Source organism: Strongylocentrotus purpuratus, unplaced genomic scaffold, assembly GCF_000002235.5.
Source record: "Strongylocentrotus purpuratus isolate Spur 01 unplaced genomic scaffold, Spur_5.0 spur5_scaffold_19, whole genome shotgun sequence".
Classification (NCBI taxonomy): Eukaryota; Metazoa; Echinodermata; class Echinoidea; order Camarodonta; family Strongylocentrotidae; genus Strongylocentrotus; species Strongylocentrotus purpuratus.
The window spans coordinates 26,216,090-26,288,178 of NW_022145604.1; the positions used below are offsets into that span (position 1 = coordinate 26,216,090).

The following is a 72,089-nucleotide window of genomic DNA, read 5'->3' on the forward strand; positions in this document are numbered from 1 at the left end:
GACACTGCCCATTAGTACCATCGTATTATGCAGGTCATCGTTCCTCCAATTCAACAATTAAGAACAAAGAGGAATTGGGGTGACGGAGCTTTTACAGCTGCTGCACCCCGGTTATGGAAATCCCTATACCCCATTCAATCAAAATGTCAGCCAATCAAAATTTGTTCCAAAAAAAATTGAAAACCCATCTAATGTCTGAATTCTTTAGTTAAAGGTAATACAAAGTTTTGGTATGGGTAGTGAATTTGGTTGAAATGGACATAATGGAAGCATATGCGATCCAATATCCAATATGCGATACAATATTCACTGATCGTTGTCGCAGTCGAAATCGACCCTAAAGTTATGAAATTGTTACTAATAAACACTTTATGTTGTATAGCTCCCTCTCAAGGTCAAGATATTAATTAAGCTATAAAACAATGTTTCTCAAGTTGACTAAAATCGACAGATTAGCTATTCCCGTTCGGTAATAATATACCACAACTACATATTCTGAGATTTCCATGGTCGCAGCTACCATTGTACGGCCGTAGGAGCTATTTGAAATTTAATAACATTTACCGGGAGCTCCGGTAAATCTTTATATTCCATTTTTCTCGAAAGCAGAAGTGTTTTAGGGGCTAAAATTTCTAGTGCTTTTAATACATCCACAGGGGCATCCAAATATATCAAAATTGTAAAGATTCACTATCCACCCATTTTTCGAAATTTCCCGAAACTTTGTAATACCTTTAAGACGTAGTGTATTTCACAATCTGATGTAATTAACGTTGTTGAATTATATTTAATTATGTTAAATTATTTTCGTTCTCTTAAGTTTAATGTACTTACCTTGCTAGGCGCCTTGAGCATCTCTTGGGTTGGATATGTGCGCATTATAAAATGTTGTTGAACAGTCCGTCATAAGACCATAATAATTTCCTCCTAATTTCCTCATGCTCCTTCTTGTTATCATTGTAAGTCGTAATCGTAACCCAACTAAAATTGATGAATGTGAAAATAGCTAGTTAAATTGAAATGCAGTTGCGCCACCATTAGTAGTACAGGCACAATCTTCTTTGATTGGGCTCATAAATTGAGGAAGATTTTTAACAAACTTTGAAACACCTTGTCTGAATATATGGTGTGAAATGTTATGTTTGCCATTAACGTTAGTTGCCTGTGTTCAAAACGTAATTTTTTTTAAACACAATATGCCATTCTGAAGTAATATTTTTTAAATGTTAATAATAACAATGCAAAAATTATGTCATGCTCCACTTACTGATGCACTATCGAGTAATTACTTACATGGAATTCTATTTAAAGTAACGCAAGGTAATTAAGTAACTAAATGGACTAATTATCAATGAATAGATCTTCTTCAAGTGATGGTATTTTTCACCCTAACGCTGTGACGAAAGTGAAATCGATATCCTGAAGTCATTGCGGAAATACCAACATTTTCCTCAGATGTTCTGTAGTTGCGAGGCTATATCATAGCTTCATAATTTACAACTGCAAAGTCTTCTGCTAAGTTTCTATCTTGGCGTAGGCTTTGATTTCGGTTATGCCATAAAAGTGTGTATGTACCATGAAGAATACTTCAGACTAAAATACCCTCCTACAATCGGAGCCGCCGGAGCCCGGAGGAACCTCCTTCCTGGCCCTCCTTCCATCTCGGTCGCTACACTTTCTCGGGTGCCCCCTCCCCGACTTGACCTCTAGGAAGAACAAAGCCATTACATTAATGGCTCTGAATAGAGCGATCCATCCGTATTCTTTTTAAATATTTGTCATTATTTGCAATTCCCAAAGGATCAAAATCCATTGTTACTTCGGAGAAAATAGAATTCGTTTACCAGATTTTGTACAGGCGTCTATGGAAGGTGCATTTCTGCATAATTGCTCCCAAAATTTTGGTAAATAATTTTGTTGAAAGACGGGTACTTCAGTGAACAATGTTCTAATATCAATAACTCAATTTTCATCAATAGTGGATTTAGCTCCTTTTGGAATTAAACTCTTCATATGTATGTTTTGTTTACTGAATATAAAACCAATCCAAACCAATTGACGAGGACAATCGCCGCTCCTTGATTTATAGTGGTTTTGAAAACACTTCGTTAATAATGACTGATTATCATTTGGGCCCGTTAGGCTGTATAATTATAAAGTTTGATTGAACATCGAGTCGAGAAGGGAAGAAGCAGGTCTAGAAACTGATTTGTATATTTTCAAGGTCTATTATAGACACTGCAGATCACTAAAGAGCTAACCTTCAAAGAATTACTACATGTATCCAGTGGCGTAGCACAAACAAATTTAGGGCACTTAATAGCATCACGTGGGAGGCTATGGGAACACTGGTTTAACACGATGGGTGACGTCACTAAGGCCATCGTTTAGGGGACGTTGCGGAAAGGGGCGTTGGATACTCTTCGTTTCATGTTTACTCTTTATTTATCTATTTATTTATCTATTTCAACCATGAGTTGGATTTCCTACAAAAAAGGGCAAGGCATAAGAATGCTTATAAGAATATATATATATATATATATATATATATATATAAATACTTTGTACAATAAAACTATATAAATTGGCACTTTAAAAACATAAATATGAGAAAATAACATTCAGGAACAATCGTATTTAAACATAATCTAAATTATAGGGTACATGGAACTTCACTGGACAAAAAATCCTATATCAACTGACATCAACGTATTGTTTAGAACAATTAAGAATGAAGTTTAACTTTTCCCCTCTCCCTTTTATCTATTATCCCCTCTTTTCCTTCTTTTCGTTATTCGATTGTTGGGCTTTGTCGCCCCTGTAGATCAAAGTACGCCACTACAGGTACTTCCATTCCTACCCCACTCCCAGATGACTACATGTAACTTCCCTATGCTATTGCGCTCACCCTTCGGGTTTAAAGACAAAGTTGAGTTCTGGGGGTGTTTCACAAAGATCCTAAGTAGAACTTATCTCTAAGTTGGACTTAAAAGTTATGGATAGCCATTTGTAGCCTTAAAATAAAATATATTGAAAAGCAAAATTCAAGTATTTTAGACTTTTCATAAATTCCACATCAAGATCATGAAATCTCCTTGATAACAGAAAATGTTAATGATTTAAATCAACATTTTATGCCTTTTAAAATAACTTTTACAAAATATTTTCATAGAAGATAATGGCTTTCCATAATTATTAAGTCCAACTTAGAGATAAGTTCAACTTAGGATCTTTGTGAAACACCCCCAGGTCATGCGATTGCATCGTGAAAGAAACGTTGTGGAATCGATCAGAGGAGGTTGATCATCTAGCAAGTATTGGTGTGTACTGCACAGAAATTTGGCCCAGTCTTGGTAAAGTTACAGGCACTGTACACAGAAAGATGTATATGGGACTACACGAGCATGTGGCATAAAAAATCCGTCCCGATTTTTTTATGATGTTAAATGCCATAATTATCTAGAATATTAAGGTATTTGAAGAGCCATGTTTTTCGGGGAACATTTTTTATCTGATGTTTTTCCACACCTGCATAATACAAAGATAACGCACAACATTCTCTTTAAAACAATTCTCTGCATTACAAATTCCCCGTTCTCGCTTTACCTAGAAACAAAAGTACTTAGGTATCGGTGGTTTAGCCAGAATTTCTAAGACTGTGTACAGAAGATCGAAACTAACCACTTGACAAAAGAGAAAACATAAGTGGGTGATTATAAGAGATATCCCAGCAAATACATCCACCCTTCAAGTTTAAGAGGATACATGAGGATGTGCTGTTAAATGTATACTTCAGACAAAGCTTGTAGACTGTATATTATATCACTCGGTATTCATATTACATTAAGTTAGCTAGCTATAACAGTATCGAAACATGATTTATGTTGCTTCATTGTTTAGTTCATTGTTTATATGCCACACTATGTATTGTATTTCGTTCTTTGGGGTAGGATAATGCAATTTTAACTTAAGAACTTTCCCCCTCCTCCCCCCCCCCCCCTTCCCAACACCCACCTACCAATCAACTTCACTCACTTTCTTCTCTTTCTCTGCCTATCTCTCTCTCTCTCTCTCTCTCTCTCTCTCTCGTTCTCGTTTTCTCATTCATTTTCCCGCTCATGTCCTAATCTTCTGGTTTCCTTTCATAACATTATTTTGTTTGATACCATACTCATTTCCTTCCTAATTTCCAGTTGCCACGTAATAGTTGTTACTTTACTTCTACTTTCGGGAGTTGTTAGCTCATACAAAAGTACAATTAACTATCATACCCATCCTCTTCATCATCCTCCTCATCATCATCGAAATCATGATAATCATCATCACAATCATCTTCATCACCATCATCCTTATCATCATCATCTTCATCACCATCAAGCTCATCCTCATTAATATCAACAACACCATCAAAAACACCATCATCATCATCATCATCATCGACAACATCATCATCATTATCACAATCATCTTCATCATCATCTTTATCCTCATCAATATCAACAACACCATCAAAATCATCATCATCATCATCATCATCCTCATCATCATCCTCATCCTCATCATCATCATCGATCATCCTTATCCTCATCAATATCAACAACACCATCAAAATCATCATCATCCTCATCATCATCATCATCATCATCATCATCCTCATCATCATCATCATTATCATCATCTTTATCCTCATCAATATCACAAACACCATCAAAATCATCATCATCATCATCATCATCCTCATCATCATCATCATCATCATCATCATCCTCATCATCATCATCATCATCATCATCTTTATCCTCATCAATATCACAAACACCATCAACATCATCATCATACACGTACCCACTAACACTTACACTTTCATTTTGAATATCGACAAAGTCCCACGATTGTCTATCTGCTACACAGTTCGCTGCCCCTAGCAAATGTTGACTTTTAACCTTTATACTAATGGCATACCAGACATTCGGGGACAGCGACGGGACTGGTCTAGTCTCTTTCAAGTCAATAGAGGGTTGCAGGCAAATCAAGTTGAAGCCCTCCTATATATAACTTATGTGTTCAGTGTGGATTCAGCTTGTTCATTTTATTTTGTATCATTCTTTAATATAAAGGGATCGTTTAACAATGTTAAATCTGAGATGCACGGCTCTACATGTTATCAGTGACTGTGTCATGGTGCCTCAAAAAAGTAAAAACCTTTGAGGGACCGGTTTTACCATACTCACTTTCTCCAATAGACTGTAATGCTATAAAAACCGTTTGGCAAATGCAAAATTTGATTTCGATTTTCAATCATAAATATCTTGATAATCAGACAAGCGATCGGCTTGTAAAAGTCATGGGGTTCTTGACTGACATAAAGGTTTATAATTATCATTGCAGCATGAGCTAAGTCAAGGATTTTTTTAAAGAATGTGAGATAAATTAATTTACCGGATCCCTTTGAAACAAAAATGTATATTTCAAGAATAAAATCAGATAGAAACCAATATTATTCAAATTCAATTCAATTCAAATTTACTTAGAATTATTGTAAAATTATTGTTGTTAGAGTAGCTCACTTGCGAATGATTCGTAATGTTAAAGATTACAACGGACATACTAGAGATACAAGAAATCGTTTTTTATTTTAATGCATTCAAGAATTCATGAGAAGTGCCCTAATGCATTTTGTAGCGCAAGGGACACCACTACATTACAAGCCCCCGAAGCTCAAGGGGTATGGGCATCAGTGGCGGATCCAGGAATTTCTTACCGGGGGGGGGGGCACAAAATGGCATGGGGTGAAATATATGTAAAACGATGAAGCAACAGAACGAGGCTTTAACGGCGAGGGAGCGGAGCGACCAAGCAGGTGGTGGGTCTGGGAGGGGGTTCTGGCCCCCTCCCAGAGTAAGAAACATTTGCAATTTTAGAACCAAATTAGACGCATTTTGGAGTAATATGACGTAAAATTGCTTTCTCCTACCCCTTCCAAGAGTAGGGATCTTTTGCAATTTGAGAACCACATTTGGCGCATTAATGTCCACCGGCACTTCATGGGAAAAAAAGGCCCTTTGATTAGTTAGAAGTTAGAGAAAAGTGATCTGTCACGTCGTGAGACGTTGTATAAATTATGCTTTGATGCCGCACAATGCACAAAGACGGTGGTCCGGTACTTCACCAGTAGTACTTGCAAAAATTATCTCGAGTGTATAAACTGTGTCGTTATCAGGGGCGTCGCTAGATCTTTTTCAGTGGGGGAGGGGGGTGAGGGTGTAGAGGCCGCCGATTACCGACAAAACGAGCCACCAATATTATTACAGACAAATATAAAAATGTCTACAAATTTAACCTTTTAAACCCGGGGCCAGGAACTAAGTTATTTTTCAGTTTTCCCCTCCCGCGCCAAGCGCGGAAGCTTTGACACTTCATTAAATTATTAGAGAAAGAAGACGATCCGTTGTACTGTTCTCGACTCTTAAAGCTTTTTTCGCCCCTCCCGCGGAAAGCGCGGAAGCTATGACGTTTAATTCTTCATCCTTGTCTGAATTCAGTTTCCCCCCCCCCCCCCCTCCCGCGCTGAGCGCGGAAGCTTTTAAGTTTCAATTAATTATTACTCGTAATCCTTGTCTGAATTCATTTTCGCTCATCCCGCGCGAAGCGCTGAAGCTTTCACGTTTCATTAAATTATTAGAAAAAGAAGACGATTCGTTGTATCGTGTTCTTGTCTGAATTCAGTTCCCTCCCCCCCCCCCTCCCGCGCGAAGCGCGGAAGCCTTGACACTTCATTAAACTATTAGAGAAAGAAGACGATCCGTTGTTATGTTCTCGATTCTTAATTCTTGTTTCGCCCCTCCCGCGCGAAGCGCGGAAGCTATGGCGTTTCATTTAATTATTAGAGAAAGAACGATTTATTGTACCGGTCCCGACTCTTAATCCTTGTCTGAATTCAGTCCCCCCCCCCCCCCCCCACATGCCGCGCTAAGCGCGGAAGCTTTGACGTTTCAATACATTATTACTCTTAATCCTTGTCTGAATTCACTTTCGCCCATCCTGCGCGAAACGCGGAAGTTTTCAAGTTTCATTAAATTATTAGAGAAAGAAGACGAATCATTTACTTTCATTGTACCGTTGAACCGTTCTCGACTCGCTTTGACGTTTCAATAAATTAATACTATTAATCCTTGTCTGAATTAATTTTCGCCCATCCCGCGCGAAACGCGGAAGCTTTCACGTTTCATTAAATTATTAGAGAAAGAAGACAATTCCTTGTACCGTTCTCTACTCTTAATCTTGTCTGAATTCAATTCCCCCACTGGGCCCCTTAACGGTATATGTGCAGTGTTACATGATGTAAGTATGGAACGCTCGTTTGCAAATCTGTGCATGCTCAGCCCGAGTGGTGGGTAGCATGTTATCTCCCGACAGTGCTTTGCACAGTAGCTTCTGGAAAGGAATTAGTGTTACTGTTAGTGGCCACTATAAGGCCCTTAGTGATTACAAAAAAAATATGCTCTTCTTGGCTATTTGGGAATGGGTCAGTTTGCAAGAAATAATGGAGAAACTATAGCATTTTGTTGAAAATCATGTGATATCACGAACATTTACACATTACTTGTGAAAATAAGTCATGGTTCAATTTTATGGGGGGGGGGGGGGGGCTGGCGCCCCCCTAGCCCCCCCCCCCCATCAGTACGCCAGTGATGCAGACCAATGTCCCACTCCCGAAGGAAAGAAAAATGTTATTGAAGTCCCTTTGTTAATCAATTCTATCTCCTAATTACAGTTAATGGGCTTGCATTAATATGTTTGGATTGAAACTCCGATTGAACTTCGACATTCACGCAGTCCTATATGTACACAACAGCTTTGCACGTAAGCACTTTTGGCATACGAACCGAGGACATATATATGAAATAATGTGCCCGTTGCAATAATTTTATAAGGCTTGTTCAGATATGGTAATTACTGGGCTCGGTGTTATACGATACAGAAATGCGAAGTGTATAGTCATCAGAGGAAAACAACGCCGCGGTTTTGCTGAGCCATACCTGAACGAGCCGTTAGTATGTTTATTTTGCCGAGATGTTTCACGTTGATCAAACAATGAACAATGTTGAATTGCACCTCACCCTTTTTTCGGCATACCAAACCGGTCATGATCAAAAGCACCGATTCAGATTGTTTAATGTATTATCATATATTATTATTTGATCAAGGATGATTACTATTCAATATTTTAAAAGTCAATTCACGTTTTTCTGCTTTACCTTCCTCCTTTAGCATGTTCAGAGTTATATTTTAAAATGTTAAAAAATCAAGTGCTTTGATCAATGCAATTCAATTTAAATTTGATCCAAATCTTAACCTATCATTTTCGATTTAAAAAAAATAGAAAAAAGAAAAAAAGGTTTTTGGAAAATAGTTCAGAGAACAACATTACTCTACAGAAATGTGATGTCACGATAAGGGTACATGTTAAAAAACCGTTTCCAATATATTCCCAATTAGTGTAGCATAGATATCAATCGTGCCTGAAAAGTTAATACCTAGCTATTGTACAGCAAAATTGTATTCTTTTTCATGTTTTTCTTCGGGGTGCTGCGTTTCCGACGTTTGAAGGCTTTCTTTTCTTTCGTAGGCATGTCCCCTGCTCAAGCTATTGTGTGGTCGTTAACGATCATACCACCACAAGTCATGCCAACCCCTGTGTTCTTCTGACATTATCCAGGCAATTAATTACCAGGGGCTTAGAGAAATACCCTGGCCTTTGGTAAGTCCTCTCGTGACCTGCACAAGCCTGGATGCTCTCGTATGTGCGTGAGAAATATCAGTTACAGCTTACTCTATGATGATAGCACATTAATAACTCGGTCACACCGCCCGACCCGACTCCTATAGGACCCGTTTCACAAAGCCTTCTTTCATTGACAAGTGACAAAAATCAGTGACAAATCTGCTAATAACCAATCAGAAGCAAGGATTTCACTAGCTTATAACAAAAAACTGTCATTCGTCACTGATGACAAGTTTTGTGAAATGGGGCCCAGACCTACATCCATTCGGGGATAGTGTAATGTTTTCTTTGGTCTTCTTTCGGTCTGGTCCCTGTTTCATAAAACAAGTTACGATAAGTGTTATAAGCTACTGAATTCGTGGCATTTGATTGGCTGAGAGAAAAATTAGTCATAGAAATTTAGAATTTGTTAGTGATAACAAGTTTTGTGAGACAGGGCCGCGATGTCGGTCTCCGAGGTGTGACCGGGCCACCGGGGCATGACCCGTCCAGGAAATAAGCAGACCATGTGACCATGATGACAATACCAAGTTATGCTCAATCGTCACTTAGAATAATTTGGAGCGGGGTTATACAAATTTAGCATTAGTTCGTTGTTATGTTTGACAGGAAATGTTATACGATGACACGAAATGTACATTATTGTCCAGATCTCCCTTCAGAGGCGGATCTAGGGTCCTTCGAAGAAGATGGGGCATAATGCCCCCCCCCCCCCAAAAAAAAAGGGTACTAGAATTCAATTAGGCCGGGCACATTTTTTTGTGAGTGTATGTGTGTACGTAAGGTATGCCAGATGCGGTTGTGCTCCCTTAATTCCAACGTCATCACCCTGCAACATAAGGCATTCTGAAGCTTTTTCTTTTATGGCACAACAAAACAGAATTTGCAATTTTAGAATCTTGGATTGATTAGAAAGCTTACTTAAACTTCTGTGGTAAAAGAGTAGTTCAACATCTTTATAAGATAGCTGTAAAAATATGGGGCTATGCGTCATGATTGCATACTATGATGTGACTTATTATTCTCTTCTTCTTCTGCCTCCTGCTATGTTTACTGTTCACTTTCTTCTTTTTTACTGTGTTGGAGTATCCTTACATAAGATTTAAGCGAGCAAGCTTAACACGTTTTTCTTTCTCTTTTCTACCTGAAGGTACTGTAAGAAGTCTTGTGCATCTTGGAAACCAGGATATCCTGACTGAAGCCACGCAAATCATCTCAAGATGGCGTACAATCTAGCAGGGCAGGATGCCGCGTATTTCAACATGGCGGTTCTCCTCATCCTTGATCACCAGATCACCCAAAACGTGCGCGTCGTCGACGTCCTTCCCTTCATGGTTGCAAACAACATCCTCAACGAGCTCGAGGCCGGTCACATCATCAACGGCGCCACCCAAAGAATCCAAACAGAGAGACTAGTCGCCATGATCAAGACCCGGGGAGTTACGGGCTACCTGCAGCTAAGGGCCGCTCTGGCAGCTTGCGGTCCAAAGTACGCCAAGCTCATTGGAGTTATAGACACAAATATTCCGCCCCAGCACAACAACAACGACATGTATTACTGATCGTTGGCCAGCCGTAGAGGGCGCTTGTGTATGTAAGGGTGTGCCATTCAGTACTGTCTTCTAACGTTCCTTTCGAGTCCAGAGGTGTATGTCTCAGGACGGCGGTAGCACAAGGTTTGGAGGCGATCTCACCCGAATCGTCAAGCCACTGAGCTAACAGATTCCTTTATTTTAAAAGAATTCATGCCAAGATAAAGAGGCGAACAGTATTGATAGTTTTACTTTGTTCAATAGGCATTATAAATTTTTTTTTTTTTGGTTAATGAGTCAATGATTCGCCAGGCCCCTGTCCCTTCTAAACAACTCTTGGACAACGTCGAAATCTTACCAAAAAGGTCGTTGACCATTGCACTTTTGTAGTGTCTGTGCCTTGGACGTGCATCGATGTCCCATCGTGTGCCCGACCGTCCTTGATGAGCACGGCGGAATCATCGTCGCGTATTAGTTCGGAATTATCATTACTGTGTATCAGTTGTTCTAGTATACTAATTTATTTAACCTCCCATGCTAGGCGTGGAAGCCAAGAGGATAATGAGTGAAAGTATTTACACAAAATATATGACTCTGATGTGAATCGTACCGATAGTCATGACAGGACTTTGAGGAGATTCCTTAGCAAGGTAGCATCCGTGTCTTGTTGTTGCTGCCGTCTGTTTTGATTCTTATAAAGTAGTTTCAATGGGCAATGTTTATACCTAAAGGAACAATGCTATATGAACATATTAGTGTTTACATGAGTGTATGTATGTTCTTGATAAAAGAGCCGGTTCTCTCAAAACTATAATTGTCTTTAAGCCTAATAGAATTAGTTTTTCTTCTTTTCATAATCATGATTATGATATTTTAGAGTGTCATCATCTGCAGAAACTAGCAATGCCATTTTACATCGATTTACTTTCCTTCTGGTTTCTATCAGACGATATGTCTCTTCCAGAAGAGCTAAACAGCTCTGGGGAGTGTTTCGCAATGACAAAGACCGACTGTAAGTTGGACTTAACTATGGCAGGCCATTCATGCCACTAGTTTCTCTAAGTATTCCTGGCATTGGTTTCTCAAGGGACGTACGAATCGTGGTCACAAATCTACCGAATTTACCTTTTTTGATAGTTCATTATTGAAGGAAAAACTATTATCTAAAGATCATAATTGAGAGACCAATAGTGATAGCAACCAGTGGCATGAATGTCCTGCCATAGTTAAGTCCAACTTAAAGTCGATCTTAGTCTTCGTGAAACACCCCCCCCCCCCCCCCAGGTGCCTAAGATATTGAGACCTTAGTTTAGTAGTACTGTATTCACATTGCCTTATATCATGTGTCAGGAAATAGGGCGTATCTGTGTCTTAGACAGATATACGGCACTTCAGAGGGTTAATTGCAGTAACTCGGCAAATCTTATCTTTGACGACAAAGGACAATATCTTCAAACATACAAGTCTTTTCAACAGTAATTGAAGTGATGATTTGTGTGAAAACTTTTTTACGATTTTTTTTTAAAAAAGAATATTACATTCACGGTATCTTATGTTACGTATCCTGGATTTGAGAAAGAGTCACGTGACATAGCAATTTAGCCAATCACGAACGCCCTAGTCCCTTGCATTGAAGAACGTACGTGGGCTATTGACTACGTGATCTAACGGATAAAGGTTTTTACCGAGTGATTATATAGCAGTATACCCCTTTTTCTATTTTGACAGTATTACTCAATAATAGGTATTCATTCTTACAGAATTTGACATAATTATACAGTTTTGCCTGTAAAATACAACGAAGTGTCGTCTGGTTATGTTCTGATCACCGAGTGCCTACATATTTATCATGTTACCTATAACTATTGTAATTAAAGTCTATCAATCGCAATTTGGTATAAGACGAGGCCAAGATGACACATTTATCAAGTCTTCCAATAAATTTCAAACATGACAAATGTTGATTCGAACATTTTGAAACTGAATGAGATTTTAGCGAATTGTATTCTTGTTGTAAGCAACCATCGTTGTAGAATAGGTTATTCATTTTATTTTACGCGATTGCAAAGATTTTCGAGAATAAGTACGCTAGGGCAAAGTCAACACCCTTTTGTATAACCCATAGAAGTCAAATGCGGATTACGTTTTTATTTCATTCATTCATTTCGGTTTATTGTGTCAAAATTCCATGTTAAAACAGTGGGGAGACTGATACGAACAAAGATTACAAAGTTCAAAGAAATAAAGAGAAATTAAAAATACATGTACATCAATATGGAAACGATCACAAATTAGTTCAAGGAATAAATTAACAATAACAATAATGGAAACTTCAATATATTGCACATCATACATTAAAATAAATCGAATTTACATACATGGACGAGAGGGGAAAAAGGAAGATAAAAAAAGAGAAAATGGACAAAGCATTTCATTTCCTTTTCTCGTAACATGTAGATTTGACATTTACATTTTAACACATTTAACATATGAAGAGCTTGGTTCCAAAAGGAGCTAAATCCATATTTTATCAAAATCGAGTTTTTGTCTTAAAATAATGATTTCCTACATGGGGACAAAATGCACTATATCACATTTTAAAATTTCACCAGGAAGTATGAACATTTTAGGTACAATATAATGCCATGATTGTGATGTTCGCAAATTTCAGTGGGCGATGACCAAGGCTACTGAAATTGCCTGATGTTGACTCTCGAAAGTCTTTGCGATCGTGTTTAAAAAAAAAAAAAATCAGTATTTTGGGGCTTAGGAAAGAGATTTTTTTTGGAAATTTACTTTAACCAAGTGCCTTACACAGCTTAGTAGAAATTTTCTAAAAGACGCCCAATATGATAAATGTTTTTTGAACGCAGACAGGCATTAAATTGGTGGGACTTTAACCCCTACACCCCCTATGTTTTGATAGAACAAAATTGTTGTGTTTAAGAAGTATAGTTGATATTCCCAAATTCCCGAAAATTCAATTTCCTTTCAAGATGCGATGTGACCTAATATTCAAGCTTCTTCAGTTGATGGATATTATGTATTTATTTTTCATTCCTAACGGTAGAAAGGAACATGTGTGTACTTTATATTTAATATATTATTTCAATAGCGTTTGGTTTTTATACAGTGTCATTTGAATACAATATGATATCAGTATGTAGATAAACAGTTTACTTATAGTACAAGAAAATATCATTTGTCCATGAAATCATAAAGGCTTTCAAGAAATTCATTTAATTACATCAATTCTTTTCAATTCCATTTAATTGTCTAATGGAGACAAATTATTGCTCACATTTGCTTACAATTTAAAATTAGCTATTGAAATTGCCTGAGTTTGATTACCTCTAAGCTGTTGCGTTATTATAAGTTGAATTCGGTTGTATCTTCCCCACTTTCAGCGCCCTTTTTGTATGTGGTTGTAAAAAGATGTTGCCCTTTTTGTTGTTGAGTATGTTTAAATTTCAAAGGGGACAAGTGTTGCACACTTTCAAAGACCGTTACCCTGGCTACGCCCACGTTCTCTGCTCGGGTTTTATTGTCTTGTGTTTAAAAAAAACCCATTGACATTTCTGTGCTTGATGCACATGGACATTGATTCATCATAATTGGTTTTTATTTTTTGCACAATAACTTTGATTTGTAGTCCATAACTCATGTCCTATCCCTATGTGTTGTGGCATAGTGGATAGGTCTCCGGACTGTGAAACACAAATATACGGGGTTCGATATCCTGTCGCAGTACTAATGTCATTCGGCAAGGTATTAATCCAGATTTGCCACGCTCTACCCAGGTGAGGTAAATGGGTACCCGGCAGGTATCAATTCCTTATTAATTCCTAAATCCGTGGTTATAATCTCCACAATAATTATGTGTAAGGTGTACACATATTTCTGCACAACTTCTCCCATTTTTATGTTGTTACATTACAAAGTTCTGTTCTGCCGCCTTGATAATGAGATGAGAAACACGTCTTAGAATCATTTTAATATCAAAATGTTACTGTGATTTTATTTTATTTTCTCATATAAATAGTCATTTGTTACTTTTTACAAAATTTGAATTCATAGAACGGTTTAACAACATATTCAAATTTATATGCATCCTTTTTGTTTAACAGTTGATTCTTTACAACCTAAAAGCTTGTCCCAGCCTTACCCGACATAGCAACAAGTAATGTATCTCATCCATAACTTAGAATATGTTAGTAAACCGGTCTGTTTGTCCATTTTTCATTTCAAACACGTCACTTCTTGGCCGCATTATGTAGCAAAGAAAGAAAGGAAGGTAGAAGAGTTGCCAATTTAAAGACGAAACGTGATATGTATACCCCTGGAGGGGGCGCTGGAACATTTGGGGGCGGCATCAGCCTTACTTGAAACATAGAATGAACAATTTTACAAGGCTACTGATTGGAGGGAGGGAGGGTGAGCAAGATGGTCTATGTGCCTCCTGAACACCCCCCCCCCCTCCCCCTTCCCCTTTCTCCCTTCTCCCTTCTCCCGTTCCCTTTCTCTCCTTTCTTGTTATTTTTTTAAATACACAACTTCATGGGCCGGGGATGTGCCCCGTGCCCCCTACATCTACGCCACTGCATTCAAAGACACACAATGAACATGACACGAATAACGTTTGATTAATATTTTATTATACATTAATGTACATTTAATTCAGATACAATCAGTTGAATATTGTCAAAGTGTATTATTCAAAGTTGTGTTCTTCGATTGATGATTAAAATTTTCGTACTTTTGAATGTGAAACGTCGAGTCTGCATTGTTTATTCTGATATTGAAATCTTGTCTTCTTTGAGTTATATTGACTTTTTTTAAAGAGAAGGTTGAAGGCGAAAAATAATTTTGTGAGCGTTTTCGTTGTTATCATGCAAGTGTGGAAGAACATCAGAGAATTTTTTTTTTTTTTGGTCTCGAGATTTGAAAATTTGACATTTTGCTCCGTTGGGGGGGGGGGGTAAGGTCAACTTTTTTAGGGTCAGCCATTGGTATATATATATATATATATATATATATATATATATATTTTTTTTTTTTTTTTTTTTTTATTTTAATTAAAACAAAAAAACCAAAGGGGGGGGGGGGTTCCTCCAAAATACACACATAAAAAATACCAAGGGGAGGGGGGGGTTAACCCCCCCCCCCCCTGTGTACGCGCCTGTGTAGTCCCATATACATCTTTCTGTGTACACAGTGCTTGTTACTTTTACCAAGACTGGGGTAAATTTCTAATCATTTTGATGACTCCAGAACCTTGTCGTACATAACAATTCTTATATGCTAGATGATCAACCTCTTTTGATCGATTTCACACCGTTTCTTGCACACTGCAATCGCATGATCAAAACTTAATTTTATCTTTAAATTAAAAAAGAACTCGATCGCAAAAACTTTCACAAAAATCGACATAAAGATATTTCAATAGCTCTGTCCACCGTCAACATTTTGAAATGTGCAAACGTTACAATGACGTATTACGTAGTCCGGACATGAGTTCTAAAGGTATAGTGCAACAATATATTTAAATTCCCTTTTTAGTCATTTCCTGAAAGTCTCTGTGATCTTGTTAAAGTATTTTAAAAAAACATCTAAACTGAGATAAAAGTAGCCTGGATTTTTAAAAGCAAGACCCTCAGTCTATTATACAAACAACATGTATATAACTTATATAATTAACACTAAAGCATGCATGTATTGAATCAAATATCGCAATGGTAATGGTTATATAGCAAATTCGTTTGCAGGCAGATGGCTGAAATGCATAATTGTGTACATTGCGTAAAAAACTTAAATAATTAATCAACAAACATAAATAAACTACGGTAAAATTATCCAGAATGTCGTATTAAGAGATAACAATGATTGCATTTTCTAAATAAACCAGTTATACACCTACATATAAATCAATAAAGTTCGCTAAACAGGTATAACAATTGCTTCAATATATTCCACATTTTCAACAATCTTATATGAAAGGTCGTTCGAAATAAGAAATAAGAGAGAACAAAAGGGCTGGAGGGAAGTAAAGAAGAGAGGTACGGAGGGAAAATACAGACAGCACAGGAGATCAAGGAAAAGTATGAGAGAGAAAGAGAAAGACAGAGGGAGAGAAAGGGAGGGAGAGAGAGAGAGAGAGAAAGATATATATATATATATATATATATATATATATATATATATATCAGACAGAGTTACAAGACTAGGGCTGAGGATGGGACTGCATAACGGACATATCGAAAATAAGGTAAAAAGTACCACTTTGACATTTGAGAGAATACTGGTTGTAGATCCATTAATTATAATCACATTTTATATTTTGATTCTCGAGTTATAGATGACATATTTGTATATTGATAGGTAGGTATGCATAAAATGAAGAAAAAAACGAAATATGGTTATTATTTACGTTTTTCGTATGTTGGCAAATCCAATGAGAATGGTCCACTCTCTCTAATATTGTGACAGTTAAAAACTTATGCAGGTATCTATTGTCGAATATATAGATATAACCGATAAAACGTGTTGCTAAAGAGTATATTTTCATGGTTAAATCTGGCGTAGAGTATTGCTAATTCGACTGGGCATTTAAAAATGTACCTTCTGCTTTGGTATTAGAACGTTCTTAAACTGATTTTTTTTTTTCTTTCTCTTTGACATGTGCTTCTTTCCCGCAGGAATCTCTATTTCAGCTGCTCATTAACACGGAAGTTACTTGATAAACATATACAACATGTAATACATTTATTTAGTTTTTTGTTTTTGTTTAATATCAACACAGCCCTTAACCGTTTGTGATAATTTCAAACACACACACACAAGCACTCACACACATACACATCCACGCATACGCACTTACATACATGCACATACATAAATACATATTCATGATTAAATGGAAATTTAACATTCACTGATCGTTGGTCTGAGTAGAGAGGTACAATAAATGTTCAACAAGAAAAAATTACCTAAATTTAGTTTCTAACATAGTTATAGGAGTAAGAAAGTAATAAATGTATGAAAGTTGAAATTACGTATGATGAAGAAATCCTTGCTTTGCTGTTTGTTCATGAATTGTGTGGTCTCATAATACATGTAATAGTTACCTTTTAAAAAATTAGATAATTTTCGATTCCTTTATTTTCCCTTTGGTTTTAAAGGGGCTTAGATTGTCTGCTGTTTCTTGCACTGGGTATACACTATCGTACGTTTCTATAAGCAGGATAAGCATGGTGCGGAGAGAGAGAGAGAGGGAATTACTGTCTCAAAATATCCACAAGAAATGCTGTTGAATACGAGTTTGCACTATAAGCCTAATTCTAACCATTAGCCTCTGAAGTGACTTTGCCGATAAGTGTTTGATAGATTGTTGAAGGACTTTCATACAGCTGTTACATGTATTTCAGTGGAAAGGAGAAATTAGTTTTGCTGAACAGTCTGCGAAAAACCGGTCAGAATGGGCAAGCAAGTTGTGTTGTTTTGACCTTCTATTTCCCCCTTGCTCTGCTGATGAGGTCATGGCCTCGTAGGGCAGATGTCGTAATCACCAAACCCGACGTCGTTGATCGTACCTGCTGGTTTCTGGAAGAGATAAATCCTATCCTTGGTGCAGAAACAGATCTCACCCGTGATCAGTTCCCTGATAGAATAGAACGGCATTGCAGATATCTCGATGGGCCAATCTTGGAAGAGCGTCTCTTTAAGTTTGAAGTCGGTTGTCGAGTCGTACCGACGGACCGTCAGAAGGTCCATTCCCGCGGTTCCGGCACGCTGAGAGACGTACGCGACGATCACCGTGTTGTCTCTGCAGACATCAGCAACGATTAGTTCGTCACACGTGTTGTGTGTGAGCTCGCCGATGGCATCCCCCTTCAGGTTCAACACCTTGAGTTTCCGCCATGAAACCAGGACCACCGCGCCACTTGGAGACACACGAATGTCAAGAGGTTCTATGCTGTCAAAGGTGATCTCTCTTTGAGCAGCTCCACCTCGCGGCGAAAAGATCTGGATCTTCTTCGCTTTCTTGTACGCTACAAAAATAGCATGTTGTTCATCGACGCACAACTGGCCCGTTCCTCCTACGGTATTGTCGAGCGTCTCGAACTCGAAGCTTAGTTTCTCCATCGAAATACTGTAGATGTACAAGGTGTTGTCGGTGTCCAGAATAACGCAACGACCGTCCGGAAGAAAGGCAACGCTTCTCACCAGGACACCGGCCATTGACTCGAGATGTTCCCATTTTCCATACGGGCTGAAAAAATTCAAGCCGCCGCTATTCTTGGAGTAGCCAACTGCTAACTTCCCATCTGGTGTTGCGCACATACTGCGCACCGCGCCCCTGTTCGGGGCAACATAATCGAATCGCAGTTTCCATTCTTCTGGATCTGCTCTTTCCGTCATGCCCATGTTCGTTGGCTCATTGGCATGGAATGTGAAACTCTCGGCATACGCTGACGACTCCTTGACGATATCCAGATCAATGTCGTCCTCCAGGAGGGCTTCTAGTTCCTGACAAAGCGTGATGTAGGTCGACAGGGCCCCTCCACGCAGACGCTTCTTGTTATTGATCAGCAAGTTGGAACTGATCTTCGAAAGTGATTCTGAGTATTTCTGTACGTAGTCTTCTACCGTCTGCAGTTTGTTCAGCAAGAACCCCTCGCGTTCTCTTGTCTCTTCAAGAATCGCATCCCGTTCTTCTTGAAGATGCTTGACATGCTCGTTAAAGGTCCTCCGGACGTCTTCGATCAGGTTACTCGCCGACGCTTCAACTCGCTTCATCTGAGTCGACACCAGCTCCTTTCTCTGTTCAAGCGCGGTCTTCTTAATGGCTGTCCTGTTGACGAGTGACTGTGTCATCTTGTCTCTTACATTCATGCTTTCCATTTCGTAATCCGTGATCGGAACCACTTTGTGACGGAAATTAAAGTGCGACTGCGTACATAGGGAACATATGGCCTTTTGACAAGTATAGCAATAGTCGACCGCCTCTCTCGACTCATAGACCCTGCATCCAGAACATTTGATGGATGGCTCTGAGTAAGGGTTCTTGCAGGAGTCTACCAGTCCAGCTAGGGCTAGATTCTTGATGAGGTTGTTCGTATCTCCATGTGGAACGTGCGAAGACTTCTCACATTTGATGCAAGACACCGATTTCATAACCACGAACTCTCCGATGCACTTACGGCAGAAGGAATGTCCACAGGACAGGTATCTAGGGTCTTGGAACTGCTTCTGGCACTGTGGACATCGCATCGCCTCCTCCAAGCGCTTCAGTGTTCTCTCTTCTTTGTTTTCCACCGCCATGTCCAAGCATTCTCTGGTTCCTATTCTCCTTTCAGAAAGCTGTGGAATAAACAAGATCGAGAAGACATAAGATCTCATTGTAATCAATTTCCTAGAAGTGTCGAGGTATGTTGTGGATAAGTCAACGGAATAACGAGAATATAGATCTAATTGATGGAGTCTGAATCATGTCGTTAATAATTAACGTCTGCCACTCTCAACCCAAGTGAATATCATGGTTACCTGGAGTGTTTCACAAAGACTAAGATCGACATTAAGTTGGACTTAACTATGGCAAGCCGTTCATGCCACTAATTCCTCTAACCCATTCATGGCATTGGTTTCTCAAGGGACGTACAAATCGTGGTCACAAATCTACACAATTTACGTCTTGTGATAGTTCATTATTGAAGGAAAAATATTATCCAAAGATCATAATTGAGAGACTAATGGTGAGAGATAACAGTGGCATGAACGGCATGCCATATTTAAGTCCAACTTAAACTCGAGCTTAGTCTTTGTGAAACACCCCCTGGTCATCGGTCGATATGAGAACGTTGTAGGCACCTTGAACAGTTTCGTGAATAATGAGACAGTAGAGTATAACTTATTAACTTCAGTGGAACCTCCTGCAAACAAGCCCCTTGCGACCATGGAAGTTACTGTTGCAACCTTGATAATAATTATCACGGCTCAAAAATAATAATAATATGGATATTTATATCGCGCCGGTGTACCGCGGTGTTCGTCAGGCTCTAACGCTCATGGCGCTTTACAGAGTCATGTTACCATGGTTATAACCGAGCTGCCTAAGTGTAACTAGTGCTTAAGCATATCAGGTACCCATTTACACCTGGGTGGAGCGTGGCGAATGTAGATTAACGTCTTTCCAAAGGACATTAGTGCCACGGCGGGACTTGAACCCCGTAACTTGTGATCTGCAGTCGGGTGACTTATCCACTAGACCACAACTCCTCTAATAGAATGCAAAAGTGCGACAGACTATGTCAGTTTGATATATAATAGTGTCGGGGTTCCAATGTCATGACTGTAGGTACAGTTTTAACAATAATACAAATGGACAGGTTCACAGCTTTGTAATTGTAAAGTGTCATCCAAAATAATAATACAGGCATGAAATTAAAACAAAGGAGTCTACAGAAAAGCATCTTTAATTATAATCGCCTCCTCCTACTCCATTAATTGAATTCTGTTTCAGAATCATAAAAAAACAATCAGATTCATAATGTTTTTACCATAATATTCAACATTCTTAACATATATGTTTTTCCAATCCCATCAATGCCTGTGTATACCGTGAAAATGCCGGCATAGTACTGTTTTCATTCATGATTGCAGTCCCTGGTAATTATTAATTCACGCACTGAACCTAGACCGTCATGCGAAAATATTTGTTCCATATGATTATGTCAATTGGAGCATTGAACCGTGGGTGTTTATTTGTTTTAAATTCCGCACCACCACAGTTTCTAATGGGCTCCGACTTCGAAGGGGAAGTCTATCTTAGTCCGATACTAAATCAAATGAAGACAAATGAGAGAAATAGATCAGCGAAAGTACTGGGATCATTTGACAAAATAAAAGTCGATAACATGAAGTATTTAAGTTGCGCAAGATGAAAGACAAGCTGGCAACTTTGATATTATGCTTACTTTGCTCTACATGTACGTAATTAATATCATTTAATGTATGTCTATTTAAGTTGAAGAAAAATAGAAAATTAACCCTTGACACAATATTGCACATAATCCCTTTACAGATTCCCTTTATGAAAACACCGATCAATAATTGAACCAGGAAAATGGAAATATATCCCATTTCTAGTAGAAGGATATTGAAGGGGACCTCGAAAGGTCCGTAACAGGGTTGCATACCTTTCGTTCGATCGAGAACAACTTTAAAACTTCATAACTTCCATAGGTCTGTAAGATTTTTCTCAAACATTCACTGATCTTTTTCTCCCATTTCTTTTCTCTCATAAAAACCGACTTTAATACAGGGACACGAGGCACATACTCCCCCCCTTCCCCATTGAGTGGTGCATGAATAAACATAAAGACCATGTCGGAAAGGATAGAAAGAAAAAGGAGGAAGATAGAAAAGGATGAGGAAAGAAGACACTGGACCTCCTTCCTCACTCTAAGCCTTTTATAATTCTCGCATTTCATTTCTAAAAAAGACCCCCCCCCCCCCCCCCTCCCACCCCTCCTAAGTTGTTTCATTGACTCCTCACGATAGGAGAACTCACGACACGCCTTAGATAAAGACGGACTTTCACTTTGGGCACGCCATCACGGGACTGTATTATAGTCCCTACAGCAATGTTGCTATCAACAGAGCGAAGAGGGGTGTGCAAAGTCCACGAAATCACGAAAACGTGTCTAAAGGGCTATACAAATGGTTCCCTATTGTCTAGTTCCTCAAACAATCAATATAAATATCATTCTATTTTTGTAAAGGTTATCTGTATAAGTTGTCTGCAAAGCGTCATCGCCATTTTGATCGTGCCATTTGCAAGACTTTTAGAAAATATTAGGTTTCATACATGTTTCGTAGATAGATTTCTACTTGTATAGAAGTCGAGATTAAAAATAAAACACGCTCCTTGTACCTTATACGTTGTATTACTGGATTCCAGACATGGATATTGTTAAATATATTCATATTTATTTTGTATTTCCCACATCTGAACGGCAGGATTCCAGCTTGCTTCCAAAACATAGACTCTGATTTACACAACGATTTAAACCCACTTCAGCAATCAGTATGGCAAATCTTAGATAGATTGCAGTTACTAGACTTTTATCGGCTTTTGTTTTCGTTTTTAGATAATAAAGTTACTTCGTTAATTCAAAATGAATTATGAATATTGCTAATTGTTCCAACGCTTTATAAGGGAATCTCGAACTCAGAAATATAAATCCCAAATTATATAAAGCTCTTAGACTGCGGCATAATGAATTTGGGTTTGGGTGAAGGGGGGGGGGGGAGGGGGCACATAATATAATTGTATTGCTCCCCCCCCCCCCCGCGACACTACTGATTATAGCAAGAGATAGCTATAGAGCTTAACGGCGGTATGAATACCATTTCTTTTGGATAGGCCTATAAACATATTATAAGTTAGCTTTACCGATATGATATGAACATTAAAGGATGCACTCATACCTGCATAAAGTAGCAATCCATGGCTTACTATTTTGTGTCTTCTCAATTTACCAAACGCAAACTCGACTAACGATCCCATTTATAGCCCTTTGCTTCTCATATTCATATAAATACAAAGTGTCATACTCACTTAATATTCTAGCAGTTATTAACAGTCACAGCTCACTACAAACATAAACGAGACGGCTCTAGATGTTAATAGTCCAGTTTATTCTCTCCACAATCCGAAAGAAGTTATATTCCTGGAGTTGTCCAAGAGTTTGCCTCCACGTTCGATCTATCCGCTGCCTCAAAATGGGTTTCCCCGGCACTACACCTCTCAACTTGCCAAAAACTGAGCCAAGCGTGACGTCATGTTTTATGAACGTCTTTTACCCTGAATGCAGGAACCGATATGCGTGGTCGTTCGGAACCCGGTAAGTCGTCTGCTTTTGGAAGGACTGATTATTATGTCGGTATCATTAATATAACAACGCCGCACATACCACCTTTTCAAAATTCACCCATTCTCTAAACAATCTCGCAAACCATAAACTGAAAGCATAAATGAGTTTGTGGAGTACAACAAGGAAGTGTTGCGCACGGAAAGTGTAGTGTTTCCGATTTCTAAAAAGGGCAATTGAAAATACCAGTATAGTTGTGAAAGGGTATTCTCGTAATATCACATCCAAAATATACGTTTATTGTGTGGCATTCGACGCAGAGGGATGAAAGAGCCGAAAATTTGACAAGCCAAGAAAACACGAACCACTCCTTTCAGCCCCCCCCCCCCCCCAGAAGAAAAACAAAATAATAAAAATGTTTATGTATTATATGTTGCAGAGCCCCTTTCTCCATCTAAGATAGGAGGAGTTACTATGGTATCAAAATAAAGTAAGTTACAGGAAAGGGGTGTTTTTTTTTTACCCCTAACTCCCGAATCCCTCCCCCCCCCCCACGAAGATTCACATTGCCAATTAATCAACGGTATAACAATAGATATCATCGTGTAACTTACAAGCGTGGATAGAAAGTGAAACTGTGTGTATCGATTAGCAACATAGTATTTTCCTTTTAAGTATACTCGTTTGGATGTTTATAATGCTTCGGGTTCTCACGTGCACGCAATGGTGATCATAATATTTCGCTCTTGTATAGTACCTACGAGCTTCCCATATTTGGACTTTGTTTATATTTTTTACCATGTCTTTTGCTCCGGCATTCGTAGCGCTTAGCTCAGTGCTGATAATCCAATGAAGAAATCCTACAATGTACAAACACAGGGGCGGACCCAGGATGGAGGGGGCGGGCGGGCCCCCACCTCTGACCCCCAAAATAGTTTTTTTTTTAATGGTAACGTTGATGTTATCCCCCCCCCCCCCCCCCCCCGTTGAGTAAAATTGCTGATTCGCCGCTAAATATTTTCTCACAAATTGGGCCCCCGCTGGATCCCTGTACCCACAAACAGTGTGCGACACCTGGGTGGAGAGTGGCACATGTAGATTATTGTCTTGCCATAGGATATTGGTGCCGCGGTGGGGATTCGAACCCTGTGCCTTGTGATTCACAGTTCAGTGATGTATCCACTAGACCACAACGCCTCTACACCGGCCGCTCTGTTTGGGGTTTGCATTCATTCCATTGGGGGGAGGGGGGGCGTTCGTTCTTCACACCATGATTTGTTTTCTCATGTTATGAAGTTATATATATATATATATATATTTGTATTCATTTATGAATCTTCGGCTTCTACTATAAAGATCAAAGTAATTCCATAACCAGACTTGGCCTCTGATTAACTAAAGCTGTAAAGACCCCCCCCCCCCCCCAAAAAAAAAAAAAAAAAAAAAAAAAGATTTTGATTTTGATTTTTTTTTTTTTTTTTTTTTTTTTTTTTTTTTGGGGGGGGGGGGTTCTTTACAGCTTTAGTTAATCAAAGGCCAAGTCTGGTTATGGAATTACTTTGATCTTTATAGTAGAAGCAGAAAAATCATACAGATAGATCAAAAACAGTTTAAGGTAAATCAAACGACTAATAAGGAATTTGTGAAGTTTTTAATTAAATGAAAAACCATGGAAAACTCTTAAAATCACTAGACAAATTGGTAAAGCAATGAATTCCCGCACAACTCACGTATTAATTTTCTTGTATTGATTACACGAATGTTTAATTATCTTTTGGCAAATAAATGAATTTTCCATTACTTAAACCAAGTTATGTTTGTAGTTATTTTTTATTGCATAATAAACTCTTCATAACCCTGAATATTTTTAATTTTTGATATGAAATTAAAAAGTAAGTGATGAAAAAAATGTGATTTTTTTTTTTTTAAACGTCGATTACTAAAATATTTTGTGAAAGTGTACATGCAAGACACATTGTTTCAAATAATAACTTGGTTCAAGTTATGAGAAGAATCGTATTCTTGGACTAGAAATTCAGTATACAATTCATGTCGTCAGTAAAGTTTGTCATGCTTTTTGCTTTTTTTAAAATTTCATTACAAACATCAGTTTCTTTTTCCTTGTCCGCTTTTCCCCCTTACGCTTTTTATTCTCTTTATCTCATTTGTTTGCCTTTATTGAAAGCAACGTATTCATAGACTGGACTCACCCTTTCAAATTTTTCCACGCACTTCTCTAGTTTTGTCTTTTACATTAATAAAAGTCTCAAACAAAAATGATAGTCAGATACCTATACATTTTTCAAACCAAAGTTTATTGCCTATACATACAAAAATAATAATAATAATAATGATCTCGAAATATACCTCTCTAATATTAAAATACATCATTCTCAACTTAGTAAACAATGATATTACAACATATCATTCTCAACTTTGTAAACAATGATATTATAATACATCATTCTCAACTTTGTAAACAATGATATTATAATACATCATTCTCAACTTTGTAAACAATGATATTATAATACATCATTCTCAACTTTGTAAACAATGATATTATAATACATCATTCTCAACTTTGTAAACAATGACATTATAATACATCATTCTCAACTTTGTAAATAATGATATTATAATACATCATTCTCAACTTTGTAAACAATGATATTATAATACATCATTCTCAACTTTGTAAACAATGATATTATAATACATCATTCTCAACTTTGTAAACAATGATATTATAATACATCATTCTCAACTATGTGAACAATGATATTATAATACATCCTTCTCAACTATGTAAACAATGACATTATAATACATCATTCTCAACTTTGTAAACAATGATATTAAAATACATCATTCTCAACTTTGTTAACAATGATATTATAATACATCATTCTCAAATCTCAAATTTGTAAATAATGATATTATAATACATCATTCTCAACTTTGTAAACAATGATTATTATAATACATCATTCTCAAATCTTAAATTTGTAAATAATGATATTATAATACATCATTCTCAACTTTGTAAACAATGATATTATAATACATTTCTCAACTTTGTAAACAATGATATTATAATACATCATTCTCAACTTTGTAAACAACGATTATTATAATACATCATTCTCAAATCTCAAATTTGTAAACAATGATATTAAAATACATCATTCTCAACTTTGTAAACAATGATATTATAATACATCATTCTCAACTTTGTAAACAATGATATTATAATACATCATTCTCAACTTTGTAAACAATGATATTATAATACATCATTCTCAACTTTGTAAACAATGATATTATAATACATCATTCTCAACTTTGTAAACAATGATATTATAATACATCATTCTCAACTTTGTAAACAATGATATTATAATACATCATTCTCAACTTTGTAAACAATGATATTATAATACATCATTCTCAACTTTGTAAACAATGATATTATAATACATCATTCTCAACTTTGTAAACAATGATATTAAAATACATCATTCTCAACTTTGTAAACAATGATATTATAATACATCATTCTCAACTTTGTAAACAATGATATTATAATACATCATTCTCAACTTTGTAAACAATGATATTATAATACATCATTCTCAACTTTGTAAACAATGATATTATAATACATCATTCTCAACTTTGTAAACAATGATATTATAATTCATCATTCTCAACTTTGTAAACAATGATATTATAATTCATCATTCTCAACTTTGTAAACAATACATTTTTATTACAACCTTCATATTCTGACATGTACAAGTACTTTTGATCAAGGCAACATTCATTCTTTATTTCAATTCTTGCTGAATCAAAGGCACACAATAGGTTTTGAATTCGGTTCAAGAATTGCTTCATAATGCAATCATTTTTTTGTTTGTCCAGCTTCTTTTGAACAATGTTACAACAGTGTTCTTCAAATTTACACAAGATTCCAAAAGATATTCAAATATTGATCATCTTATACACACACATGTTTTACTACTAACTGTGTGAGGCCTGTGAATTTGTTTCATTTCATTTGTGTAACTTGAAAATGTCACAATTGTTCTGTTTACACTGACTAACGGCACTGAGGGGGTTAAAGGATAAACAGTATAAAACAAGGTATTGATTTTTTTTAATCCAAAGTTCATTCTTTCATTATAACCTTGCAAATAATACTCATGTTAAGATAAAAGCCTCTTATACAAAAGGTTTTCACTACATACAACAAATGTTTTGCAGATTCTGTGTAAAAGGTAGTCAATTCATTCTTTTAAGAAAAAACAAAAACCCATAACATTTCTACAAAGACGTTCAAAAAATCACCTCAGGGGCAATTTTGATACCATATTGTAATTGTCTACAGAAATCCTGTTTGTGTTATGTAATATGTTATTGTAACTTCTGTACATTTCAATAGGTAATGCACACAGGTTTTAAATTACCTTGTGATGATTTCTTGGTGATCATGTTCGATAAATTTATTTTACAAAAATAATAATAAATGACTATGTTATCAACATAGATTGTATCACTGCAATCACTTCAATATAAAGCTTGAACTAAAACTAAGATGTCTTCTGAAGACTTCAAGATTAACGTCCTTTGGTACAAAATTATTTGATCAAAATATTATTCGAAAGCAAGATTTTCACTATTCAATAATTACTGTTTAATTACATCATTTTAAAAGCTTCTTAATTACAGAGCTAATCATGAGTTGTTCAATCATAAAGCACACATATTTTTTAATTCCATTCCTGAATTCAATTTGATTCAATTCCAATTCAAAGTGGTCTGCGTTGGGAAGTTGCAACCTAAACTATATTTCACACAAAATAACAGCTTTTATACCAGCCCAGTATAAATTACAGCATTTACACATATCTCCATAATAAGGACATTTGATCAAACTTATATGAAACATGGAAAAAGCCAAATACCATGTCCATATTCTGCCATGAACTTCCCTTTGAATGTCTCCTTTTATGGGTAATAAAATTCTTATACATACTTTTAGCAATTTTTGCTCTTCTTTACTATCCAAGAAAACAATATTCTGAGTCAACTATCCTAACTATTATCTTTACACAAAAGTTGTGTTGAACAAACAAAGTTCATAAAAAAGCAGGAAATCCTCACAATCCAATCCAATCAGTTATTAATTTTGGTTAATATTAATGATTGGGCCTCCACTCTTTGATAACAAAATTCTAAAAATTGAGTAATCTGTTAAATGTCAAGATGAGAAGGTTGCGTACCATTTAACAAAAGCATTCAATTCAACCGTCTTTCCTGATTTATCTCTTTACTCAACGTAACGTGGCAGCCTGAAAAAGCACCATTGTGTGGAGTGGTCGAAGAGCAGGTAATCTTTAGAGGCACAAGGGCGTAAGTAAACTCTTTGACGGTATACTGCATTCACAAAGGAGGTTTAAATCTGTAACTCATGGTTAAACCCTCATTTACATAACACATGGTTTAAACTTAACGCAAATTAAGCGTACCTTGCCTTGCGCGCATCTACTATTGGACCTCTGACTGTGTCGCGCTTATTTTGGGCTAACTTTAGACCATAGGTTATAAATGAAGGTTTAAAGGTAAAGACCAGTTATGGTCATGCGATTGCATTGTGAAAGAAACGTTGTGGAATCGATCAGAAAAGGTTGATCATCTAGCATCTAGCATCTGCAAGGTTCTGGAATCATTAAAATGATAAGAAATTTGGCCTTTTCTTTGTAAAGTTACAAGCACTATACACAGAAAGATGTGTATGGGACTACCCTATATCTCTCACAGACCATGAGAGAAATGAATTTACCAAATATATGAATTAGTAGGCGGTTTCCCGGGAAATTTGTTATCATCATGTATTAGTCAAAACATATTCTTTCACATGATTGGTAATGAGAGCTTCCATTTCATTTTTTGAAATTGGGGCGTTTCCAATACTGGTCTTTACCTTTAAACCATGGGTTAAATGTAAACCTCCTTTGTGAATCCGACCTTTCCATTGTGACTTAACACCTTTCTGGCTCTCGGCAGTAGGCGATATATACAAAAAGCGATCATCCATATATGTCTTTCAATCTCAAGTCCTATTGTATGCTTGCCATCGCAAGGATCATTTATCAAATACAATAATCAGAATTATTACCTGTATCAGACATCTGAGCAGTGGTTCTGCAAAATCCTATTACACTTCTTGTAATCTTAAAAGAGCTAAGCAGTAAATATGAGACCATATTCCCCTCTAATGAAAAATTCTATATATAGACTTTACGTGTTAAAAAAGCAGGAAATATATGACCATATTCACCGTGCCGTATTTTGTCATTTTCATTGCGCATCTATTATGAGTACGTGAACCTGCACACTTTGCACGCACTCTATTGTGACGTAATAATAACCACACCAAAAGCACACTGTTTGCAGTGTATCGAAAATTTCGTCAAGCACTGGATGCACAGTGCTGGTTTGACAAAGTTTGTTCAGTTCTTTGAGATTGTCATGGTTGATTTATGTATTTGCTCTAGATGTCTGATTTGGATAACAATAACAATATTGACTGGCTTAACTTTCGGGAGATACCACATATATCGCCCTCACAAGACCCATATTGCCCTCGTCTTTGACTCGGGGCTCTAGGAGTCTAGTTTGGGAAATATATGTTGTATCTCCCTCGAGGCCAGTCCATAATATATAATGGAATGTCTCGTTAGACATCTCTTGAATTGGATGAATCTGATCATTCTACTCCAGAATATTGGCAAAATGCTTGGCAATGGTACACAGGATATGAGAGGATATGGATAGGAAGCAATTAAAAAATGTCTTCCACTTTCAGATGCTACCGTCATCTGTACGTGATTACCACATAAGTACAGATACCTTTAAAGCCCCACTGTCCTACTACTTGCTCCCTCTATATAGAAAACTTTCCCAATTGGTGCCTGTTGGTCCTCCATGATCCTCTTTTTCTTATGTTAGTTGAGAGCTGAGTTAATGAGATAGCCACCTGTCCAATGACCTTGTTGTGTGGTCTAATCCCTCCTATAAACTAGTACAGATAAGCTTTAAAGACTGTCAACACTACTGGGACAGAAGGGATTAGACCACACAGCGAGGTCACTGACGGGTGACCATCTCATTAACTCAGCTCTCGACTAATATAAGAAAAAGAGGATCATGGGGGACCAACAGGCACCGATTGGGAAGTTTTCTATATAGAGGGAGCAAGTATAGCTACAAGTAGGACAGTTGGGCTTTAAAGGAACAATTTTGATCATCTTTTTTCTTCAAATTGGCAACAATAATGCTTTCTCTCATTGCCATACATCTTGAATACTGAATAATCATCTTTAAAAAAAAAGATACAGTGATAGAAATACAATGTAATACCAAAAATGTTCACAATTTCTAAGGAAAGTGGTAATTTTGAATTCATCAACTTACCAAATCAATGGTTTTAATGCTGTTTTCTTTTGAATCTTCATGGCGTCAAATGTATACATGTAGACAACTTAAAATGGGCAGATGTGGTATATGAAGTTTAAATATACTTTTCTGCTCACATATTTGGAATGCTTTGGGGGATATCGGTAGATTTAGATGTGGTTAGCTGTGACAGTCGCATATCAATAAATCAATAACTTCAGGGACAATTGTTCCTGCATCAATTTTTGACATATGTAAATAAACTGTAACTCATTGATAATAATACAGCTGCTAATAAAAGCACACCCATCACTTACTTGCAGCTTTTTGTTCTAAATCACTCTATAAAAAAAACATATAAATTTAATATTTTCTCTATCTTTACTCTGCATGATAAAATGTGCACTTAATAAAATGTACAATTATCTAAGCAAAAATATCTTTACTCATAATCAAAAAATTCTGAATGTATTCTGAACTATTAAAATTCATCTTAAACTGCAGCTGTTGTATTTAGAAAATAATAAAAATTGTCCGTACCATGCGGAAATCCCAAATGCAATAAGAAATACTTAAAAATATGTATTCTTTTAAATATCAACAAACCTCAAACCCTTTAATACAAGAGGCCTGTCCTCATCAGCTCAAGTTTGCCAAATACGGCAACCCGCTATTTTCAGACTCGGGATATTATCCCGAATCTCTGAATTACGCCTTCACTAGACCGATACGCTCATGACAAACTACCTCTGCCAGGCACAAATTAGCCCGCTATTTTGGAAACAAAACCAAGATTTCTTTGGATATTTTCTCGACCAAATATCCTGCTAATTGCAACTGCAGGCTGATGAGGACACAAATTAACTGGCTAATTTGCGATCGAGATAGTTAAAATAGTGGGTTATTTGGCAAACTCGAGCTGATGGAGACATGCCTAGTGATATCAAAATATCAAACCGAAACACCTTGATCACCACTGAATATAAATATGTCTTCCCATCACCACTGTGTTCTAAAAGAATCTGAACATGCTCACACACCCAAAACACTTTAAAAAAAGGGTGAATATTTACACCATTAAAACCTTGTTCGGGGCCGCCTGCCACCTATACCACTGGAGTAAGAATCAAACACGATCGCAAAGACTTCCAGGAACCAGTTTCACAAAACCTTTTTCATTGACAAATGACTAAAATCAGTGACAAATCTGCTGATACCCAATCAGAAGCAAGGATTTCAGTACCTTATAACACGAACTGTCATTTGCCACCAATGACAAGTTTTGTGAAACGGGGCCAAGAAGTCAAGACCGTGACGAGGCAATTTCAATACCGTACTGTTCGGTTTTGTGATTATGTCAATGACATGTTTGCCCGTTTCAAACGGTGACGAGCAAAGCTATTGAAATTGCCGAAAGTCTCTGCTACCGTGTCATTTGCGAGATTGAGGTTAGGATTCATGCATGAACAAGTGGGGGCTGGGGTTTTCTTTGAATCAAGCACTGGATAGGAGATGGTCTTGGAATTGAAGAATGTTTGTCTGTTTGTAAAAAGGTTTCTTTAGCAAGAGTGAAGAGATGGAGGAAAATAACAGTAAAAAAAGAATGAACAGTGAACTGAAATAAAAGGAGGAAGAGGCGAGTGGCAAAAAAAAAAAGAATGCAAATTGAACAACAGGACATGATTAGAGGAAGAAAATAAAAAACATTTTTTTTTTATAAAATACACAAATAACAGATAGTTTTAACAAAGATGTCAATAGCATCATGAAGTAGAAGAATAAGAAGAATATTCTTTAAAAAAAGAAGAAAAATAGTCAGCAGAATATATGAAAAGGGGAATTTTCTTTTAGAGGGGGTCCGTCCATACGGTCCCTAAATACAGTATGTCAACCTTGACCCCTTGTGAATAAAGTTAGCGTGGAGCTTTGGGACGGACACTGCAAAAACAGCTAGAGTCTTCTAATTTCCAAGATTGATCATGAATCCTCAGTCCACCACTGAACATGCATCTTAAACCTCACCTCACATATAGTAATTTATCTATCTAAATATCCTTTAAGACCCCCTCCCCAACCACCATGATTAGGGCTATTAAACAACCTAGTGCCACGTCCGGTACAGTTGCCAAAGTACAGATACTGTGTCCCACGATAAAGACAAATATAACTATCAATATCAGAATTAAAATAAATTATAAACATGCATATACCTAAACCAGATGTAGAATACAGTACAAAGGATTAAATGATAAACTAAGTGACATGATACCTATTAAACGAAAAGTGCTCTTGCAACGATGTGAAACCTGTCCTTCAAACAAAATAGTATAATGAATTTCATATTGATTTCCAAAGGATGTAATATCAACAACCGGTGACACACAATCTAAACAAGATTAGTCATCTATTCTACTCAATTTGAAACCCGACTCTGGTTTTCAGCTCAGTCTAAGCTGAATTTGTAGGACTTGGAATTTGGAGGAAAACAATTCACCATGACCATGGAAATACTTAAAGACCATTTTCGAACTGAAAAATGAAAAGAATGAATTATATATCAATGGAAAGCTTATAAGCCATAGATTACAATAATATCAATTATATGCCATTTTAGTGTCTGTCAGAGGAGTATCAGCTCTCTGAAAACTCATAACCCAAAGCTATGTAAATCAGAAGTTGTTGACCCCAAAACTTGCTATAGATTTGATGACATCATCTTATGTGGAGTATGCATATTCACAACGATTTTGCATTAATTAAGCAAGGCCTATCGCCTCAGCTATATAGATGAACCGATGGGGTCTACATGTTATGTCATCACTGTAACTTTGGCAAATTTGACCTGTTGACCCGTTATTTGGAGGGGTGCGGAAAATGAGATTATAATTTGCATTTGTGCAATAATAAAAGGGTAAATACTTGTTATTCCTTTATATTTGTATTCTATGTTCGTTCATTTTTCCAATTATATCAAGTTGCATTTTCAATCGGATAGGGCCTTTAAGAAAAGATGCATGCACCTTTAAATAGCAGAAGAGAATTCATACAAGTGATGGTGAAGATCGAGTCACAAGCCTGTAAATGTCATTAAAACGTCATCATTTCAATGACTTTCCTTGACATTTGTAAAAATGTCTGCTTTCGTTTTCCCATAACATCCAGGAATGGGCAAAATAAACATGTGATACATAATAACAGATTTGATACAGCATAGAAAAAGTTATAGGAAGTATAATATATAGATAAATTTACATTTACAAGAATATCCACTCAAAATTCATGTTTCAAGGCACTGCTAGGAATGGCGTTCAATGAAAACATTTACAGAACAGATACATATATATTCAAACACAATAACACACATGTACGCTTCTTAACAAGGTATGAGGAATGCTATAGCAACAAAAAAGAAAGAAAAAATCTCTGATCAGATTATGCGTAGACCGATGAAAGATGTTGATCTAAGAATTCTGTTTCATTTGCCTAAATTAGATTTAGATCTTCAAAAAGGAGCGACTTGGCATTGTAGTGTTGTGTGAAAGTATTGCTATTAGCTCGGAAGAAACTAATGATTGTAAGTAAATCAATGAGATATATATCTTTCATGAGGATTATATAATCAAACATGATTTTTACTAATAAACAAATTCTTATGAAAGACGAGAGTTAAACATGATCATACGTTAAAAGACGCAGAAGAAATGGTTTGCTGTAAAGTGTGCCTTTTCTAAATATTTTTAATAAAACATCTCTAAAGATCTCATATCATTTTCGTTATGTAACCAATTTATGCACATGTCTTTGTGAAGATCCTCAATACAAATTATTTCATTCAGAATTAAAAATGCATACATTAGTTGTTGCTAGGTAGGGCAAACACTATGGCTTGGCCTACCTAACAACATGTTATATATGCAATTTGCATTCTGAAAATTGATATACAATTATTTGTAACAGGTAAATGACATACCGGTAATTTTTAACGAGGCCTATTCCACAAGAGAGGCAGGAGTCGAGTGAAATATTGGCTAGTGTTCTGGAGAATACAGTGTCCCAAATAGTAAAAAGTGAATACTACTACATTGGAATTGGTAAGTAACTGAGACGCAATCGATCTCATGCATAGTATATGTGGAGGAATACGGATCTCACAAACACACAAAACTAGACGTCAAGAAGAAAATATATATGTCAGCCTTAATGAGCAAATGTCATATGAAATCATCAAGCAGAGTCTTTGAATATTTCAAAAGAACTCATTTTGGAAACCTGATATCAATCTAGTTTTGAAAATGGTGAATATTACTTCACTCCAACACTTGTCCTCATAACAATGGCACATATCACAAACAGCAAGTGCTTTCACTTTTGGCTTTGGTAAAATGGTTGTATTCTTTGTTCAAAAGGAAGTTAGGCTCTCAGAGGAGCAAGTACTTGGAAAGATAATAACTTCATACCATCTCTATTGATCTTGTTCTATTATTGATTACTTTGTCTCTGTATTTACCCAATATTTGTTTCATTGTTTTTCCCTCTCTTTCAGGGCTATTCCTCACAAGAATTTGCTTTTCTTCGGGTCCTGTCCATATTCCATACTGTATTTTTGTATTATTGTTTGTATGTCTTTTATGATTATGGTTAAATAAATAATTTGAATGTTAACACTATTTGGTTCTCGGCAAATGATATCTTACGATACAAACAGACGCAGAAGAAATTAGGAGCAATCTTCAACTACCAGTAACACATGACTACACAATGAAATGAAAATGCACAAGATCAACATCTAGAGTATAAAGATAAGGAAATGTTTTCAAGAAGACAAAAAATTTGTATGGCTATGTATTAGGTTGTAAATGAAATACTTCACAGAAAATATTGGAAACTTCACATTTTTGGTTGGTGGGGGAGGTTGGGTAGTCTCTGTAATCGTCTAGGATATCTGCTTCGGATGCCGCCGGGCGGAAGTCCGTTCTGCTTGGCGCTGGCCAGGAGGAACCCGTACCTGACTCTCAGCGAGGGGGTGTGGTGTCTGGCCAACGCCCGCGCTGATGCCGAGAGCTTCTTGGGTTGCTTCCACTGCCGAGAGGCTATCTGATCCTGGGGCATGGAGGGCAGGCGTGGCCCCCATCAACTGGGCGGGGTGGTGCTGGTGCTGCAGCCTCCGTCGGGGACGCGGTGGGAGTAAGGCGGGCGTGGCAGGGCGCGGCCCCCACCAGGGAGGGAGTGGGTACTGCTGGAGGATGACATGGATCGCATCTTACTGCCTCCTCGTTGTATCTTAGGCAGAGACTTGGCGGAGGAGCTGCAGATGGTTTGGGAGAAGAAAAAAAGAGCCAATTGTAGGAGCTTCTAAAGACGAAAGGTATAATGGTAGCCGTCAAAAATTACACTAAAAAAATTGTTTACTATTTTATGAGGCACTTCATGATCATTTTGAAGCGCAATTTTTTGGGGGGCTTCAATATTTCACCATATCACTGATATCACATAGGGCCATGCATCTTCGATTTAACATTGTTAAACGATGCATTTAAAGGCCGTACTAGTTCGGCCAGAAGGGATTAGACTACCCAGCGAGGTCACTGGCTCATCAACTCAGCTCTCAATTAACATAAGAAAGAGAGGATCATGGGGGACCAACAGGCACCGATTGGGTAAGTTTTCTATATAGAGGGAGCAAGTAGCTACAAGTAGGACAGTGGGGCTTTAAGATAAATAAAAGACCTTGACGCTAACCTCTTTTGTAACGATGGATGCACAGGCATTGGAAAGCTAGAGGTGGGAGCACTCGAGGTGCGCGGCTCTCGCGTGCTGATTACGCTGGAGATCGGAGTCCACTGCAAGAAGAAAAGAAATCAAATTTACATTTTTTCGTTTCTATCTTGAGTTTATCTATCTATACAGTGTAATATCAGAAAGAATGTCATCCAGATGGGTCTGGGGGTGTTTAATAAAGCTGTGCGTAAAGTTACGCATGACTTTACAAATGACTTGAATATGAAGAGCTAAATGGGATTCTCAACTCCTTTTAATTGTACAAGCTAAAGTTGAAGTATGCAGATGTTGATTAACCGTAATGCAAGTGTATTTAAGGGGGGGGGGTGTTTCACAAAGATCCTAAGTCAAACTTAACTCTAAGTTGGACTTAACATTTCGGTGAGCCATTTGTAGCCTTCAAATAAAATACATTCAAAAGCAAAAATTCAACTATTTTAGACTTTTCATAAATTCCACATCAAAAACATGAAATCTCCTTGATAATAGGAAATATGAATGATTTGAATCAACATTTGATGCCTTTTAAAATAAGTTTTACAAAATATTTTTAAAAATGCCAAAGTCCAACTTAGAGATAAATTCAATTCAGATATCTTTGTGAAAAACCCCCACACCCCAGAAGTTTGGAGAGATTCTCATCAATAATTTAGGCTTTATAATTATTTCGAACAGAATAAGCACAATCGAGGGACCGATTGCAGAAGTCTGTTGAGCACTTTTTTTCAATTAACCTGCAACACTTCACACAATTCGGATAGACTATTATTGTTAATATATTAAAGGTCCTCTTGCATATAAAGTTGCATTCAAGCGAAACTTAAAATATTAAATGCAACGTGATTTTCAACCGATCAGAATCGCATATTCAGGACTAGAATTCAATTTTTCAAGTTGCATTTAATTGAAAATTTTAATGCAAAAGGACGCAGTATTAGCTACAAACTCAAATGTCAACATTATTTTTCATCATATTACAATAGACAGTTACAAAGACACATTCGGGTACGAGTTAAACATTTAACTACATTCCTAATATGTGAGGAAAAATAGTACCGCATGATAAGGATAAAATTAGAACGAAACTCTATTACTCTACAACTACATGTTAAACATAGTAGGATATAATTAGTATCATATTTCAATATGCTACATCTATGCATGTTAAACATATATACATTTAGAATTGGTATTAAATTTGTTTAAAGGACTGCAAAATAGTCAACAGGATTTATGCTTTTCTGAGATAGATTTTGATGTATTCACCACCAAAACCTTTGACGTTACATATTAATATCCAACACATTAGAAAAGGTTAGAAATTCAAAGGGAATATTATCGGGGATGAAATGTAGATCGACTACTTACAATGCTGCGTCTAACAAACACAGGAGTATTCCACTGATGCCACAAAGATCAATGAAAATGAGCATGATCACAAATAGATATTAAAAGGATGATGAAAATAGGAAAAAATACACAAGGATGACTCTAACTATTTTTGTGGACACGGCAGAAAGGCAATATTTCAACTTCCCGTTTTGTGTAAGTACAGCAATAACGTATTACTGTCTGCAAGTTAGATGATGTACCAACTGAAAGGTTTCGTGTAGATTTTATCTTATCATAGTTCTGATTTATTTTGAACTTTTGCCATTCAGTTTCTTTGATTTTCTGCTTTCATTCAAATGAACATATCACAAGGGTTTGATTACCCTTTAGCCCAATTGCAACCATAATCCTAACGCTATGCCTTCGACAAAATAAAACCCAGAGCAACTGTCCTGGTCCATACATTGGAGCATCTTACATACATGTAACTTCATGGAAGATCTGCTTGCTTGCTCCACAGTACAAGATGCACTCCCCTGCACCAATGTGAAGGCACCACCCCTGTCACGCCCCCGACACGCCCCTGCCCGCCCCCCTGACACCTCCTTCCTAGCCTGCTAAATCTCATCAGGTAGAAGCGAAGTAGTCCCACCCGTAAGATGGTTCGTGCCTTTCTCTTTGTCAAAATACTTCACAGTTCTGTAAAGGATTCCTGACATGATATAGTTAATGACGGTTTTTTTTCATTAATCACTTCTAATTGCGATCAACAATATATATTTTCATATATTGTTTGAAGCTTAAACATCATAAAATTGCAAAAATCAGAATCAAATATCTTTCAAAACAATATGAAAACATCGTGCAGCCCCAATCAAAGAAAGAATTTTCTCTGAAATATACATCTGACATCTATCCATATGTTTGCATCCTTCTGACAGCCACAAATTGGTGTTTAAATGAGTTTTTGATAATGCATCCACCTACACATGATAATGAAACTAAATGAGACTAGCTATACATTGATGATGAAGATAAGAAATGAACAAGGAGGATGATTCTATATAGTCTATATGAATACCAGAAAGAGTAGCAATCTCTACAAATGTAACATACTGCAAGAAACGTTTTACCAGATGAATGATGAAGTATTATACATAAGAAATTGAGAAGTTATTCCTGACTTACAGTGTGGCTATCGTCCTTGTTTGTGGCAAGATGGATCCCTTCCATACAGTAGTCTTCTAGAAGAGCAAGACCTACATAGAAACATAAAACATTTCCAATTTAAGTAGAGGTCCAGTCTACTCAGGAATCTAATAACAACGGGAATCAAATTTTCCATCACTGGACCTATTTCACATTTCTACACGTGGTCAAGTTAAATAAGGATTTAGTTGAAACGGCTGAACATTCTCTGTGGAAGCCGGTAGAAACCTAATCTTTATTGCTTTCCTAAGTTTCATATCTGCGCATGTGATGACCAGCGCAATGTGGGAGGAAGGTCGCCATCCACTGTTAAACAACGTATTTGCGGTAGGGACAATATGTTTCTTAAAGCATGTGATATGTGTATCCACCAAGCTGTGGTCGTATCCGGACACCTATCCCATACCTGCCAACATTTGAAAATGAGAATTAAGAATTTTTAGCATGGTATGTCTTCGAAAATAAGAAATCTGTACCCTTAACAGGCGTTCGCACATGCAGCGGCAGTGTAACTGGCAATACGCGGTAAATTTGTGCAAAAAAGCGAATACAAATTCACTGCTCAATCATGCAGCCCTTCAACGCACGCAATACGTGAACTCTCACATCGCGGCATATGATAAAACAAGCTTAATTTGGCTTAAGCAACACCAAAAAAAAAAAAAAAAAAAAAAAAAAAAAAAAAAAAAAAAAAAAAAATCGAAATTTTGAAAATCCCGGATATCCCACATTTTGGGGTCCTAAAAATCCAGAAAAAACCAGGATATTCTGGATTATTCAGGAGGGTTGGCAGGTATGCTATCCCCTGGACATCCACACCCGGATAATGCCCCCAGTCAACTACCCACCAGACAACTACCCCCAGTCAACTACCCCTAAGGACAACTACCCCTTAGGACAACTACCCCCCCAGACAACTACCCCTTAAGACAACTACCCCCTAGGACAACTACCCCCTAGGATAGTTGTCTGGGGGGGGGGTAGTTATCCGGGGGGGGGTGGATGTCCAGGGGGTAGGTGTCCTAGAACCAGCTGTGGTGCTCTCTGCACATATTACCCTATCTACAAAGTGTATATACCGACTACAGTCACTACTGCTGAACATCGTATTTGCCGCAGGGTCAATTATCCCTGGACCATGTGCCGTACAAGAAAAGACTCACCTCTTGCATGTTGCAAATCTTGTGCAATAAAAAGTAGAAATCTCCCAAGGGCAAGGGAAACTTAGAAATCAAAACTTTTTTAACAGAAGATTTCAGAAGAAACAATATGAATCAGGTGAACGTCCCCTTTAAGAATTCAGTTAGTGTGGAACCTTGACAGTGGATTATTTGTCCCCGGAGCATGTGCGTCTTACAAACAATGACTCACCTCTTGCAGGTTGCCTGTGGTACTTCCTCACCCATTCATCCAGCAGAACGTTGTAGTAGCGGGGAGCCTCAAAGAACCGGTGGTACCTCTGAGACGACGGACAAGGGAAGACACGCTCAAAGTTACCGCGTCGACTGAACTCGTCCTCCGTCTGCACCAGATGCCGGATGTCATCGGGCGTGAGCGTGTCAAGGATGGACATCTTGCATTGCTGGTAAAGAGAAATAGACAAGAAATCAGGGGGGTGTTTCACAAAAATCCTAAGGTGAACTTATCTCTAAGTTGGACTTAAACATTATGGAGAGCCATTTGTAGCCTTCAAATAAAATACATTCAAAAGCAAAAATTCAACTATTTTAGACTTTTCATAAATTCCACATCAAGAACATGAAATATCCTTGATGATAGAAAATATGAATGATTTGAATCAAAATTTTATGCCCTTTAAAATGACTTTTACAAAATATTTTAATAGAAGCTAATGGCTTTCCATAATTGTTAAAGGTAAAAACCAGTTTTGGAAACGTCCCCATTTCAAAAAATGAAATGGAAGCTGTTATTACCAATCATGTGAAAGAATATGTTTTGACTAATACATGATGATAAAAATTTTGCCAGGAAACCGCCTACTAATTGACATATTTGGTAAATTAGTTTATCTATCGGTGTGTGAGAGATAAACGCACGTTTCGCACACGTGTGCGTAGTCCCATATGCATCTTTCTGTGTACAGTGCTTGTAACTTTACAAAGACTGGGCCAAATTTCTTATCATTTTGATGATTCCAGAACCTTGCAGTACACACCAATACTTATATTTTCTGATCGATTCCACAACGTTTCTTTCACAATGCAATCGCATGACCATAACTGGTCTTTATCTGTAAGTCCAACTACAGGGTACCTATTTAACGCCTGGGTGGAAAGTGGCAAATGCAGATTAATGTGTTGCTAAAGACATCAGTGCCGCTGTGGGACTTGAACCCTGAACCATGAGACCCACTGCTCGGTGACAAATCCACTAGACCACACTACCTCTACCAAAAATGTATCAATACATATATTCAACAAGTTAGAATAGTACACGAATGATAAGGGCAGTGTTTTGATGCGTATTGCCAGCGATGAAACAATATGTGAACAGCCCCTTACCTCATCTATATGCTTCTGTGTGTAGAAAGCATGCTTGGCTCGCTCATCTTTGGCTATGTGATTGCTGTAGAGATTCTTCTTCATGATCACGCTACTGTAATCGATCCTAGAAGAGATATAAACGGTCAAAGACAAAATACTGAGCTGACTCCACTGGTATCTAAATCCTTTTTCTCCCTAGATAGTTCATCTAAACATCACACTTCCAACCAAACATTAGCATACGAAACAAAGACAGAAAACATGAGAAGCACTTTTGTGTATAAAACTGTATAAGTTCTGTTGGAGAGGCGTTAGAGCCCTGTTTAAAAATGAATTTCATAATCTGATATGCTCGGTACTACTTATTACAAAGGCCACCTGTCGACAATAGACACCCTTTTCTGTTTCCCTTGGATGGCCTCACAAACAGGTTTGACAGTATTATAAAAGAAGAATTTTAGATGGCTTTTGAAATCCAATCTCTGACTCACTTTGTTGTTCCGTTTGGAGGTAGGACTGCGGTGAAGACATCGTTCTTATCAGGGATCATGAAGCTGCTCAGATTGAGGAGATCCTTGATCATTTCACCTTTGACCTGGACGTCCAGCTCAGCGTTGGAATGGAGACTACGGAGGAAGTTAGAAAATGTTGACATAAATGTAATGCTTCCTGGGAGAAATTTCAATTATTTAAACATATTTGTGGCTTACATCCAGTAAATAAGCTTATAACCAGCAGGACTTGAACCTGCCATCTACTGCTTGCCGGGCAGCGACTCTACCACCAGGCCATCACTGGTCCATGGCACAGTCACGATGAACTAGAAACAAATACCCAAGCTCTCCTGGTTCCAAGATTTTTTTCTGACTTATTTTTCAAATACAGATCTATCAATCGATCTTATTTACTGGGTATAAGCCACAAATATGTTTACATAAGGTTGGAAAATGTTAACATAAATCAGGTGATCAAATAATATGATGGTCAAAGGGTTGTATGTTTCACACCTTCGCAGAAAGCCCTCAAAGTATGAGTAGCCCCTCGATTTGTCATGACAAAGGATAAATTACCAGTACAATGAGGCAATAATAATGACAATTAAATCAATTTATAGAGCACAGCTACCTTTAATATAATGTACTGCACTGTGATGAAAGCAGAACTCCCAACAGTGCTTCTTTACAGTCACACAATCAAAAACTATTCAAAAGCTTCTGAAGAAAAGTTTGTCTTCAACAAGACTTTGAAGACAACAACGGAAGAGGCTTTTCTTATGTCCAGTGGTAGATTGTTCCAAAGCTTTGGAGTAGCGCAACCGAAAGGGCATATAATGCTTATATACTTTAAGATCTACCATCAGAGGTGTTGAGCATTATATATATTCCACATCCAAGTACATCTCAAAAGTGAAAGTGGGTGGGTCATCAGTTTCCATGTGCAGAAGGTCATAATTCGCTGACCTAAGGCTTGGTAGAAATACATGGGCGATGCCTTATTTCAGCAGCGACCGAGCAGGCTACTGATCGGTCGGTCGCTGCTATGATTTGTGACCATAGCTTAAGCCAGTGACTGAATGGTTTCAAATTCTCCATGAGAGCCAACGTACTTCTATGCATCTTTAATAAGTGCCGCGACGGGACTCGAACCTCGGACCTTGTGATCCAGTCCGGTGACATATCCACTCGACACCAGGGAAAATAATACACGGGGCTCAGGGCGAATTGGCCCTTGAAATGCCCAAAAGAGCCCCCGAAAGTCATAAAAGAGCCCAAAAAAATTGCATAGAATTCAATGCAAAACAAAATAAAGTGTTATTTTCATGCAAGCAAGCTTGAAAAGTAGCCCCGAAATTTGTTAAATATTTTTTTCCTTAGTTACCTTGGAGATATATTGACTTCTAGAATCCATGGACGGAGGGTCTCATCCAGCATGATATCAAAGCCAAAGAGTTCATGAGCTGAGAAACGACTCTTGCAGTTGGCCTTGATCATACTGTTCACCTGAGATTCAGCACTGTAATGAGAAATAGAAATTTTAATTTTAATAAACATTATTTCCCTTCACAAAAACAAAGTGAACATATCATGAAATATATATTTACAATGTACAGGGGTGATAGTGAGAGTTAGACAAAAACACTTTTAGAAGCGAAGCGAGGTGCCGAGTGCTTGCGCGAGGCGTTCAAGCAAGTCATTAAAAAAAGGCACCTCACCCTTCTAATTTTAAACCGGATAGACAACATCAAGCATTGGGAAAGTGAAATGAGAGTCAGCACAAGAGAGAAGCCAACGGCCCGGTAGTAGTAAACAAATATAACATGCACTGAGAGGCTCTAGTTGAAATTACGGATCGAGGTGGCAGGAATAGCTACGCCCCTCAGAAAATAGTGCTTTTTCTGAAATTCAGTCACCGAGGAATCCATAATTTCACGAGTGGCTTGAAAATATATATTGTATTGTATATATATATTTCTTTTTTTAATATTTTTCAGATCAACCTTCATGAAAATAATAATAACAATAATGTTTACTGTCACTGAAGTAGTGTAGAGTGCAGTGATAGCAGCACAGACGACCGTACCGTGACCGGGCCGACACTAATATCACATTGATCTTGGTCGATTGCATATCTATGACGTAATCCATGGTATAGTGCCATGCACTAAACTATGGATGACGTCCCGGTATAGCACATTTTTCTTATTGGTAAGGCGCCACGGATTTATTCGACTGGCATTCGGAATGCATGTAGAATGCCCTATTCAGAATCTATTGTTCTGTTAATCCGCATTCCAGAATGTACCTAGAATGTACCTAGAATGCGGTACTTAACGACTTAATTGGCGCATTGTGGGTGCATTCTGGAATGCCCCATGAATAGGCCATCCAAACAAAGGCGAGATCGATCGACTACCTTCTTGATATTGCGTGCCGGAAGAGTTTCGATATAGAATGCACCATAAGAATTGATAGAAATCAACAGATATTTAATTGGTTTCGCTTCTGTCTCTCCCGCGATCGGTCGCTCTTTGCGTTTCTCGAGCGCAGGTGATAATGGACTTACTTTGATTTCTTTCCGACGGCTTAATTTTTGTCATAAACTCCGGTAACATCAGCGATATTTAATTGTTTTCGCTTGTAGCTCTCTTTCTCTCACTATTTATTTCTCAAGCGTCGGTGATATTGTAATTGATTTTCTTTCTTTTCTTCAGCTTATTTAAGATGGTGAAAAGAGTAGAAGAAAGATTGAGAAAGAATGAAGACAGATTTATTATGACATTCCCGCCAGCTAGGCCGCCACAAATATGTCCTGAGTCGGCGCTCTCAGAACAAAATACGCGGTGTTTTGAAACGTTGGTGTTGATTGACACGATGCCTCATTAAAGATGGTAAAAAGAGTAGAAGAAAGATTGAGAAAAAATGAAGAAAATATTTTGCATGAAAATGCGGATGAATCTGAATGATCAAAATGAGAGGGAGAAAGAGGATGCAAGAGATGGTGGGTGTTGAAAGATCGGAGGACTAATGAAATGATACATTTAGATAAAAAGCGAGAGTGGATATTTGGGGGCAGGGATGGGGGGGGGGGGTGGGTCCATCTTTTTTTTTGGCCAGGGAGGAAGCAGCCTGGCCCCGTTGCCCCCCCCCCCCTCTCCATGAGTCTGCGCATGAAGGAAAGCACATGCTTTAATGTAAACCTATGAAGTATGTTGTTTCATATTATCTTATTCCTAAACCGAGACAGACATAATTTTCTTTGTGGTCTGTTCTTATGTTGCGTATCATTTTTTTAATTTGTTACATCACTTACCTCATCTACCCTCTCTATTTTTTAAATTCCTTCTCTTATAAATAATGATTTTTGTGTGTGTGTGCGTGTGTAAATGCCTTCGATCGTGGACTTTCACCAGAATACACACCTTCAAACCGTGGACACACAGGAATCGTGGACGTCCACGATTAGAACGCCTATTATTTTCGTCATTTACGTGGCCCAATGAGGGCGCTCTCTTAATATGTGGAAAATTTGACGAAGTCCACGTTAGAGGTAATAAATAGTATCAGGAGTGTACGAATACACAGTTCGTGTGACAAAATTCTCCAGGAATCGTCGCGCATAAATGAATAACGCCCCCTTTCGGCAGTGAGTGACGTGTAGAGATCTAGATCGATATCGAGCGCCAAAACTCGTATACCGTGCACGCGCAACCAAAATACCAACGTGATCGTGACAATGTAGCCGCACCAAGTACGGCGCGCAAGTTCGCAAGAGGTGTGATAAATCTTCAATTTCAGGTACGTTTCTAATCATGTTTATTGTTTATTAAATTCATAATCCATTATTATTGCTTTTATTATTATTGCTTTTCAATATTTGAACAAATGAATTATTGCATGCTTATGAATCCGTGCATTTATCGACGGAAAGAGACTTATGTTTATCATTGAAGCGTTAACAAATGATGGTATAAAACAATAAGGTATAATAAGTTACTTGCAGAGAAGTGCATGATATACGTCATCACACATGACCAAGGTTTGCCAATTTGCATGAAAGATCACTGTTGAAATCAATTTTTAGATTTCATTAAAAAAATCATAACTTTCTTATTTATGGTTGGATTTGCTTCAAACTTTTTTTGATCTGTTTGTCTGATTTTTCTGCTTTCAATAAAAACAATTTTTTTTTGGAGTGGAGTCAGTCTTTAATATGATAGCACTGGGTGGGGGCTTCGAAACTTCGACATAGAATTTTGAAACTCATTAAATATGCTAATTTATGTGCATATTTCAAATATTACAAAAAATGCTGCTTCTTTATCATTTCTTAACCGAATTTAATTCTGTTTGCTTTATGATAACACTGCTGGCTGGCAGATTCCCATCAAAAATTTCCATGTAAAAAAAAAACTTAGTTCATGAATGCATAGCAATGATCTGATGTATACATTTAGGGCAGTTGAAAGTGATCTTGCTTTTTCTTCATTTCCTCAGCTCCATGCACTGCATCCACCCTCCCCCCTACTCCTCCCTTTGCTCATTCTCCATCTTCTTCCATCCACTATTCTTCTATTCCACTTTGCACTTATATATTCCCTTCTCCTCCTCCTCCTCCTCCTCCTCCTACTCCTACTCCTCCTTTCTCCTCAACTTCTCATTCATCCTTGCCTTCACCTGCTTTTCATCTGTCTGATCCTCTTCCCCGTCTTCCTATTGTTCTGCATCCCCATTTTCGTTTTATGATATATTTTTTTCTTACTTCATTATTTGTCCTCTTGTTCCTCTTCCTCATTCTTCTTATTTTAGTTTATGTTTAGGAATATATGAATAAGTTCTTGTGCATTTTCATTTTTTCCCCTATTTTTCATTTATGGGGTGGGGTGGGGGGGGGGGGAGGATACTCATCAGGGGACTGACCTCTTAGTAAGTACATCAACTCATTACTCTGATTTGTCTATGATGATTTATAAATAGCCCTTTTTTGTCATATTAATGCTTAATTCTTTCTGTTAGTCAAATAACTAACTCTGCTAATTAAAAAAAATCTGGCAAAACTTCAAAGGCACCCCAGGAAAGTACAAAGTATGCGGACACCTTCCGGCAGACCTTTGGTAGACTTGCCGCATACTAAAAATAAGCGGGAAATCTACCGAAGGTCTGCCGTTAAAGTTTTTGTTTAGGAAGCTCTCATTTCTCTATTTCTCAATCAACTTTTGATACAACTTGATACAAATGATCCTTGGGTAATACAAGATGTGACGTATTGATGATTATGATGAAGTCAAATGTCATCTGTTGGTCAAAAGGTCAAGTGAAATAAGGTTATGTGGTTACAAAAATGTTAGATGCACTCATTTCTCTATTCCTTAACCCTTTGAGTGCTGGCCTGTGCTGCTGGTATCAATGAATCTGGTAGTATTCTTAAATGAGAAGGCTAATTAATCTCATTTAATTATTTGTTTGGGTTTTTATTCAAGGTACAAGGAAATATGATACCTTACTTCTTTGGATAATGTAAATATTTTTCTTGAAAACGCCAATTAAGAGTCTGTAATTTAGAGGTGAAAAGCCAACCTCATTTGCCAAAGCCTCATTATTGGGCTTCTGTAGAAGCCCGTCGCATCTTTTATTTTTTTTACTTGGTACAAATGATCCTTGGGTAATACCAGATGAAGAGTGATGATGATGTCCAAGATCATCTAGGGGTCAAAAGGTCAAATTTGTTAGTACATTAATAGTCTGTTTTAAAAAATGTTATAGGTTTTCTTTACTTCGGTTGCAGTTCTCTATTTCTCAATTATTTTGAAACTTAGTTCAAATGATCCTCGGGTAATACCAGATGTGGGGTGATCACAATGAGGTTAAAGGTCATCTAGGGGTCAAAAGGCCAAGTGATATAAGGCCTTGAGCCTTTGAAAGTTCGTATACATGTTTTAATATTGATCGCAAATTCAGGCGAGACTCATGGTCCGCGAACCACCTTGTTGATATCTCAAGATCTGCAGGTATATCCTTGGAGGACAATACTTTGATTTGATTTGGGGGTCATGGGGTCAAAGGTCACAGAGGTCAATTTTTGAAAAAGACAGTTTTTTACAATATGTTGCACACAATTTGACATATGAACTTGTAACTTGGTGGGATGATAAAGTATAAGAAGAAAAAAATTTGGCTAGTAAATTGGGGTCAAGGAGCCAAAGGATAATTTATTGTAGAAAATAAGATTTTTTGTCTACATCAAGAACCGTGTGGCGGTTGGACCTCAAGTATGGAGTGAGAGCATATCCTATGGGGACAATAATTTGATTCCATTTTGGAGTCACAGGGTCAAAGGCCACAGAGGTCACTTAGTGGAGAAAAAAAACAATATTTTATATATAAAATTGTGACTCGGTGTTGAGGGTTGTGTATGACAAGACAAAATTATGCTGATATTTTGGGGTCATGGGTTAAAGTTCAAAGGTCATGGAGGTCAATATATTGTAAAAAAAAAATTATGTTGATATCTCAAGAACCGTGTGGCAGTTTGACATCAAACTTGCTGCTACATGTATATGGTTATTGTATAGTAATTTTCTTTTTTATTGATCATGCACTCGGCGGCGGCATATATTTTGGTTGAATATGGTCGAATATCCATCTATTTTTTATTTATTTTTTTAGTTTTATCCATCCTTTTTACTGTTCTACTCTGTTGCAAGTACAAATTGCATCCATTTCTTTGTTGGATGCCTGATGAGCATCTTATCATTGATGTGCTAGTTACAACAGAATTTGTGTAGGAATTTCATGAATTTCATCTTCTATATCCTTTTGTTAAGGTGATACAGATGTTGCTGAAACAGTAGGCACCAGCAAACGCCAGACAAAGAAGATGTGGAGTGATGCTGAGAAGGAAGCTGTCAACAGGCATCTGGGGATTTTCTTAAGAACAAGAAAACTTTGTGGAAAGGATCCAATCATCTCTGCGATGAAAGCTGATCCACGCATCTTCAAGGGTCGCACATGGACAAATATAAAGGATTTCGTGAGAAACCAAATTAGAAAACGAGACCCTTTAGGATTTCTTCAGAAATTTTAAATGAATGAGGTGTTACAGTCAGGCATGTTACCACAATTATGAGGTTCTTTGTATGTTCTTGGTTGAGCATTGCTTGTAGGGGAAGCTGTGCTTTAATGCTGAACTGATGTGCTGGCAGGTACAGTCTGGCAATTTTTCATTGTCTGCAGTTCACTAAGTTCACGAATGAAGGCATTTGTTTGAAAGACAGTAACTTTACCCTGAAATGCAAACTGTTATGCTGAGGGTTTCAAAAGTACAGGTATATAATATGATCTTGAAAGAAGAGTCGATCAAAAATAATTTCTTACAAGAAGCAGAAAAAATTGGCAAGCAAAACAAAAGAGTTTGCGGAATATTGGACAACTAATAACAAAGTTATGATTAATGACTTGAAAAAACGGGCAAATCACTGAAAATTTTCAGGGATGTTGCCAATTTGTTGATGTTATGGGTGCACAACTCACCATTCAATTCATATATATTCACAGTGCAAAATTCATCATTTTTACAGAAAGATACAAATCTTGTACTAATGCAAACATGCAAAAAAGGGGGCCACATACCTACCAAGAAGATATCCTACAGTTAGAGTTTTGAGGAAATCATAATTTGGGGGTAAAAAGTTACATTTTATAACATTGATATCAATATGATAAATGGTCAATTGTGCACCTATGATGTCATCAATTGCCAATTTGTCTAAATATTCAAACATTCATAACTTTCTTATTAATTGTCCGATTTCACTCAATCTTGTTTTGTTGTTCTGCTCACAAAAATTTTCTGCTTCTATTGAAAAGATATTATTTTTGGGTGGACTCTTCTTTTAAGTACTTTGAAAGTTGTGTAACAGTTAGAGCTGTTGGCAATCGGGCTTTTCTGCAGTATGTAGCATTGGGGGAGGGGCAATCCCCCTGTGGGAACCTATCCCCTTTGTTGTCCTGTGTTGAATTTAAAGTTTGTAGTGTTGGGGGTAGGGCTACCTTCCAGCCAAATCCAGTGTTAAATGTAGAGGGGAAAAACTAGGTACAAAGTTTGAGGCTTACGACTTGTAAAATTACATTGTGAGGAAAGTGTGAAAAAAACAAAGAGTCCTTGCTTGTCAGTAGCACATTTTTATACAAAATTGTTAAAGGCCCCTGCACCCTATCAAAATTACCTCTTCAACCTTATTAATAGCCAAGTTCCCCCCCCCCCTTTCAACGAAAGAGGCTGTTTTGTAGCTTTGTAGTTGACTTCAACTCAGTAAATAGCCAATTTCTCATTTACATTTCTGATGACATGTTAACATATTTTTTGTCTCCGGCGAACAAGCAGGGGACTACGAAATGGGCTCCGTACCTTTGTGTGTGTCCATCTTTCTGTCTGTCCGTCCATGTTTGATCAAAATGCTACTTATTCGCCATTTCTCACCAGATTTTGATTCTGTTTTCTTTAAGGGATGGCTCTAGGTGAGATCTTCAAAACTTTTGCCCCAAATTTTGACCTTTGACCTTGATTTTTAACCAATGTTCTACATTTTGCTACAAATGCTTTCTGCACTGTAACTTAAATACTAATTGGAATTTCAAAATTTTTGGTATATAGTTACAGAATGATAAAATACAGGTCAACTTTGTATGGAGTCTGTTGGTCAAAGGTAGGTCACAGCTCTTTAAATATGCAAAAAAAATCATTTATGCAAAATTGTGTTTCTGTCCAATAACTCAAAAAATCTTTGCCCAATTTTCACCAAATTTGGTGTCGATGGGAAGTAAATACAGGTCAAGTTCAAATATGGGCTCTGTATGCCAAAAGGTCAAATGTCAAGGCTCATAAAATATGCGGAAAACCTTATTATTTATGCAAAATTGTGGTTTCCATCCAATAACTCAAAGAATCGACGCCAAATTTTCACCAAATTTGGTGGGTTGATGAAAGCTATTGAAAATACAGGTCAAGTTCGAATATGGGGTCCACAGTTCAAAAGGTCAATGGTCAAGGCTCATTAAATATGCAAAAAATCTAATTATGTGAAATTGTGGTTTCCGTCCAATAACTCCATAAATCTTTTCCCAATTTTCACCAAATTTGGTGGGTTGATAGTATTGAAATACAGGTCAAGTTCAAATATTGGGTTCGTAGGTCAAAAGGTTGAATGTAAAGGCTCATTAAATATTCAGAAAACATTATTTAATGTGAAATTGTGGTTTCCATCCAATAACTCCAAAAATCTTTGCCCAATTTTCATCAGATTTGGCATGTTGCTTGAAAGTATTAAAATACGGGTCAAGTTCAAATATTGGGTGTGTATGTCTAAAGTTCAAAGGTCAAGGCTCATTAAATATGCAGAAAACCCCGTTATTTATGCAAAATTATTTAAAAACATGGTTTCCAACTGAAAAATAGAATAACCTTTCATAAATCTTTGTATATTTGGGGTATTGCTATTGTTAAGTTCAAATTTGTCAATGGCCAAAGTTCATTAGATTATTTTGAATGCATGAAGCAAGGGCATCTGTGGCCCAGGGACACAATAATTTTCTAGTTTGTTGCCTGAAAAAGTAAATGTGCTCACAATTCTCTACCAATTTAAGCCAGTACTTCTGCAATTCATAGACAAGATTTCAAAGATGTAATTGAAAATATAAATCAGTGCAAATGCCTTTTTACGGGCCATTCGTAATTTTCAATGATTTACAATTTTGATTTTTTTTTTCCTTCATTTTTCACCCATTGGTTTGAAAGTGAAATAAATTTCAATTTTCGAATTTGTGGTTTGACACACACCCACAATTTTGTTGGAAAAAAAAAAATCGAAAATTTAATACATTGTGAATTATGAATGTTTTTTATTTCAAAAACTGTTCATGTTCTACACACAAATATGGGTATTAAAGGGTTGTCCTTTTCCAAGTTAGGAGTAATTGAGACACGTTTTTGCTCTGATGCAAACCTTTATGTTGAAGGTTTAACAAACATATTTTATGTACTTTGAGGTTGTGTAAAAGTTTTAGCTGGTGGCAAATGGATTTTTTTTTTTTTTTTTTTTTTTTTTTTTTGCAGTGGCATGGGAAGGGGGGGGGGGGCAGATCCCCCTGTGGGTATCCTTCCCCTTGTTGCTCTCTGTGGAATTTGGGGATTTAAGAAGAGGCATCTTTTCCCTGTTGTGGTAGAGGGGGGAGGGCTGCCTTCCAGCCAAATCCAGTGTTAAATTTAGAGGGGGAAAACCATGTAGAATGTTTAGGGCTTCTGACTTGTAAAAAAATTCCTGGTGACAAAAGAGGTATAGGGAAAGGGTTCTTGCTTTTCAGTGCACACTTTTAAACCAAATTTTAAAACCCCTGTAGCCAATCGAAATTGCCTCTAAAACCTTAAAATTAGATGAGCACCCCCCCCCCCCCTTCTTCCCCAAATAGGCTGATTAGTAGTTGAATTCAACTCTTATAAACTTCTCATTTGCACTTCTGACAACGTGTTATGTTTACGGTTATTCTTTGGGATGGGGCTGTCCTGATTATGTTTGTTTTTCTTAGATTTCAAAAGGGCTAAAGCCAAATGTTTCCTGCTCCAAAATAAGAGTTTTCTTTTTACCTTTGTGGAATTGAAGTGAAGAATTCCTAATTCGTTTCAGTGGATATGTTATAAAAAGTTTTGAGTTGAAGAATTATTAATACATTGATCTTTTATATTGCTATAAAAGTTATTAAGCAAAGCAGAAGTATACCTTCAAATCACTGTGCTGAAATTACACGATTCAGTTTTTCAACCTGGATTCATTTAAGTCAAATTTTTAAGTGCTTAATCCAATTTGGAAAATGGGGTAGTTGTAGACCCTAATTTTTGCCACTGGTTTTTCAATAGCAGACCTAAGATCATCTTCTTCTTTGTTTGCATGTGTATGTCCATCTGGGATCTTGGTGCATTTTTTTTTTTTGGGGGGGGGGGGGTGGGTGGTCTTCACAGCCTCAGTTCAAGTGGGGTCACTCATGAGATTGAATTGGGGTCGCTCCTTATCACATGCCATCTCCTTAGTATTTTTCTTCGTAGAAAAGTTAGTTTTTATCGATTCATTTATTTCTTAACTAATGTACATGTAGATACAGGTGTAGAAGAAAATGTTATCTTGAAAGTGGTTGATTACTATCAAAATAATGAAAAGGTTATTACACTTTAGAAAACAGACCAATTTGCATATTTTCAACATTTTCTTTTTTGATTCAGAAACTTGAAATTACTAGGTTTTTGATGATGTATGTTACATTTCTTCCACTTTAAGTTGAAAATTTGTTATTTGAGGGGACATTACCTTGGACTCGCCCTATTTATTATTCTTTTCAGTAGAAAGCCACTGCTATGTTTACTAGTGATATTATTTATTTTTCTTTTCAGCAGAAAGCCACTGCTATGTCTAGTGTTTATTATTTATTTTTCATATTTGTTTCCAGCAGAAAACCACTGCTATGTTTACTAGTGATATTTTTTATTTTTATTTTCAGCAGAAAGCCACTGCTGTGTCTAGTGTTTATTATTTATTTTTCATATTTGTCTTCAACAGAAAGCAACTGCTATGTTTACTAGTGATATTATTTATTTTTCTTTTCAGCAGAAAGCCACTGGTATGTTTACTAGTGATATTATTTATTTTTCTTTTCAGCAGAAAGGCACTGCTATGTTTACCAGTGTTATTATAGCAGAAAGCCACTGCTCTTTACAAGTGTTTATTATTATTTTTTATTATTTTTTTTCAGCAGAAAGCCACTGCTTCATGTATGTTTACTTGTTTTCATTTTTAGTCTTTATTGATAGACAACATGACAAATTTTAGCTACACAAACAATGAATGAATGTTACAATATATGTTTACTTTTTAGCAGAAAGCCACTGCTATATGTTTACTTGTTATATTTACTTGACTGTGTTTATTATTTATATTTGTCTTTATTTGGAATTTGTCTTTATTAGCTGGAATCCATGAATCTCTATACATCTCATCAGGAACATTTCAGTATACCTTGTGTCAAATATTGTATTCTTCAATGACCTTGCTATGCCATCTCTCATACTGGATTTTGTCAAAGAAATAAAGTTTATCCATAAAAATATAATTCACAAAATGAATACTGCATCATCATTAAGATGATCGTGATACGGTTGATGACGATGATGATAATGGTTGTGGTGATGATGATGATGATGATGATAATGAAGATGATTATGATGGTTGTGATGATGATTATGATGTTTATGATGATGGTGACGATGATGATGTTTATGATGATAATGGTTGTGATGATGATGGTGATAATGATTACGATGATGTTGACGATTACAATGATGGTGATTATGATGACGGTAATGATGGTGATTATGATAATGTGATGTTGATGACGATGAGGGTGATGAAGGTGATAATGATGCTGATCACTATGATGATGAGATAATGTTGATGGACTTGTGTGTGTGCGTGCGTAATATTCTCGAGATAATCCAAGGAAGCGGAGCGATGGTGGGGGGGGGGGGGGTGAATACTCAATCAGAGTTTAGGCCTTCCTGTATATTCTATATATTCTATTCTATATAAGTGAGCAAATGAAGCTGGAAATCCCCCCCCCCCCGGCCCCCACCTCTTTCCTGCTTGTAATTTTTTTTCGGATGAATTATGCATAAACCTACAAAACCTGCAACAGTGGACCCTATTTACAGACCATGTCACCGTGGACGTTAGACCTGGCAATACACACCTCTTCTTTCCAAACCTGCAACAGTGGACCTCTATTTACAGACCATGTCACCGTGGACGTTAGACCTGGCAATACACACCTCTTCTTTACAAACCTGCAACAGTGGACCTCTATTTACAGACCATGTCACCGTGGACGTTAGACCTGGCAATACACAACTCTTCTTTCCAAACCTGCAACAGTGGACCTCTATTTACAGACCATGTCACCGTGGACGTTATACCTGGCAATACACAACTCTTCTTTCCAAACCTGCAACAGTGGACCTCTATTTACAGACCATGTCACCGTGGACGTTAGACCTGGCAATACACACCTCTTCTTTACAAACCTGCAACAGTGGACCTCTATTTACAGACCATGTCACCGTGGACGTTAGACCTGGGCATACACAACTCTTCTTTCCAAACCTGCAACAGTGGACCTCTATTTACAGACCATGTCACCGTGGACGTTAGACCTGGCAATACACAACTCTTATTTCCAAACCTGCAACAGTGGACCTCTATTTACAGACCATGTCACCGTGGACGTTAGACCTGGCAATACACAACTCTTCTTTCCAAACCTGCAACAGTGGACCTCTATTTACAGACCATGTCACCGTGGACGTTAGACCTGGCAATACACAACTCTTCTTTCCAAACCTGCAACAGTGGACCTCTATTTACAGACCATGTCACCGTGGACGTTAGACCTGGCAATACACACCTCTTCTTTCCAAACCTGCAACAGTGGACCTCTATTTACAGACCATGTCACCGTGGACGTTAGACCTGACAGTGGCAGTACACACACCTTCTTTACAAACCTGCAACTGTGGACCTCTATTTACAGACTATTATATCAATAATAATAATAATAATAATAATAGTAATAATAGTGTTTTTATACCCAGGGTTGCCTCTTCAGTTCTTCGACCTGTTATCCTAGAGGGCCCTGCTATTATTACCCCTTGCACATTAGCCGTTAGGCTACAGTTGACCCCTGTATTTTAAGACTATGCTACCGTGGACTTAAGGCTTGGCAGTACACACCTATTCTTTACAAACCTACAACCGTGGACCCCTATGCGACTGATTATACCACCGTGGTTAAAGTGCCCTATTAATGTAATTATTATGTATTATTATGTATTATCCCTCCGTTCATCGTCCTCCTTACAATTCACTCTCGGCCCACGTACGAAAACCCGATATGGGGACTGCCTTCTCCCCCATTGCCCCTACCCTCTGGAATAAACTTCCACCTCACATCCAAAATGCCCAATCTGTTGAATCATTTAAATCCCTTCTCAAGACCCACCTATTTAAGCAGCTATAATTTAATTTTGTAGTATATTGTTGGAGGTGCACACCAAGTTAGTTTATAATTAAGTAGTTTGTTTATTATTAATTATGTATTGATTTTTTTTAACGGTATTATGATTAGACAGACCACATGTGCGCTTTGAAACACCCGTACAAAGCGCCTTATAAATGTTATTATTATTATTATTATTATTATTATTATTATTATTATTATTATTATTATTATTATTATTATTATTGTTATTACCATTACCATTATTATTATCCTTATTGTTACTATTGCCATTATTATTAGTAGTAACATTATTACATGTATTATGATTATTATTGTTATTATTTTTTTTCTCATAATTATTTTTTTATATTGTTTTCTCATTATTATTATCACATAAACATCTATTATTGTTTTCCATCATCGTCCGAAACGCATACTTAAGTCACATTCGTTTGAATTATGCATAATTGCCTGAATTTTCAAAATGTGTCCACGTTAGTATGGTCTTCTTAGGTCCGTGTTTTGTTAGGAGTCAGGGTCCACATTTGGATATGATGGCTATAAGGGTATGTGCATACATGTACGTCCACAGTTTGGATGTGGAAAACATATCTCTCCAGAAGGCCCGCAGAGTTTCTTTCTTGGTGTTTTCGTAATGGTCGTACCAAATGTAACTATAATCTAGCATCTGGTCCGCATGCGCCATTGAATAAAGATGTCCACGATTGTACAGTAAGAAATACATGTCCGCGTTTTAAGGCCTATACAAGTATGTGTGTGTGTGTGTGTGTGTTTTTTTTCTTCAATTATAAATAAAATATGACTTACGGAATTTCATAAAAATTGTAGAGGGTGTGCTTATTTATAAATAAAATAATGACAGATTTATTATGACATTCCCGCCACTACTATGTCGGCGCTCTCAGAATAAAGGCGCGTAACAATGTACGCGTGTTTTTAAACTTTGGTGTTGATTGACATGACCCCTCATTTTAGATAAGAAGGAGACAGTGTTCATTCGAGATCCGGATTTATTATTATTATCGAGAGAGAGATTACAGGTGTAAATTGGCTGTATGCCTATAACAATTCTAAAATGTTGGATTATTTTGTTATACACAAATGTTTTTGTCATCGGAAATAATTGCTCCTCACCCTTGACCACGGTTGCAACAACGACATTCAAATAATGAGAGATTTATTATGACATTCCCTCCACATGTCGGCGCTTTCAGAACAGAGGCGTAACAATCGTAAATATCGCGGTCTGTTCGAACTTGTGTGTTGATTACAACATTTCCAAGATACAGTCATTAATCCAACTTTCTACTTCATTCGTGCCTTTTCATCGTACCCACAAAAAGATCAATAGACATATCAGAATTGCTTTCGCTTCTCTCTCTCTCTCATCACTGCCCCTATTCCGTTATCCTGTTATCCTTGTTATAGATAAAAAGCGAGAGTGGATATTTGTGGTTACCATCTTATTTTTAAACTTTTTTAGGGGGCAGGGATGGGGCGGTCCGTCTTTTTTTTGGCCAGGGAGGATCGGCCTGGCCCCGTTGCTCCCCCCCCCCCTCCACGAGTCTGCGCATGAAGGAAAGCACATGCTTTAATGTAAACCTATGAAGTATGTTGTTTCGAATAATCTTATTCCCAAACCGAGACGGACATAATTTTGTTTGTGGTCTGTGCTTATATGTTGCGTATCATTTGTTTGTTTAGCGCACACTATCCTACCCCCCCCCTTTTTTTTTTTCATCACCTTCCTCATCTTCCCTCTCTAATTTTTTAATTTTATTTTTTTTTCTTCTTTAATAATAAATAAAATATGACTTATATCATATTTCTCTACGGAATTTCATAAAAATTGTAGAGGGTGTGCTTATTAATTCCAAAACAAAAAAAGAGAAGGTCATATATAGATCAGTAGAGAGTGGGGGGAGAGACGATAACTGAGTGAGAGGGGAATTGGAGAGAACGAGGGAAAGAAAGAGGATGCAAGAGATAGTGAATTTTAGTCTTTTTATATATATATATATATATGAGAAGTAAAAAGATTTCTTATTTCTTATTTCCAATCTAAATAGTCCGTATGCTCTAATAATTTAACAATGTTATCTCACGCCAACATGGCATGTGGACAACAACATGACACGTGCGCAACAACGACATACCAATAATGACAGATTTATTATGACATTCCCGCCATAAGCATGTCGGCGCTCTCAGAACAAAGGGGCTTAACAATGTCAAATATACGCGCGTTTTAAACTTTGGTGTTGATTGACATGACGCCTCATATTAGATAAGAAGGAGACAGTGTTGATTCGAGATAGAGATGGATTTATTATTATCGAGAGAGAGAGATTATAAAGGTATTACAATCCTAAAATGTTGGATTATTTTGTAATACACAAATGTTTTTGTCATCGTAAATAATTGCTCCTCACCATTGACCAGTCGCAAAACGACATTCAAATAATGACAGGTTTATTATGACATTCCCGCCACATGTCGGCGCTCTCAGAACAGAGGCGACTTAACAATAAATATCGCGGTCTGTTCGAACTTGGGTGTTGATTACAACATTTCTAAGATACAGTCATCAATCCAACTTTCAAATCCCCACCAATCTTTCGTGGTCGGGGGAAGGAGGTGGGTAGGTGGGGGGGGGGGGGTGGATGAATGAGGTGGGGGGGGGGGGTAAGAGCATCATCCATTGATATTTGTTTGGTTCCTATCTCGTGAACTTAAATTGACAGTCGTAATGGATAACACTAGGTCTGAACCGTGAAACTACGAGCCGTCCGGTAATATGAATACATGTATCTAAAAATGGCACATAATAGCAACACAAAATATCGGCCTTTAGACTGATCCCGCACCGTAATGTGCCCCTATAAAGAAATACGGGGTTCTCGAGCGATTTCGGTTAAATCGCAAGTAATGGAAAATTTGGCGGTGCTTTCTACTTTTATTGCGCCTCATTTAGTCAATTTCGTGATTCTTTTTGTAAATATAAAAATGAAAGTTCAGACTTTTTTTCATTTCTAAAGATATAAGTAATGTTCATCAATACGAAAAATAAGGTCTGTTATTTTTGAGGGAAATTGCCGTCTTATTTTGCTGAAGCTTCACGTCTTTCCTTTTCAATACACTCACGATACAAATTGCGTAAGATCGGTCGATACCTCCATTCATTCCCCCATTGTCTATGATTTTCGTGTGCTAAAGCTCGGCCGATTATCAACCGAGCCATAAATAATAGGCCTAAGCCTTCGTTTTACATGGGTTTTCGACACATTTTGTAACTAGATATTCTGACCAACATTATGCCATGATCTACACTAAATGCCCTTTCTTTTAAATGTGCAAATCAAATATAGGACTATTTGGGGAACTTATGTATTTTGAAATGAAAATTGTTTTATTCTCGAAAACAAAAATAATATTTACTTTGAATACTTTCGACTTTGTTTCTCATAATTAGAAATATTCATTTGTCGTGTGCCTTACCATATTACAATCTTACCACTATTGCCTAAATATATTTTATGGAATAAAATGACAAACAAATCCCATTTATCAGGATAACCATTGAACAGCTAGACTTGTTTTGGTTATCCCTCGTGAGAATTCAATTTATTTGTCTTCGTCTCCATCTGTGTTCTCGTTCAACCTATCCTGTCAATAAAACTTTGTTAATCTTCGTTTCATGATCAGTTCTGTAGATGGCATGTATACATGAAATGATGATGATGATGACGATGGCGATGATGATGCTTACAATATTGTAATAGAATAGTAATGATAATAGACATTAATTTCTTCATCTTGCACTCGCTTTTCTTTGTTGCCAGAAAACTTGTTTTTTTTTATGTTGCCTTGCTTTTTTTCCCCTTTAACAATGGTAGCATATTTGCCCAGAAAAATTCTCATATTCGTGGCTATACCTATAACTCAAACCTGCTCTAAAATGGTTACATGCCCTTGTAAAGGTACATAAGTTAGAGTGGTTGTTTGTATTGTCATGTAGCTTGACCTACGTTTGGGCCTACATCCTAGCTCCTCTTTCAACACGGTAATCTTTCAGAGTAGTTACACCTTTACATTCGTTTGTTCCTGGGATCCGGTCCAGGCAGCTGAGATAAGCGTTTCATAATAGAGGAGGTCCATACATGAATGATTCGCTAAATTTATCAAGTTGATAACATGAAAACCGTATTGTCAGAGTTCCGACACTGGTAATTACAGGGGAGAAGAATTACCAAGTCAGGGGTCGGTTATTTAATGGCTGTTTTCACAACCCGCAAAGGCCTTTGTTTTGTTATCTGTTCTTGTTTATCGGATCGTTTTTCAAACTTTTATGAATGTTTTCCCCTGATTTGTTTTGCTTTCCTTTAAAGCAAATTTCCACCACAGGGTTGTATTGCCCATTTATTTTAATTAAGTACAATTTATAAATGCCAAGTCTCAGATGTTTCATATTCCATTCAATCTTTCGGGGAAGGGGGGGGGGGAGAGCATCGTCCATCGATATTTTTTGGTTTCCTAGGAACCAGTCGTAATGGAAGTCGATGTTAATACAGAATAATTATGATGTTCCAACTGAGTAAAATACGTCCTTTGCCTCCACCGTTAAATCTTTTCCCTTGCATTTATTGAACGGGTAGTGTAATTTACTTGACACGCAGTTGATTTGAACGAAAGCAAAATGGCACCAACAACAAAAGAGAGAGAAAGAGATTGATGATAGTTTGACCGAGTTTAAAGAATTTGAAAATACAAACAATTTATTTTATATACATGTTGTGGGTGCAAAATGACCTTGAAGTAGTCAGATAGTCTGTCTTTAGTTCTCCATTTTTAGACTAGGTCTGGAGGTCTAGGCTTAGACCTCGACATTAATTCTCTGACTGTATTCTGTCCAATCACGTCATTCTCTCGACTCAAAATACACCCACAGGCACAAGTGATCATGCTCTATTCATAGACCTCTCTAGTCATATTCTCATTTATCAGACTGGTACTGCACTGGTCCCTTGTTGTTCACGATCACCTTTGACTGGCCAAGAACCCAAGTTCACCTTATTATAGTTTCAACGCTCCTCTCAGCTCCGTTCCGTCCTTTAATATCTCGCAATCTGACACTATTCACACGTACATCGTCAATCCACGTACCGTACTGTAGAATTGCAATTGCAAGTGTAGAAATCAATTGTCGAATACCAATATAATGTCTCGAAAACTTTAATTTTGAAGCCTTTACTATAACCACATTTCACGTTACTCACGTCGGGTCGATCACAATGTTATTATACAATGATTGCATCCATTCCAATTGTTGTCCAAAACCAAACAAGATCATAAAACGGAAATATGAAGTAGGGAGAAGAGGTTAAAATTCTGTCTTGTTTCCAAGGGTTACTGCCAGTGATTATTCGCGCTTTTCCTCCCCTCAAACTTATTAAATTTTAAAACCGACAAGAGATGGCGCTCTTGCATTAGTTTGGCATCTACATTTCCGGCCCCTTAATTTTCAGAGGCAAGCCGACAGAAAATTACACCTTTTCTTATACTTCCAAAAAACAATAATAACCATATGGCTTTCTCGAATCATTCTGATTAAATCTTATTCCTGTATTATTTTCAAAAGTTCCTGCTAATAAAAACCCAAAACCTTTTCAAAGTCAAACTATATACACGTAACTCAATGCAATAAAATATGCATAACTGTGGCTCTAACATGCCACAACACCTACATGACACAAAAAACACCTCAATGCCATCATTTAGAAAATACCAATGACAATTTAACCTTTAACTAGCTTATGAATGTCTATACTCCTGATTATTATCAGTTTGTCAAACAAAAACCAACCAATGTCCCTCTTGTGGCTCTTTTTACTATCTTTGGACAAGAAAGCCCGCTTGTGTCACAAAATGAAAGATTTTTGCATAGGTTAGTAACTTGTAAACTCACTATAAATGATGTTGGCACCTTAAGAAAACACTCTGGAATGCTGCAATGCAGCCCTATCTTAAAAAAGGCAAGTACTGTTGACTCCAATACATAGCACAGATAAACTGAATTTTGTTTTGCACCGATATAATAAAGACATGCACAATGAAATCAGGCCTTAGCTATCAATAGAATCTTGGTAACAATAATATGCTTTGGTCGTAAATCTGTCCAACTCTAAATTCTACTCAAACTACAATAAAAACAATGACAATGAGAGCCACAATATCGCAACAAAGATTTAAATGGTTAAGAACTAGATTAACCACTACCTCTTATTTTAGGGTGTACACTTTCAAGTTCCACTGAATTCAGAAGTATACTGTGGACTAATTATAAGACTATCAAACAACTCTCCTTATCGAAACATGTCATCAGATGACTAGTCTTGATTCAAACTCTTGTCACTGAGTTGAATCCCTTTTTTAACAATGTTCGCAATAATTTTGGACTTTTGTTATTTTCTGTCTCTTTCAGAATTTGTACAAATAAACAACACAATCGAATGTCTTGTCCCTTCTAACGAATGCAGTAAAGCATTTCTTTCGTGCAAACTAAGCATGCAAAGTGTCGTTTTATATGTACAGTAGCTATGTAACAACAAAGCAAATGACACGATTTGTTCAAATCATGCTATCAAACACTGCCATTTCTATAAAAGAACTTTCCAAATGTAAATATCCTGACACTAAATCTGAACATAGCAAAATTATTTCACCTCTAATTATATACAACGAACTCATTTGCTATAAAAACATTAACGTCTTCAAAATAGTCAAGTGTGTACAGTTCTGCCTTCACTAAGCACTATTAATGCCCATAATACAATTTTTATCGTCTTGTATAAACTCTTTGAAATTTTGTCTCAGAACCAAAATAGCATCTGCTTTAAAATAACCTGTACACCAAATATTTGCGTCAACACAAATATGCACATTATTCCTTGATTCCTAAAAAATCTTTACATTGTATCCTTCAAAATAATAACCCATTGCCTTTTATAATCATGCACTTCACATAAATCTACACTTTAAAAGCAACACAAAATATGCTTCCAAATATCTCATATGACATTTTAAATACATGCAAGATTTTTCTCTCCTGAGTTCCTGACAAATATTTACCTGAAAAGTGGAACATGACCCAAAGTTTTGTATTTGACTTTTGTTTTCTACTCCCTTTTTTCTGTCACAGAAATTTAAATTTAAATATTCATATTCTAGCAATTACATCATAGATGATCAAACAATAATTCATATATTTTACATATTCAATATTTCTATTATCTTCTCTTTCAACTTCTAAAAGACATCTGTGTCACTGTGCCCACCATTTCAAAGGTACATTGTACATACATTTTACACTCCTCAAATGCAATTCACTGAATAACAAAATATGCTTATGAAACTGTTAGAAATAGCATTCAAATTGGCAAGAATCTTTTCTACATGTATACATAAAATGCATTTTCACTGAGTCTCTGTCTATATCATGTTCAAATAATCTGACTTTTTCTTTTAAATGTCCAAAGTCTGAGTTTATTCCTTAGTCAGTCCATGATAGCCAGATTTTGCACAATAATCAAGTCTTTTAGTCTTTTTCGAATCTGCATACTCTGTGCCTCTGCTGCCATCTCTACGGCTTGATTACGCGACAGAATAGAAGGTGCAGAGTGGTCCAACTTGTGACTCCTAGTGAACAAATTCGCGTTTGGTCCAATGAAAACATTTCACTTGGTAAATACATGAAGTGGCGGCGCTAGGCTCGCACCATATATCACAATGATAATCTTTTCTAAAATCAACATTTTCCAAGCTTGTGATCCAACAATTAAAGGCTTCGCGATTGATCCAAATATATACTTGAGCTTTATTATGGCGGCGCTAGGCTCGCACCACTTATTACTTCACACATATAATTATCACAAACGGACTCCAAAATTGATTTCCAACTTGACTTGCTCCAAAATGTGATGAGTTGGTCCCGTGAAGAAACTTAAAAGGTGTCTCAATAGCGTATATCTCTTATGGAATCACAATTTCACAAATTCAAAGTGCTCATGAATCTCCTTCCAAGAGGAGACACAGTTTGCTGATGGGTCGCGAATAGGTGCCCGTCTTGGTCTTCACCTCCGCCCGTCGAACCATGCCCTGTCGATCTGGAGTGATGCCGATGATTACTCCCATGAGCCAGAAGTTACGAGGTGCTGTCTCGTTCACTACCAGCACTACGTCACCAACCTGGATGTTGCGACTAGGATGTACCCACTTCTGCCTGGCCTGGAGCTGCGGCAAGTACTCTCTCAGCCAACGTCGCCAGAAGACGTCTGCCAGATATTGAACCTGCCGCCATCTACGTCGTGCGTAGCAGTCGGTCTGCCTACTAACCGATGGGGGTAACATCGGGGTAGCCTTCAACGTCAGGAGCTTGTTTGGTGTCAGAGCCTCTAGATCGTTAGCATCGTCTGAAACCCTGGTGATGGGTCTGCAATTGATAATGCCTTCTATTTCACAGAAGAGTGTCTGCAAACTTTCATCCGTCATGGTCTGCTGTTTGGTAAGGAAGAAGAGCAGCTGTCGAATCGTCCTGATCTGTCTCTCCCATACGCCCCCGTGGTGTGAACCTCCAGGTGGATTAAAGGTCCACTTGATGTTTACTTGCAATAGTGAGTTGCTGAGCTGGGCCTGGTTCCAGTTCTCAAGTTCTTTTCTTAGTTCTTTCTCAGCCCCAACCAAGTTCGTTCCATTGTCCGATCTCATTTCTCTGACTGCTCCTCTTCGAGCAATAAATCTCCGAATTGCTGCGATACAGGAATCCGTATCTAGTGAATCAGCCTTCTCTATGTGTATGGCCCGAATGGCGAGGCAAGTGAACACTACGCCATATCTCTTGACTGTAGAGCGTCCTCTTTTCACTCCTATCGGCCCAAAATAATCGACTCCAACTCGTGTAAAAGGTGGATCGTCCGGTCTCAGTCGGTCTATGGGTAGGTCGGCCATCTTCTGTTGGATTACCCGCCCTCTTTGACGTCGGCACTTGACACATTTCTTGACGACTTTCCTGAAGGCTGAAATTGCACCAACTATGTGATATCGTTGCTGGAGTTTTGCCAAGACATAGTTTCTTCCCATATGTCCTGAGTTTTCATGAATGTGCCGCAAGATGAGTTCAGACACATGTCCTCTCTTTGGTAGGATGACTGGATGTTTTGCTTCTTCAGGCAAGGCTGCCTTGTTAAGTCTTCCTCCTACTCTAAGTAGGCCATTGTCCATCTGAGGGTCTAATTTGTAGATAGGGCTTGATTTTCTGACCCCTGGCTGCAACCTTCCTGTCCTTTGGTTGACATCGTGTGCCTGTTTCCTCAAAGCCACAACCTCTACTGGGAACGCTCTGTCTTGAACGTGTATCAGTATTGCTTCCTCAGCTTGTCTAATATCTTCCACTGTCAATAACATGGGTGGATTCTCTCGTGTGTTCTGCTGACCTTTCATTTTCTCTTTCAGCAGCCCTTTCAATTTTAGTAGCCATGCTACTCCCTTTCTGAGGTGGTACCAGTCTGAATAATGGTTGATCAATCTTTCCAGGACATCATCTTCTTCCTCTTTGCTCACAGCAGTGGCCATACATTTGCTCTCACTGGCCGTTACTTCCGAGACCTCTGTAACGTACATCTTCTTCTTCTTCACCTCGGGATCATTGTTTACGTCGTGTGATGCATTTCTGGGTTGCTTAGGCCACTGGTCCTCTGAAGCTTGAAGAAATTCGGGTCCTTCCTTCCAGAATCTCATTGCTAGGAATCGATCTACCTTGACTCCCCTGGAGCATACATCTGCCGGATTCAGCGAAGTTTCTATGTGGTGCCATTGACTTGATTCAGATCCTTCTTGTATCAGGGCAACTCGGTTGGCGACGAATGTCTTGAACCTCCCTGTTTCGCTTTGGATATACTGTAGTACAGAGGTACTATCAGTCCAGAAGAAGGTCTCATCTACTGGGATGTCAAGTTCTTGTTTTACCATTTTGTCTATCCTTACTGCTACCGTGGCGGCTGTAAGCTCCATTCTCGGGATCGACGTCTGTTTAAGAGGGGCCACTCTAGATTTGCTCAAGAGGAATGAGCATTGGACTTCATCCCTGGTATTCACCATTCGCAAGTATGACACTGTTCCATATCCCTTCTCACTTGCATCTGCAAAATGGTGCAGTGTCACAGACTTTGGGTTTTCATACCCCTCTGGCTTCAAACACCTGGAAAGTTTAAAGTCTGACAGTCTTGGGAGTTCTCTTTTCCATGTTTCCCATTTTTTCAGCAGGTCTGGTGGAATCGTCTCGTCCCATCCTAATCCTAGTCGGCAGAGGGTCTGAAGTAAGTGCTTTGCAGGGAGTAGCACTGGGGAAGCACATCCTAGTGGATCGAACAGGGAGCACACTGTTGACAAGATACCCCTCCTTGTGGCTGGCTTGTCTTTCAGCTGAATCTTGAAACTGAAAACATCTTCATCTGTATGCCACAGCATGCCAAGTGCCCTCTCTGTTGGCAACTTGTCCTTGTCAAAGTCTAGCTCCTGCACTGTACTTGCTCTCTCCTCCTTGGGTATGGCATTCAATACTCTTCTGTCATTGCTCACCCATTTTGTGAGGTGGAATCCTCCTTTCTTACAAGCTTCTTGTAGGCCCTCTGATAGCTCTGCAGCTTCCTGGACTGTTGAGCTTGAGTACAAACAATCGTCAACATAAAAGTTGCGCTTGATGATATGTGCCACCTTGTCCTCTGCAAAGTCTTCTGCTGTGTGCTTCAGGGCATAATTGGCACAAGCTGGTGAAGATCTAGCCCCAAACACATGAACAGTCATGCGGTATTCCTCAATAGGTTGAGCGACATTGCCATCTGGCCACCACAGAAATCGATGTAGATCCTTTTCTTCCTTTAGCAGTTTCACTTGTGAGAACATGGCTTCTATGTCTGCCATTACTGCTATGCGGTCTTGACGAAACCTTGTTAATACACCCACCAAACTATTTGTGAGGTCCGGCCCCTGTAGAAGATTGTCATTCAGTGACTTGCCCTTGAAAGAAGCTGCACAGTCATACACCACTCTAATTTTTTGCTTCTGTGGGTGATATACACCGTGGTGAGGAATAAACCACATCTTTCCATCTTCTCTAAGGAACTCGTCTTCTGGTACTCTTTCAGCGTACTGTTTGTTCAGCACCTTATCCATAAACCCTGCATACTCCCTATGGAACTGCGGCTGTCTAGCGAACTTCCTCTGCAGGTGGTTGAGTCTCTGCTCTGCCATGAGCCTGTTGTTGGGCAGGTCGACGTCTCCCTTGAATGGCAGTCCGATTTGGTAATGCCCTTGTGTTAGCTTGATGGATCCTTCAACCTTTTCCATAAATCGTTTATCCTCTTTGGATTCTTCGACTTTATCTTCCATCAAGCGTTCTGAAAACTCAGTGTTGTAGAGATTATTTAGCTGTTGCTGAATATCTTCCATCACGTGGACTCTGTGGGAGGCTATCTTGGACCCACTTCTCTCTTGCTTGCAGCTTCCAAAAACCATCCACCCTATGATAGATTTGCAAGCGAATGGTCCGTCATTCTGACTATTGATAACCTGCAGTGGTTCCATTGCTTTAGGGACGTTATTGCCAATGAGGATGCCCACGTCTGCATTGATCTCCGGCAAGTTTATTTCTTGTAAGTAGGGCCATCTTGCAATGTCATTCCTTCTCAGTATGTCTGACTTGTCTACAGGGATGGGCTGTATGTAGACGTCAGAAAGTGGTATATATGTGTTCTCATTCACATCAGCTACCTCCAGGTCTTGCAGTATGCAGGTCTTGACCAGCTTATCATCTGTTAATGTTTGAAGCTGGATAGTGCGCGTTCTTCCTTTGGCATTTAGTTTGTTTTTTAACTCTTCTGTGCAGAAAGTTGCGTTACTCCCGTTGTCAATGAATGCGTATGTGTGTACACATTTCCCTGTCTGCTTTGAGCGTACAGTCACAGGCACAATGGCCGGTTGGGAGTCCTGCATAGAAGTGCGGTTGGATAACGTGCGCTTTACGTCTGGGAAATTTTCATTTCCAATTTCTTCTCCTTCTGTTTGTCCTTCCGAGCTTTCCTCCTTCTTCCTATTAGCTCCAACGTCGTCATTAGTACGTTGTTTCTCTGATTCACCATTCCTTTTCACTTGTTTCGATGGTGCCCAATCTCTATGAAGAAGGGTGGGGTGTAACCTTTGACAAATCTTGCAGGTCGTCCTCTGTTTACAGTCCCTGGCAAGATGTGAAGACTGAAGGCAGGCAAAGCACAGTCCTTTGGATTTGCAAAATGCAAGTTTCTCCTCATGAGGTTTCTTTCCTAGGGCCTTGCATTCTGCTGTAAGGTGATTTTCCATGTCACAATACAAACACTTCGCTTCCTCGCTCTTCTTCATGCTGGAGCTGAAGCCCTGTTTCTTCCCTGGAAAGGGTTTTGTCTTTGTCTGCGTTTCTCCAGCTCTGGCAGGTCCTACAATATTGCCATAGATAGGGTTGTTGATTATCCGGGCCTGTTTAGAAACTAACCACGTCTTTGAATGAGAGTGGCTCGTCCCGATTCTGGAGTATGCCGTCGACATAGCTCCTCCATCTATCTCTCAGCCTGAACGGCAGCTTTGATATGACCATCTTCAAGTGTTGTGCGTGGTCAATCTCCTGTTGAAGGTGTAGGTCCTTAGCCAAATTGCCTAGCTCAGTCACAAACAATGAATAACTAAGCAGGCCCTCCGGATCCTCACCTCTAATGTTTGGCCATGCCATTGCCTTGATGATCATAGAGTCCAGAACATGATGCTTATCGCCAAACTTGCTTTCTAGCAGCATTGTTGCCTTGTTGAATGCTGCCTTGGAATCACCTCCATACATGCAGCTTCTGACCATCTCATTCGCCTTTCCCCTAGTATATTGTTCCAAATAATATAGTTTGTCAGAGTCCTCCGATGTCTTGGACTCTATTACATGCTGAAAAGCCCTCTTAAAGGCGTGGTAGTTCAGGGGATTCCCGTCGAAAGGCTGAATGTTCCTTTGCGGTAAGGCGGACTTCATATGACATTCTAAGAGCATGTACGTAAGTTGGGTTTGTTGTCGCTGCAGCTCTACCCAATCAACATCACTATCAGAATTTGTTCCACTTACTCGTACATCTTGCAAATGTTCTCGGTTCTTGCGTCCTTGCGTTGAACTCTCTTCTGAGCAATCTGCATTCTTGACTTTGTGACTTGTTTGGTTCCTATCACTTTCATGTGTTACATGAGCAAAGGTTGGTAATGCAGGTGGCTGGTGAAAAGCTACCGTATCGTCGAACTGCTGTAATGCTGCTGCTTGGGCTGTAGCTGCAGCTAATTCGGTCTCAACAGCAAGTTGCTCCTTTCTTCTAATTAAGTCCTGCTCTTCTTTCTCGAGCTCCTGTTTCCCTTTTAAACTCTTCAACTTTGCTTGCAATTCTGCTCTCTTCATGGCTGTTTCCATCAAAAATTTCCTGGAATGTGATGTTGATTTGCTTGATACTTGAGATACACTGTCATCTACTTCAACCCTCTCCATCGCTGAATGTTTTCCTGCGTTCATTGAAGGAGAGTCAAACAGTTGGTTGACTTCCATCCATGGGTCTCGATCATGCAGTAACGGGTCCATCCGAATACTAGTAGCTGGATCTTGTTCATCCTGCCCTTCCATGATGATCTGATCCACTGACACAACAATCCTAATGTGGGGCTGTATCCATGACGGCTGCTGTCAACCTAAGGCTTTCAAGTATGCATTTCATGTGCTTATTCTTCTATACCACATTCACTGTTGCAGGTTTTCCAGCCTCTTTCCATATTCTGCACCGCTTGTAACTCAGGCGATATCAGCTGCAGCTAACCGGCATATTTCTGATTTCCAAAAACTTCCTGAAATAGCTCCACTAGACCTAGTCACCTAGTATGTATGCCACTAGACTAGACCCTCTACTCTAGCCTGACCCTCAGATGGACAATGGCCTACTTAGAGTAGGAGGAAGACTTAACAAGGCAGCCTTGCCTGAAGAAGCAAAACATCCAGTCATCCTACCAAAGAGAGGACATGTGTCTGAACTCATCTTGCGGCACATTCATGAAAACTCAGGACATATGGGAAGAAACTATGTCTTGGCAAAACTCCAGCAACGATATCACATAGTTGGTGCAATTTCAGCCTTCAGGAAAGTCGTCAAGAAATGTGTCAAGTGCCGACGTCAAAGAGGGCGGGTAATCCAACAGAAGATGGCCGACCTACCCATAGACCGACTGAGACCGGACGATCCACCTTTTACACGAGTTGGAGTCGATTATTTTGGGCCGATAGGAGTGAAAAGAGGACGCTCTACAGTCAAGAGATATGGCGTAGTGTTCACTTGCCTCGCCATTCGGGCCATACACATAGAGAAGGCTGATTCACTAGATACGGATTCCTGTATCGCAGCAATTCGGAGATTTATTGCTCGAAGAGGAGCAGTCAGAGAAATGAGATCGGACAATGGAACGAACTTGGTTGGGGCTGAGAAAGAACTAAGAAAAGAACTTGAGAACTGGAACCAGGCCCAGCTCAGCAACTCACTATTGCAAGTAAACATCAAGTGGACCTTTAATCCACCTGGAGGTTCACACCACGGGGGCGTATGGGAGAGACAGATCAGGACGATTCGACAGCTGCTCTTCTTCCTTACCAAACAGCAGACCATGACGGATGAAAGTTTGCAGACACTCTTCTGTGAAATAGAAGGCATTATCAATTGCAGACCCATCACCAGGGTTTCAGACGATGCTAACGATCTAGAGGCTCTGACACCAAACAAGCTCCTGACGTTGAAGGCTACCCCGATGTTACCCCCATCGGTTAGTAGGCAGACCGACTGCTACGCACGACGTAGATGGCGGCAGGTTCAATATCTGGCAGACGTCTTCTGGCGACGTTGGCTGAGAGAGTACTTGCCGCAGCTCCAGGCCAGGCAGAAGTGGGTACATCCTAGTCGCAACATCCAGGTTGGTGACGTAGTGCTGGTAGTGAACGAGACAGCACCTCGTAACTTCTGGCTCATGGGAGTAATCATCGGCATCACTCCAGATCGACAGGGCATGGTTCGACGGGCGGAGGTGAAGACCAAGACGGGCACCTATTCGCGACCCATCAGCAAACTGTGTCTCCTCTTGGAAGGAGATTCATGAGCACTTTGAATTTGTGAAATTGTGATTCCATAAGAGATATACGCTATTGAGACACCTTTTAAGTTTCTTCACGGGACCAACTCATCACATTTTGGAGCAAGTCAAGTTGGAAATCAATTTTGGAGTCCGTTTGTGATAATTATATGTGTGAAGTAATAAGTGGTGCGAGCCTAGCGCCGCCATAATAAAGCTCAAGTATATATTTGGATCAATCGCGAAGCCTTTAATTGTTGGATCACAAGCTTGGAAAATGTTGATTTTAGAAAAGATTATCATTGTGATATATGGTGCGAGCCTAGCGCCGCCACTTCATGTATTTACCAAGTGAAATGTTTTCATTGGACCAAACGCGAATTTGTTCACTAGGAGTCACAAGTTGGACCACTCTGCACCTTCTATTCTGTCGCGTAATCAAGCCGTAGAGATGGCAGCAGAGGCACAGAGTATGCAGATTCGAAAAAGACTAAAAGACTTGATTATTGTGCAAAATCTGGCTATCATGGACTGACTAAGGAATAAACTCAGACTTTGGACATTTAAAAGAAAAAGTCAGATTATTTGAACATGATATAGACAGAGACTCAGTGAAAATGCATTTTATGTATACATGTAGAAAAGATTCTTGCCAATTTGAATGCTATTTCTAACAGTTTCATAAGCATATTTTGTTATTCAGTGAATTGCATTTGAGGAGTGTAAAATGTATGTACAATGTACCTTTGAAATGGTGGGCACAGTGACACAGATGTCTTTTAGAAGTTGAAAGA

At 38.1% G+C, this 72,089-nt stretch overlaps 4 protein-coding genes across 4 annotated transcripts; 1 reads left to right on the forward strand and 3 right to left on the reverse strand.

Annotated features, from left to right (window-relative positions):
- Nucleotides 1-16,998: 16,998 nt before the first annotated feature.
- On the reverse strand, nt 16,999-23,407 carry LOC100893491 (E3 ubiquitin-protein ligase TRIM31). The gene is made up of 2 exons (XM_011684197.2): nt 22,937-23,407; nt 16,999-19,677 (listed from the first exon to the last, which is right to left on the reverse strand). The coding sequence occupies exon 2, from the start codon at nt 19,636-19,638 to the stop codon at nt 17,851-17,853; it is 1,788 nt and encodes a 595-aa protein (XP_011682499.1). The 5' UTR covers nt 19,639-19,677; nt 22,937-23,407; the 3' UTR covers nt 16,999-17,850.
- An 11,696-nt stretch (nt 23,408-35,103) lies between these two features.
- LOC115918125 (tubulin polyglutamylase TTLL4-like) lies at nt 35,104-43,482 on the reverse strand. Its single transcript, XM_030990720.1, has 7 exons — nt 43,352-43,482; nt 41,965-42,099; nt 41,492-41,597; nt 40,341-40,551; nt 38,949-39,019; nt 36,390-36,490; nt 35,104-35,955 (listed from the first exon to the last, which is right to left on the reverse strand). Exons 1-7 carry the CDS (start codon nt 43,462-43,464, stop codon nt 35,781-35,783), a joined length of 912 nt encoding a protein of 303 aa, XP_030846580.1. The 5' UTR covers nt 43,465-43,482; the 3' UTR covers nt 35,104-35,780.
- Nucleotides 43,483-64,146: 20,664 nt separating this feature from the next.
- On the reverse strand, nt 64,147-68,532 carry LOC115925862. Its single transcript, XM_030989877.1, has one exon. The coding sequence runs from the start codon at nt 68,530-68,532 to the stop codon at nt 64,147-64,149; it is 4,386 nt and encodes a 1,461-aa protein (XP_030845737.1).
- Nucleotides 68,533-70,107: 1,575 nt separating this feature from the next.
- LOC100891056 lies at nt 70,108-71,322 on the forward strand. The gene has a single exon (XM_003731658.1). It carries the CDS (start codon nt 70,108-70,110, stop codon nt 71,320-71,322), a length of 1,215 nt encoding a protein of 404 aa, XP_003731706.1.
- Nucleotides 71,323-72,089: the final 767 nt, after the last annotated feature.

Excerpts from the sequence above, each read along its gene's own strand:
- LOC100893491 (XM_011684197.2), bottom strand. The coding sequence starts at position 19,638 with ATGGCGGTGGAAAACAAAGAAGAGAGAACACTGAAGCGCTTGGAGGAG.
- LOC115925862 (XM_030989877.1), bottom strand. The coding sequence starts at position 68,532 with ATGAAGAAGAGCGAGGAAGCGAAGTGTTTGTATTGTGACATGGAAAAT.
- LOC100891056 (XM_003731658.1), top strand. The coding sequence starts at position 70,108 with ATGGACAATGGCCTACTTAGAGTAGGAGGAAGACTTAACAAGGCAGCC.
- LOC115918125 (XM_030990720.1), bottom strand. The coding sequence starts at position 43,464 with ATGATCAAGGCCAACTGCAAGAGTCGTTTCTCAGCTCATGAACTCTTT. Across the intron at positions 40,552-41,491 it reads CACAGAAGCATATAGATGAG|CAATGCAAGATGTCCATCCT; the intron begins GTAAGGGGCTGT and ends TCTCTTTACCAG. Across the intron at positions 35,956-36,389 it reads CATCCATCGTTACAAAAGAG|CTCCTCCGCCAAGTCTCTGC; the intron begins GTTAGCGTCAAG and ends AACCATCTGCAG.